This window comes from Eleutherodactylus coqui, chromosome 1, assembly GCF_035609145.1.
Source record: "Eleutherodactylus coqui strain aEleCoq1 chromosome 1, aEleCoq1.hap1, whole genome shotgun sequence".
NCBI lineage: Eukaryota > Metazoa > Chordata > Amphibia > Anura > Eleutherodactylidae > Eleutherodactylus > Eleutherodactylus coqui.
Genome location: NC_089837.1, coordinates 60,223,298 through 60,295,386, shown reverse-complemented (window position 1 = coordinate 60,295,386; position 72,089 = coordinate 60,223,298). Strand labels below are relative to the sequence as shown.

At 44.2% G+C, this 72,089-nt stretch overlaps 1 protein-coding gene across 2 annotated transcripts; it reads right to left on the bottom strand.

The window, feature by feature from the left end:
• Positions 1–16,372: 16,372 nt before the first annotated feature.
• Positions 16,373–38,075, bottom strand: LOC136621291 (WD repeat and coiled-coil-containing protein-like). 2 transcript variants are annotated; one of them, XM_066596691.1, is made up of 4 exons: positions 38,029–38,075; positions 31,323–33,222; positions 21,865–21,979; positions 16,373–19,979 (listed from the first exon to the last, which is right to left on the bottom strand). In XM_066596691.1, the coding sequence occupies exons 2-4, from the start codon at positions 33,201–33,203 to the stop codon at positions 19,816–19,818; spliced, it is 2,160 nt and encodes a 719-aa protein (XP_066452788.1). In that variant the 5' UTR covers positions 33,204–33,222; positions 38,029–38,075; the 3' UTR covers positions 16,373–19,815. The 2 variants fall into 2 exon arrangements, with proteins under 2 accessions (XP_066452788.1, XP_066452798.1); XM_066596701.1 differs by lacking the exon at positions 38,029–38,075 and adding an exon at positions 37,602–37,976.
• Positions 38,076–72,089: the final 34,014 nt, after the last annotated feature.

Genomic DNA, 72,089 nt, shown 5'->3' with positions numbered 1-72,089 from the left:
CACCTTCCATCATTTGGGCAACAAATGTGTCAGAATCTAGGGGGGAGGGGTGAACCCACCCGTCTACATGGAGCGTATGTGCGACCCTCCAAGGTAATGTGTTTTGCGCTATAACCTACATGAAAGAGTCCATTCTTTGTCCACGAGGAAGCAAGCAGCCGAAACAGCAAATCCCAGGTATCATCTTCCAACAGGATGGGGTGCCCCCTATTGTCAGAAGTGAGCGGCGACTACCAAACAGATGGATTGGCTGTGCTGGTGGTGACGATAGAGACCTTCTTCCTTCCGCCACATTCCCTGGGTCTTACACCTTGTGATGTTTCCTCTGGGGGGGGGGGATTCTACATGCCCTGTCACCACCCAGCATGATCTGCGGCATCCCAGAAGTCATTGCATCCATCAATCATGATCCGCTACAACGTGTGCGACAAGAACCTGACTGCAGGCTCCATGTGTGCCGGTGACAAAGAGGGTCACACTGATCACCTCTGATGTGGAAAACATTTTTCATATTGTACAACTCTCTGTTTCCATTGATCCCAAATTACTGTATCTGAGTGTCAGTAAACGGAGTTATGGGAGGTCACATCGGGGGAATCATTTGTAATAACCCTGTACTACAGACTGTGATATAGTAGGTAATAATAATAATAAACTTTATTTGTATAGCGCCAACATATTCCGCAGCGCTTACATAGACAGGGGGGATACAGAAAGACAAAAGTACAAACATTACAGAACCACGGTTACATAGTTATCAACTGATGGAAACAATAGGGGTGCGGGTCCTGCTCCAACGAGCTTACATACTACAAGTAATGGGGTGATACAGAAGATAAAGGGGGCTGGAGATGTGCACTGTATGGCGAGGTGGAGAGTGAGGGATGCTATACACATAGACAATGGTCAGACATTTAGCCGTGTGACGGCAGAAACAGTATGACTGCAGGAGCGGTTTATGATGGCTAGCAGGGATTGCAGTCAGTAGGTCAGGGAGCATGTTATCAGGCAGAGTACAGAGGGGTTTGTTTAGGGGATGCGGTATGCCTCCCTGAAGAGGTGCGTTTTTAGAGCACGCCTGAAGTTCTGCGAGTCCTGGATTGCTCGGGTATCCTTTGGTAGTGCGTTCCAGAGGACCGGTGCTGCTCTGGAGAAGTCTTGGAGGCGGGAATGAGAAGTTCGAATTAAAGGGGCGCTCAGTCTGGTTTCGTTAGCAGAGTGGAGAGCCCGAGCTGGTTGATGTATTGAGATGAGGGAGGCGATATAGGGGGGGTGCTGCACTGTGGAGGGCTTTGTGGATGAAGGTAGCGAGTTTAAATTGAATTCTGTATTTAACGGGCAGCCAGTGCAGTGACTGGCACAGAGCAAAGGCGTCCGAGTAGTGGCTGGACAGGAAGATGAGCCTGGCTGCCGCATTCAGGATGGATTGGAGAGGGTAGAGTCTGGTGCGGGGGAGGCCGATCAGCAATGAGTTGCAATAATCGAGCTGGGAGTGGATGAGGGCAACAGTAAGCGTTTTTAACGTGCCTACAGTGAGAAAAGAGCGGATTCTTGCGATGTTCTTGAGGTGCAGCTGACATGTTCGGGCCAGAGATTGGATGTAGGGGGTAAAAGAGAGATCAGAATCAAATATGACTCCAAGGCAGCGGGCATGTTGTCTAGGAGTTATGGTGGCGCCAAACACTGAGATGGAGATGTCAGGAGGAGGTCGGTTAGTGGAGGGTGGAAATACCAGTAAGTCAGTTTTAGAGAGGTTTAGTTTTAGGTAGAGAGGACATGGTGTTAGAGACAGCAGACAGACAGTTAGTGATGTTTTGGAGTAAAGGTGCAGAGATGTCACGGGAAGAGGTGTATAGCTGGGTGTCATCAGCATACAGGTGGTATTGGAGGCCAAATCTCCTGATGGTTTGTCCAATAGGGGCTGTGTAGATAGAGAAAAGAAGGGGGCCGAGGACAGAGCCCTGGGGGACCCCAACAGCAAGGGGAAGAGGAGGGGAGGTGGAGCCAGCAAAGGAGACACTGAAAGAGCGGTCAGATAGATAGGAGGAGAACCAGGAGAGAGCAGTGTCCTTTAGGCCGATGGAGCGAAGCATACTGAGGAGGAGTTTGTGGTCAACAGTGTCAAATGCTGCGGAGAGGTCGAGGAGGATCAGTAGGGAGTAATTGCCCCTCGATTTGGCTGTCAGTAGGTCATTGGATACCCTTGTAAGGGCAGTTTCTGTCGAGTGTTGAGGTCGAAAGCCAGACTGTAGGGGGTCTAGGAGGGAGTGCTCTGATAGGTAGCTTATAAGGCTGGAGTAAACCAGCCGTTCTAGTAGTTTGGAGATGAAGGGGAGGTTTGAGATGGGTCGGTAGTTGGCAGCATCAGTCGCGTCCAGAGTCGGCTTCTTTAGCAGTGGGGATATGATGGCGCGTTTGAAAGAAGAGGGAAAGATGCCAGAGGTCAGAGAGAGGTTGAATATAGTGGTGATATGGGAGACAACCACCGGGGAGAAGGAACGGAGGAGGTGTGAGGGGAGGGGGTCGCTAGCGCAGGTGGTGGGGCGAGCAGAGAAGAGAAATTTGGAGACTTCTTCCTCTGTCGCTGGTCTGAGTACAGACAGTGAGCAGGAGCTAGATGCAGTGCTGACAAGACTAGGACAAGTTCTCAGCCATCTTGGAGCTATCATACATGATCTTCTGGGTTTGGGCATCAATATGCTGCATTGCAGTGATGAGCAGATCGTGCCCCGCCTGAGGGGTATTTAACTTTGTACTCTGTTGCATGCGCTCAGCGGAGGTGGCCAGTTTATGAGTCAGTGTTCCTGTATGCTGCAATCTCAGACGTTTGGGACAAAATTCAATACCTATAATACACGTCTTGCAACAAAACACAATATTCAAGGCTGGACCATTATGATCATTATTTGGAAAATATTTCCCGTTCTATAACTAGTCTTTTTAATCCCTAATATATAACCGCTGTTCATTGTATCTTATAATTTCCATAACAACGAGTGCCAAACTGAGGAATTTTCATGTTAAATAATGTTTGGTGTATGGGGAGCGATCTATTATATTATATATCTAATGTATGCGTGGGAACATATTGTCCAAAGTTATCACAATATGACAAAGATTACACTTCCTGTGCAGCAAGGACATTAAATGTGTCCTCTGGAAACGGAAAAAAAATCATATCAATATTAAAAAATTCTTATTTACTTTTTAACCTTTTCAAGACCAGAGATTTTTCAGTTTTTTATTCCTGCCTTAACTTTTTAAATTTTTTTTCCAGCAATGTAGCTGTCTGAGGGCCCTTATCTTATGTGGGACGTGTTGCAGTGTGAATGGTAGAATTTAATACACCAGGTAACAACAGGGTAAAAATAATGAGTTTTTCCGCATCTACCTACCCTATCTCCAGAATAACATTTAACAATTTAATCTTCTTTACTATTTTTGATACAAACATACCGCGATCGACATCTGGAAAGACAACCAGCACTGCTTTCCTCTGTTTTATGAGAGGGAAGCACATATTAACTTAGTGGCTGTAGCAGGTCTGGCTTAGGGCTAATGCCCACGGCCGGATTTCTGCCACGTTTTTATTGAACCTAATAGCTCAATGTTCACACTGAGGAATTCTACCGCGGAATTCCACAGCGTGAAAGAAACCGCGGCATGCTCCAATTGCTGCAGAAAAAAGTGTGTCCGGCTTCCATTGTAGTGGGGTCAGTATTGATGCATTGGAGCTGTGAGGGTCAGGTTGAATGGAGTGGAGCTGTGGGGGTCATGATGGATGGAGTGGAGCTGTGTGGGTCAGGATGGATGGAGTGGAGCTGTGTGGGTCAGGATGGATGGAGTGAAACTAGGGATCAGGATGGATGAAGTGGAGTTGTGGGGGTCAGGATGGATGGATCGATGGAGTGGAGCTGTGGGGGTGAGGATGGATGGAGTGGAAATGTGGGGGTTAGGATGGATGGAACGGAGCTGTGGTGGTCAGGATGGATGTAGCGGAGCTGTGTGTGTGATGTCTGAGGATCAGTATGGATGTAGCAGAGCTGTGTGTGAGATGTCTGGTGATCAGGATGGATGTAGCTGAGCTGCGAGTGTGATGTCTGGGGATCAGGATGGATGTAGTGGAGTTGTGTGTGTGATGTGTGGGGGTCAGAATGGATGTAGCGGAACTCTGTGTGTGATGTCTAGGTATCAGGATGGATGTAGCAAGTTGTGTGTGTGATGTGTGGGGGTCAGGATGGATGTCCGACCAGCCCTGCAATGACAGCGTCGAGACCCGAGGATGAGAGCAGAGGAACAGTAAATGCAGTACAACGAGGTATGTACCATGTACTGCATGTAATTTTGTATGTTTAGGTGGTATACGTTATGCCAGCTTTACATATAATTATGTACAGGACATATCCAGGTTATATCAGCATCACTATATACAGGGGATGTATATCTGCTATATATAGTGATATGGAGCATGCTTAAATAACCTGGGTATCACCTGTATATAATTATATATGTACTACTGGTATAAGCTAGACATCCCCTGTATATAGTGATATACTAGCTTATACCAGCATGCTCCATATCACTATATACATCAGCTGTACATACATAATAATATACTGGAGATTCCCAGGTTAGGGCTCCTTCACATGGGCGAGTGCGATATGGGGTTGTGAATCACGGCCCAATATCGCGCTCTCCACCATGTAAACGCTGCAGAAATGAAGGAAATCCCCGCCGCGGCTGTCACAGCTGCGGCAGAGGATCGAGAGCTTAGCTTCAAGTCAGCAGGGAAGCAGTAGAATACAAATAGTGCATTTTTCACTTGCGTTTTTTGGGTCAGTGTCTATTTTTTGGCTTTTTTTTTAGATGTTTTTGCCTAGACTTCTCCATAAATAATGGCAGAAAAACTGCATGCTAAACAAAAGTAAACAAATAGTCACCACCCAAAAAAGACCTCTGAAAAACTCTTGTGTCGGTTAAAAAAATGTTGACATTTATTAAATCCATTTTTTAGGGGGGGGGGGGGGGGGGGGAAATCACCCAAAAATTGATGGTTCAGGGAAGCCGTAAAAGAAATCTATCATCTGTAGTCTTTTCACTAAGCAAAACCAGATAGTGAAACATTCCTTTTTTCTCTTCTTTTTTCTATTTTTATTTTCTAATTATAGATTTTCTTTTTATCCTATCGTCTGTACACGACTACGGGGCAGCCATCTTGTCTTTACTGCAGTTCACGGCATTTAGAGAAAGGATTTACTGCAGAACTCATGGGCCTTTCAAACAGTGGACAGAAGCTGACCTAATTTCTATGGGAGACTATTCCAGCAGGGAGGAGGAGGAGGTGAGCTGTGACTATCACTTTAGCCTTAAGATTAACGTTGTTAACGTCATGTGTTTCAGTAGCATCGTGTGATAGGAGTATTTCAAAACTAAAATTAATCAAGAGCTCTCTTAGGTCCACGATGAGTCAGGCTCGGCTCTCTGGCTTAGCCATCTTGTCAATTGAAAACAAAGTAGCGAAAGGAATTGATGTGGATGATGAGATTTTAAAATTTTCAGAGAACAAAGTTAGGAGACAAAGGATTATGCCCACAATGTTAGGAGAATAAACCAGAAAATTACACTTGCAACTGTAAGTATCTTGTCTTTCCTTCTTTTAATAATTTCAAAATTGGGGCGGGAGGAGGGGGAGGGGTGACAAAAAAAAGTTCTGCAGCGGTACCACCTGACCTTGCTACTCCACTACCCCAGCTTTCTATTGGTTGAATGAACAAACCAGGTTCATATTGCAATGCTCTAAAGTGGCCCAAGGAGACTCGTGGACTATGCTGCTGTGGCGGAAAGGTTTTACTATCAACACTTAGAGCTCCTTCTGAACCGCTAGAGACTCTTATGTCAGGGTCGTCTTCCAGATATAAACATTTCTTGGAAAATACAAGAAAGTACAACTCAAGTTTTCAAAGGACATCATTTGGCGAGACAAAGGAATTGAACGACGTTTAAAGTCCAAGGGCAAATTTATCATTGTGTTGGTTCACTACTACCTGAATCACATGAGGAACACAAGTCCCTGCAGATCTACTTTATGGGGCGAACAGCAGCAAGACGACCGACGCTGCAGGAACATTTCCGCCACTAGGGAAGCCATTGTCTTATCGCTGCACCAGGATAACAGCTATGTGCGTAGTTTTAAATCAGCGCTACAGCGAATCCCCCGTGATGCATTTAAAGTAGTTACTCGGGCGGACAAAACACCTTCTGGTGAACATAAAGGATGTTTCAATGCGCCAAGTGATGAAGTAGCCATAGTCATTGCTGGGGATGAGATTGGCAAACAGGACATTATTGTGGAAAAACAACAGTCATCTTTTCTTACTTAAAATGTCACATTTTGTGTTGCACACACGCTGCATCGGCTACCCGGGCTAATATATATATATGAAGGGGGTTGTGTTCTGGATAGAGTATATATCACGCCCAGACACTTGGACTTGATGAGGTCTGCATAGAGGTCCAGTGATAATTCCCCCGCCCTGGCCCTTGGATCTCAGAACCAACACTCATAGGCCCGCCTCTGGTGCTGCCACCTCCATTGCCAGTTCTGGATGGAGGGTGGCATCTAGAACTGTCTTCACAGGCACTCTCACTGTACCCTCCAGGCTCCTGGGAGCTGGCGTAAGTGGGGTGCAAGCGGCCGGGCAAAATTGTCAGCCCAATCATTATCTGTCCAAACATTTGTGTAGTGTCATGGCACGCTGGATCATATCTCCGGACAAATGATTATCGGGCTAGTCTTCCGGGGGGGCAAGGGGGAGCCCTAGGGGGTAGCATTAGACCCAAGATGCAAAGGAATGCTGCTAAGGCGGGCTCTCAAAAACAGGACGCTGCTGATCTGGGCTGGAAGGTGGCGTAACAACAGATGTGGAGAATGCCAGCTTCAGGTCCTCCTCCTCTTTAAGCGCATCATCATCCCAAACATTGCTGTATCTCCTAAGGGCAGGAAGGGGAAGGCAAAAAAACCCTCAAACATTACTTGTATAGCATTTAGCAAGGGGAAAAGCAGACTGCCACAAAAGTAACAACAATTGGCAGAGGCAAGTTGTAAGGCCAGCAAAAGGGCGTTCGGGTAGCAAGTATAGTCAGGGGCTGCACACACTGGCGGAACACAGAGCAATGTGAGATGTTTAAACTCTAGACTACCTATTTCTTGGCTGGAGTGGATTAAAAGCACCGCTAGCGCCTGAATCATACATACTTGTAAAAAACGGACATGTGACTGCCTTCATTGGAAAGCGTTGGTTCTAATGGATCCGTTTTGAAAATGCGCCTATACATGTGTGAAAAATTTGCGTAAGACAAAATCCTTTAGTTAGCTGTCCGGCTACAAATTTGTGGGAGCAAAAGGCCAGTCACAACTTTTCCTTCTTCTTCAGGCCTTGCAATCTTCTTAACAAAAATATCTGAATATATGTCAAGTAAATCAGTCACTAATGGAAGGTTGTGTTCAACAGTCACTAATGTTTCTCTAAGGGGCTTTGATTTTTGTGTTTCAAGTTGCAGTTACAAAACCCCCAGCAATTCTGGAATTGTTTTTTTTTCCATATATTATTTTACCATGTAGGATCAGTAATTTGTTCATTTCATTGTACACATCATACAATCCTCTGATCGCACGTATATAATGCTGTGATCATGTCTTTACAGCAGTCTATTAGTGCCTGTTAGAGATGAGCGAACACGCTCGGTTAAGGCGGTTACTCGAGCAAGCATCTTCTCGAGTAACTGCATACTGGTCCTAACAGATTCGGGGGGTGGGGGGCGGCGGGCGGAGAGTGAGAGATATCTCTCTCTCCCCCACTCCTTCCCTCGCTACCCCCGCCACCCCCCTGAATCTGCTCGGACCAGTATGCAGTTGCTCGAGATGAGCGATACTTGCTCGAGTAACTGCCTTAACCGAACGTGCTCGCTCATCTCTAGTGCCTGTCAGTGCTTTACTGAGAAGCAACCTATTAGACCCTGCCTATGGCATTTATGACACATGGTAGGCACGGGGCTGCTGATGGGGTGATAGAGGGCACTGAGCCATCTTGGAGCTGTCATACCTGAGAATCTGGTTTTAAACATTAATATGCCGCATTGCAGTGATGAGCAGATCGTGCCCCGCCGGTGTTTAATGGGTGTTTAAGTGTTGTCTTATTATTGTACTCTGTTGCATGCGCTCAGCGGAGGTGGCCAGTTTATGAGTCAGTGTTCCTGTATGCTGCAAACTCAGATGTTTGGGACAAAATTCAATACCTATACGGAGATAATAAATTTATACCGTATTTTACGGCACGGGGTGTATAAGACGACCCCCGACTTTTCGTCTTATAGGCCGGGAATACAGTGTGAAAAAAAAAAAAAAGAATACTCACCTCCGACGGCGCTGCTGCAGGCTCTTGCTCCCCCGTGCACGCTGGCAGAGCATTGCTTTTTGCAAGCGGGGCTTGAATGCCCTGCCTCCAGAAAGCTAATGCTCTGATTGGGTAACTTAGTCTGGCATTAGCCAATTACAGCCATTCATGACGTTATGGAATGGCTGTGATTGGCTAACGCCAGACTAAGTTAGCCAATCAGAGCATTAGCTTTCTGGAGATGGGACATTCAAGCTGCGCTTGCAGAAAGCAATGCTCTGCCAGCGTGCACGGGGGAGAGACAGCCTGCAGCAGCGCCGCGGGAGGTGAGTATTCATTTTTTTTTTCCCGGACAACTGTATACCCGGCATATAAGAGGATCCCCAACTGCAGAGCAGATTTTTCGGGGTTAAAAGGTCGTTTTATACGCCGGAAAATACAGTTCTTTTTATATTTTTATACTTTTAAAAAGTCAAAAACCTTTTAAAAAACTTTTTCAACTTTGGAATGGGGTTATCAAGACAAAAATAAAAGCATATTTGGTATTGCCGTGTTCGTAAAACTCTGCTCTATCAATGTAATGCATTATTTTTCCAAAGGGTGAACATCATCAGAAAAAAAAAAATGCCAGATTTAACCCTTTACAATCCACTGTCTGACGTCTTTCTACATTCTTACTGAAGCTTGTATAGCTCCAATGTCAGAAGACATTTAACAGGGTATTCTTACCGTCTATTGCCAGCCACTCTGCTGTCGGAGCCGCTCTGGCGCACACACACTGGCTTTAGCCAGCAGACGGCACCGTTGTATAACAGCAAAAAGAAACATGGGATGAGCTCTTGGTTGTAGACCCTAAACCACAAAGCCTTTGGCTAACAGTTGAATGTGCTACCTGATTGCACCACAGAGTAACCCATGCTTGGCTGCTTCAACCAAAATCATAATCAGGACAATGGCATTTTTCTCAAATGACTTTCTGAGCAATAAATGGAATAAAACAATAAAAAAGCTGAATAAACAAACCCAAAACCATGCTCAATGTTGTCTATCTGGTTTTGCTTACCTGGAAAAACATCTCCCCTGTCTTCCTTCCAGTTTCTGTGGGGTCTTCGAAACCGGACAACAACGGGACTAGAGGTCTTCATTAGAAACTTGTCCTGGTACATTGAGAAGTGTTAATATGGGTCATCTAAGGGTCTGCTAGCTGGGATCGGGCAGAGAACACCATCAGTGAGGCAGGTCCACGTGGCTTGTTAATAAATGAAGTGTAAGTTGTTAATGGCTGCACAGTTTTAGACAATCGGTGTGACCTTTAACAACTTACAGCTAGTGAAAACCAATTAATTAGCAAGCTGCATGGACCTGCATCACCAGCGGTGTTCACAGAAGCCGTTACGTGGGACCATACCCTAGAAAACAAGAGTTAGAACATTTCGTATGTCCATATTCATGCTTTTAGAATGACCTGGTTGCACTCCTGTGAACCCTCTTCATAAAGACTAGCAGTTTAGAAATTGGAACCTAACAGACAATGTGTAGCCCAATCCACATGTCAAAGCCATGGAGCCCCTAGTAGACCGCTACTATATGGTGCTCCGCTGAATGCAGGAGTATACCTCCGTAAAGTTAGTTTCTCACATAGCATTCTCCATCAAAACACTGCAGCCAAATGTTAGCTGTAGGTCAGTAGAGAATTGTGAAATGCACTACACACATTTGGGCAGATTTACAATTGAAAACTTGCCATTTTTCTGGCAAAACTGCCTTACATGCATCACACTTACTGCCTCACAGAGAGAATGCCACTTCTTCGTTTCCTGTGGCCCAATAACCTGGATGATCAGTAGGTAGTCGGGCCACCAAGCTGGGCCATACTGTTAGTAGGACGTGGCATCGAGTCAGTGAGTATTAGAATACTGTCCTGTAGTAGTGCTGAACATGTGGTAGTCACCAGAGTCCACAGTTCATCTGCATTACGAGGCTGTGGGAGAGCAATCACTTAACATTCCATCGTAACATATTATGTTAATCCAGAGGAAGGAAAAAACCCCAATGAGGTAGAAGCCAATTTACCCCATTCAGGGGGAAAATTCCTTCTTGACTTCATAATGTCAGTCAGAATAATCCCTGGATCAACATTTTGAAAGTTCCTATTTGACTCTAAGACCCGAATCAACAACCCCGCTGGTTATTTAGTGTCTATATCCTGTATATCGTAGCATTCTAAAAAGCTGTCTAGTCCCCTCTTAAACTCTTCTATGAATTTTGCCATCACCACGTCCTCAGGCAGAGAGTTCCACAGTCTAACTGCTCTTACAGTAAAGAACCTCTTTCTGTGTTGGTGATGAAACCTGCTTTCTTCTATACATAGAGGATGCCCTCTTGCTACCGTCGCAGTCCTGGGTATAAACAGACCATGGGAGAGATCCTTGTATTGCCCCCTCATGTATTTATACATAGTTATTTGATCGCCCCTTAATTGTCTTTTTTCTAGGGTAAATAATCCCAATTTGATAGCCTCTCTGGGTATTCCAGTCCTCTCATTCCGTTTATTTAGCTGCCTGCCTTTGTACCACCTCTAGCGCTGCAACATCTTCCCTGAGCACCGGTATCCAGAACTGTACACAGTACTCCATGTGACAAAGAATAATGTTCTCATCCCTCGCCCCTATACCTCTTTTAATGCACACCAAAACTTTATTTGCTTTTGCAGCAGCTGACTGACATTGACTGCTACAGTGAAGTCTACAGGCAACTAGTACCCCAAGCTTATAGAAACTGTCCTTGTCAATAATGGAGCATCCAAATTTGCCCATACAAGCCGCAGAATGTTAGCAGCTGCGGATTGTGGAGACGCTACTGCATAATGGTGGATCTGTCATTCTCTGTGTCGTGACATTCGTCTCAGTGCTTCAGTTCCAATATAGTGATGCACATTTTTTTCTCCTGACCAGTGTCTTCATATTCGGCCCCCAGTTGTGACGTTACCTTGAAGTTCTGCTACATTATGACAAATACCAACCCGCTGTATGTAATCCTACGATGAAACCTTTAGAAAACGTATCTGTTTGATGAAAGGTCTCTTAATGGCATCTTTACTCCTTAAAGTTTATCCAAACACAAAAAAGGCTCTGTATGGTCCATATGTCAGTTTTAGGCTATAGCTACATGGCGACTCTGGCCACGAGTAGAAAGCGCTATGTAGAGCTGAGACATAGAACTCAATGGAGTCAAAGTGAGAGAGGTGCAGGTTTCCACAACCATGACATCATTAATCACAAAAAATCCAAAAGGCTAGTGTTACCGAGCGGCGGCCGCGGGTCCTCCCTGGGCGTCGGGGCGCTGGGTTCTGTGGCCGGGGCGCGTCCCCCCGGCTTGTTGTCCGGCTGCCGGGGGCGCGGGTGGTTGGTCGGCGTGGTCCTGTTGGTACGCGGTGTACACTCGCACCTGTAGTCAGCCCTGTGCATTAGCCCCTTTTAAATTGGTGCTGTGGGAGTGTCTCCCTCTCTCCGCCCCTGGGCAGAGGCTTGTGTGTTTAAGGCTGGCAGTGACCTGCATTCACTGCCAGTTATTTGGTTTCCTTCAGCCTGCTAGCATCCAGCCTCTGTTGGTCTGCAGCATTGTCAGCTTGTTCTGTCATATCTGCCAGGTTCTCCCATCTGCCTTGGTCTGCTTGTATTTTTATGTTGGTTGCATCATCTACCCATCCTGTCGGTATTCTACCTTGTTACATCTTGGTACGCCAGTGTCCCCTCCCGGTCCCTAGTGAGAGTAGGGACAGACGCCCAGTTGCCCGCCTGGGCGTAGCCAGGAGTGGAGGCAAGTCGGCAGGGATAGGAGGTTGCGGGTAAGTTCTAGAGCAACCCGGGTTGGCATACCAGTAGGTAGGATACCGTAACAGCTAGATTTTTTGACAAAACGATGTTGCATCAACCCATTGCGTTCAATGGCAGTACTATAAGGCAATGTTTGATCGCACAACCCCCGTCCCGGACAATGTCACTATGTACTCCTGTATATAAAAAGAAGGAACCAAGCTCAATGTAATATTCCCACAAGTTTTTATGGTGCCAAAAGATTGTTCTTGAAAACTGGCTGTATACGCTATAGTCAGGTCAGAATATGTATTAAAAAAAACATACACTCTCTCAAAAGTATACTCGAAGGTTTTTGAAATAACCAAAAACAAATCTGCACGGTCCAAATGTAATGTGAACAGAGCATTACCCTGTATACACAGATACTTTCTGCTACACTCCAATCAAGCTCAAGATAGCACATTAATAGGATTGCACTGGCCTCCTGACTCAAATCCAATTGTACAAAATGAGAGAATGAAGAGACCATTCCACAAAGAGAAGTGATTGGGATTTCACCCAAGTACATCCTCCTTTTATCAAAATTTTGCACTACCAGTTTCTGCACTGTGTAAAGGCATTTCATCTTGTCTGGGAAATACTGGGAACACTGCATCATGAATACTAGGTAGGGCCATGCACAGGATAGATAAAATTTAGTGCAGAGATATTCCCCTATGAAAGATGGGTGGTGGGCTACCTCATCCATGGCTCTGGGATATCTTATCATAACAGGAGTGGCAATTATCTACTTTAGCAGTGTGTTTACTCTACATTGATGTTCAATCATACCAGAAATGTTCTACCAAAGCGGTAGCACCTGTATATCAATTGATACCTAAACCATGCTTTGAGACAGTTGCAGACATGAGAGGGCTGTGCACACAAGGCATCCCAGAAATATTGATTGAACATTTTTGCGAGGAGGAATAGTCCAAAATTCCTCATCAACCTTGTGCAAATCCTGTTTGGAGCTACAGGAAATATTTGGTGCAGGTGATTGTTGCAGAGGGATCTACAGGTTATTAAATTCAATGGTTCACTTACTTTTTTCTTCCTGCTGTGGATGTACACTCACTGGGTTAGATATACTTAAGGCCCATTTACATGGGACAAATATCGGGCAAGCTATGGACAACACTCCTCCCTGTGTGTACTCGCTCCCCTGCTGTCACACAGGAGTGAGTATTGCTGGTTCGCAGCAGCACGGGAGCGAGTACATGCGGGGACGAGGGTCGCGCATCGTTTGCCCTACATTCGTCCTGTGTAAATGGTCCGTAACACTGTCAAACAGTCTATGGTCTAAAAATACACCCCAATTTGTAAAATTGACTCAAGTTGGATGATAAAGCTGGTGTATCTTTAGACATCTTAGGGGAGATTTATTAAGACCGACGCTTCATACACTGGTCTTACAATCGCCATTGGTGCATTAGGAGTCAAATATTTGAAGAGGTACACACCTCTTCATATACTAGGTGCATCTTGCAAATGGCGTAGGTTTTTGGTATAATTTTCACTAGTTTCTGGAGTAAATTATACATAAATGTGCCAGACCAAGGTGGCTATGCTCCATTCTGACAAGCCAAACCCCCTTTTCAGTAAAGTGCCATAGAGTGGTGTACCTATCAAAAAGTTGCAATAGTTTTATGCACGTCAGACTTGGGACAAATTTTGCACCAAAGAACGTATGAAAAAATGTTCACCTTTTTTCTAAAACTTCAGATCATGTATTAGTTTGCTTAGTTTTTGTACTAAAATCTCCACACAATTTTTGGCATGATATCGCATTAAAGACCCCTCTCCTTTTCAGACACAGTGGGGGAGTTTAAAAAGTATCTAAAACATCGTATATGTGGTACGAAGCAGTTTTCAGTAGTAACTCCACTCCAATGTGCTTAGTTAAAGATAACAGTTTTTGCATTTTAGTGTTTTTGCCTAGAATTGTGACAAACTACTGGTTAAACATTTTAGAACATGTCAATTTTTCTAGTTTTGATTGACATTTACACAGTCTAATGTCTCAAAATGTACTTTGAAATGAAAGAAGAGCCTAAATAAACAAGTTTAGGGGATTAACTTTGTTTCACCAATTTAAAATTTTGATTTTTGACTGTTCAAATTAGTCACCTCTAGCTGACATACGTAACAGCTTTACACCATCGAGGCATTCTTTCTACAATTGCATTCAAATATTGTTCAGAAATTTCTTCCCATCGTTGTTGCAGAAGTTCCCACAAATGTGCTGCACTTTTAGGTTGCTTTGCTTTCACCCCTCTGTTCAGTTCATTCCAAACAAGCTCAATGGGGAGGCAGGAAATTGTGCAAGCCATTCCATTCTTAAAAAGCTACTTGCTTCTCCTTCTTAAGTGGGTTTGACAGAACCTAAAACTATGTTTTGAGTCACTGTCTTGCTGTAATATGAACCCCTGACCCAGAGGGTATTACATAAAAATGCAATGGTAGCCCTTTTTGTCCAGTGTGTCAATCACCCTGTGCAAGTTGTCAACAAAAGAGCCCAAGACCATCATACTTCCTCCTCCATGTTTGACAGTTGGTGTCTCACACTCAGGAAGCAATTTTTCACCTACTAGATAGTGCACAAAATCCCCTGCATGACATACCAAGGATGTCAAATTTTGATTGATCAGCTCATAAGACATTCCTCCACTCTTCAGCAGTGCACTGGAGATGCTGCTTGGCCCAAGCAAGTCTTTTTTTTTTTGCGATCCTACCGATACTCTACCTGTCAAACCTGCAGATAGAAATCTTTTCACACTTGAAATGGAAACTTGTTCATTTTTTGCTGAATAACGATATGCTTGAAGATTTTGTTTTGCAAGGCACCGATCAAGCAAACTGTTGACACTCAAAAACTTGTCAGCTGGTATCATAGTGGCCTTTGGTCTGCCAGATCTCATCTTGTTAGTTTCCAAATGCCCTTTTATATTATAGGAAACTGTACTGACTGCCATCTTGACTTTCTGGCCAATTTCGCCATAGGACAGATATACACTTCTAAGGGTTATAATTGTCTGTTTACTTTGGTTGCCCTTTTCTTGCCATTATAATACTAATGTGCTCCGTCCTGAAGAAGAAAACTTTCCAAATCCTGCCCTAGAGGGTGTAATGCAAACTTTTTCAATAATGATTATATAAAATCAGAGAGTTTGAAAGTAATCTACAAAAGTTGAGACACCTGTAGGAATAGTTTGCATCCACTTTCAAACCATAAGTCGCTTCCTATGCTGCAGAACAGATGTTCCCTTGAAAAATGTCTTTGGTTAAAATCATAAATTCACACTATTGTTGCAGTTCAGGTTAAAATGTCACAATATTTTTATGTTTTTAACTGACTTTTAAACCTTTAATACAGTTCAAGACCAACAAGTACCAAGCAGTGTTTGAAAGTCAAAAATAACTAGAAAAATTGAGGGTTTCTAAAACTTCTGACCGGTAGTGCAGATCTGACTACATTTTATTAGTGACCAATGCAGAAATGCAGGTAATTCAAAAGGGTTCACTTACTTTTTTTTTTTGGTTACCTGTTTAATTTGATTAGTTATGTGCTTGCTTCCATAACGGACACTGCACTACCTGGGTATATACATCTATGCATGATTAGCACTATAATCTTCTTGCTTCTCTTTAGGCTGGCGTCAAATGAACGGATTCCTACTGCAGAATCCACAATCGGCGTCTGCACGGAGGATCCGCAGCAAGTCGCATGCCGTGAAAGATATGTACTTTTGGTTTTACACTTGCGGGTACGAATTGCGCATTCCGCGAGCAGATGAAAAATCAGAGCATGCTCCACTTTGCTGCGGACGGCCTCCACTGAAGTCAATGGAGGTTGTCTGACCCGCAGCCTATATGCAATTAACATTGCGTATGGACTGTGGGTACCGGCATCATCGCAGAACATACAGGTGCTGGAAAACAATCTGTACTGCGCATGACCTATGACGAGCACCGCAGTCATCCGCAATACAGAAATCACAGGTACGCAGGATCGACAGCTGGCCTCACATCACAGCCAGAATCCGCTGCGGGATCCCAGTCGTGTGAGGCCGGCCTAGTCAGGCAGATTTGTTGGGATAATGGGTAATAAAATTCATATAATTATCACGAGTTACCCCGTTACAGGGTATTTAATTCTGGACAAGTTCAAGGGGGAGGAAATATGGTACAATGGAAGACAAGAAATACACATAAGAATATCACACGACGGCTACATTCACTTACATTCTTATAGAGGATACATTGTGTTTTTGACCCAATGATCTAAAATTGACATTCTGGTTCTTATGCTGGACACAGACACACAGATTTACAGATGACAATGCATTGTAACGAGGAGACTTCTTCAGGCTTGGCTTTTCTTCTACCAAATCCAATGGTCTACCATCTAATAGACTTCTACTATCAGCACAAGACAAATCACAGTAGACATTAGGAGTCCGTTGGACACCAGCAGATAACTTGCCTTGACTACTCGCTTCCTGCCATTTGTCTTTTCCATCAGCAGGTATAATTACCAGGCTGGCTGATAAATCTGTGCTTCCGTCCCCAACATTGCAATCAATGTGGAAATCCCAGTCCTGGCTGAAAGCTCTTATGATCAATCCTCTGCACCTGAGGGACCCTTCTAAGACATGCACAGAACAAAGTCTACATCCTGCACCTGTCTGTTTCTTAGGGCCGTTTTACACGGAACTAACATTTAAAAAAATAAATCGCTAGATTGCGCAAATGTGAACGATGATCATTCAGTATAAATGTAGCCAACGATTGAACCATGCCCGAGAATGCGTTTGCTCCTCGTTCAATTTATGCAGGCAAAAAAAAAAAAGTTCAAAAACCGTTGCGTGTGAACAGCGATCGCTTAGTCATTCACATTCACTGAATGTCGACGAATGATTTGTGAGTTCAATTCCTAATGACCTATCTCCCTGTATAAACCGGCTTCATGCGTAAACTCTGTCATCGTTCGTTTGAGCTAACGATTTATCGCTTCGTGTAAAAGGCGCCTTAGAAGGTTCCCCCAACAATAAACGGACCACTGCGTGTATGGCTGCTGTGATCCTCATTGACCATCGGAAGTCCACTGGGGCACCAAGAGGGTAGTAATCAAGTCCTACACAACACCACAGGCGGTGAAATGAGGCATAGCATAGTGCCCCATTGACATTAATAGGCCATCCATGTAATACTTAGTGTGCCAGGTCCTCCAGAGCCCATCATTGTAGCTGTTCTCCAGTATGGGTAACCATTGGCAGCCTCAAACGGACTCCGAACCATACAACTCTAGTCATATTACAGTGCGTACCGCACAGCCATTGTATCCATCACATTCTTGGACTATTCCTGAGTTCTACCTGTACTAAAAGCAGCGATTTTGTGGAGTGTCTCACTATACATAATAACGCACCCTACTAATCTTTCCCATTGGCCTATATTCCAACCATGGTAGACAAGTCATGCTTTAAGCTAAAACTTCTGTGCCACTTATATTAATAAGATAGCCAGTGAAAAATCTACAACGACCGCTCCAATTTCTCCTGAATGGATGCTCATGAGCGCCTCCTATAGATTACATCACTGACTAATACTGCTAGGCAAAGGCGGGACCGCCAACAGGAATCTAGTGTGTGGGTGACGTATACGGCTCTCCACCGAAATGTATTTCTGCAAAAATCTGATTAATATGACAGTAAGAGCCCAGGCACATGGCTGTATTGGAATTGCATCTGAGATTCTCGGGGGCAACTCACATCGGACAGCGTACGGACGAACATGTGTGCGCTGTCTGACTCCATGGGCAGTAGTCATTGCATGTCTATTTCTGATGCACAATATGGACCAGAAAAGGAAATGTTGCAATATGTTGTAGCCCAATTGACTAGAATGGGTCGCCCGTGAAATACACGTAGGGGGAATTCACCCTTATGAATGGGCACTTAGAGAAGATCGCATTGCAAGAGGGATGCTGCTTGACAGGCCCAAAGAAAAGACTGGTTGTTAGGGAGTGTATCCCCAGCAACCAGTTTGATAGACATAACTGGGCTGTCCAGCTTGAAGGTGACTTGGCACTTTGCTGGCAGCAGTCAAGTCCTACCCGTGCTCATCTCAACCTGCACTATTAATCAGCTTTTTCAGAAAACAGATTTCGATGGCGAGTCTCTTCACCCCATGTACATCGATGCAAATAAAAAGCTAAACTGTCAGCAAGTGGACAGTTACAAACACCGAATGGCCACTTTATTAGAGACACCGGCGCTTTCACGATTGGAGCTTGTCTGTATGGAAATTAGACATGTGACCCTGGAACTACAGCATATAATTAAGTTAATTTTTCCGTGGTTCAATTCAGTGTGAATCCACATAAAATCAAGCGATTGGAGCGATTTCCACTGCAGCCTGGTCATCGGTGTTAGACTCGCCAGACCCAATATTCCATACACTGCCAACCTTGTGGGGTTGAAAAACATCCAGCGAGAACGAATCCTGTGGAAGTAAACAGCTCGTTGCCAAAAGGAGTCAGAGGAGGATGTCAGGACTTGTTCTGATGAACAGGCCGTGCCCAGTCAAGCATATACAATGCTGGTGCTCCACCTAACATGTATAGGCTATAACAGCAGATGATCAGTTCCAGCGCCATTGCTATCTATGCGAAACAGAAAAGGGAGACTCCAGTGGGGAAAGGCCTACGAAAATTGTATCACTGAGCAGTGGAATGACATTGCCTGATCAGATGAATCCAGAGTTCCGTTGCACCATTGCTGATGGGAGGTCATAATTTGGTGCAAGCAGCATAAATCGATGAACCTTCCCTGGGCGGTGTCAATAGTTCAAGCTGGTGGATGTGGCACAAGGGTGTCGGGGATGTTTACTTAGCTCCCCCCCCCAGGTCCTTTGATACCTGCGGATGTATGCCTCGGCAGTGCTCAAGGATGGGCGTCTCTTATAAAGTGACCATTCAGTGGATAACACTGGCTCCACCTACATTATAGCAGCTCCACTTTATACATTCAGAGATCATCTTCCGCATGTATCTAACATGTTGCACAAACACTATAGATACAATCAGTGCAAGAACATGCATTAACAAAAATACATTCCTCATGCATGTCAACCAGTACTTCAATATCTAGCAATAAATACTGCAAATACTGACACGCGCCAGTACAATCACATCAGAGACACAATTCACTATGATAATAAGCAAGTCTCTCTCCTATGTCATCGTCGGTGGCTCATGGTAATAAATGTCCATGGACTTGGATGTATTTCCATCGTGGACCTGATGCTGGGCACCCTATGGGTCATGTTCAGGCTCAAGGATTTAGAAACCCTAGCGAGCTAGGATGTGTATTGCACAAAAATACCAGGATATGATCCCGATAGCACCGGAGGTAAGTAAGGAATCCTTACAACAGTCGGACGTCAGTGAAGACGTTTCTAGATCGGAAACTGATATTTACAAGGATAGGAGTGGAGGAGCCCCAAGCCCAGTGCATATGGGTAAGCTGTAAAGCAGAATGGCTTGATATGGACGGTGCACATTATGTGATGCTGTTGGGGGGCTCTGCTGGACTGATGCCATTAGAGCTCATTGGAGATGCTGGCGAGCCCCTGGCGTCTCTGATGAACAGTTCTTGATTGGCTGAAAATGTCAAAGGGATGAAGCCTTCATTATCTGCCGTCAGAGTGATCCAACAAGAGGAGCCTGAAAGAAAGAAGCAGTAGGGGTAGAATTCTTCTTAAAAAGTGTGAATATGTATGTATAACAAGTAGCTGCAACCATAAGTGGGCCACTCCCCTGCCTATCAGAAGAAGTTAAATGCAAAAACAATTGATAAAGGGTGCGCTAAACTTGACGAATGTGCCTATATAAGTACAACCAAGAGGGGGGCAAATGGGATGCAGCAGGCTGGAGTACAAAAAGGCAATATAGCAAGGTTAAAAAAAATATAAGAAAAAAGTAGCAATAGAAGTAAAAAACAACAATGTATCAATGGAAAAAACATTCACCCAGGAACAGCAGGTGGAGAACGGGAGCAAAAGGCAATAACCAGCAGTACAGAGAAAGCACAAGTGTGAGCTGCAGGCATTCCGTCCGGTAGTGGCTGCATGCACAGACACTGCGGGCTGGGGGTGACGTCACTTAGCCTCACTACGGAAGCTAAAAAAAGCCCAAAAAACTCCAACACCTATCGAGACCTGAACACTGGTCTCTTCCTCAGGAACTGCCACTTCTTAAAGTGGTATTCCCATCTCAGGAATCCCAATTCAATGTGTCCGAAATCCTGAAATACTGCACTCACCCAGAAGATATTTATTTCCAAAATGCTCTATTCTCCAGATATTGATTCCTCAGTTTTTTAGCTGTTTACTGCTTGTTGCCAAGGAAACAGGTCCCTCTTCTATGGATGGCTGGGATCTCAGGAGCGAATGTGCTGTAACATTCGGCCCGGCCACCCGCTGCAGCTGTGCTCTGCTATTTCTTTCCATTGAAAAGGTGGTCCATTCACCTGGCAACCAGCACTAAACAACCAGAGGAAAGAGGAATCAAAATCTGGAGAATGGAGCATTTTGGAACTAGATATTTTATGGGCAAGTGCATTGTTTTTGGACTTCAAAAACACTGAAAAAAGGATTTTCAAAATGGGAATACCCATTTAAAATATATAAAAGACTACAGTTGTCTGAAGTTGCCGAATTCGCTGGACCTGGATGACTCTCCTATCTGTAATGGAGCTTGACTTTCCTCCGACAGGTGATGTCAGAAAAAAAACGATATGGCACGCTCAATTTTTTAATGCCTGATCCTTTTGATCCCATCTGTAAACAAGTGGAACCAAACTTTATGTGTATGGGGGTGGAGGGCACATACATTTTACTATTCAACACAACCATGAAGCATTTTTTTTTTAACATAACATCTTTACACTTATCTGATTAATGTTGCCAATCGACATCAGATGCTAGTCATCAGATCCTGTAAACTAGGGTTTCCAAACTCCAGTCCTCAGGGACAGCCAACAGGTCCTGTTTTTAGGATGTAATTATCATCAGTGCCTCATACATTGCCACAGGTCTTATTACTATAGGATATCCTAACATGACCCGTTGGGGGGCGCTGAGGACTGGAGTTGAGAAACACTGCTGTAAACTACAAAGGACAGCAGATTGATGGACTTTATACCCTCAATATAAACATTTCCAGGAGATAAATGGCACCAAAGGTGTCTGGCAGCCACTTATCTTCCTCCTACTCTGCTGCAAACTCAAATATATAAGGCCTCCTACATACTTATACTTTAACCATCCGGAGTCCCTATGGCTCTGCCATACGCTCAGTGTGCCGCCATATGGTTCCTCGCAGGCTGGAGCTTGCTAAGATTTATAATTGGAAGCACACAGGGTTTTATTTAGTTATGTAGGATTCTGTAATTGTGGTTTGGAAATTAATAGAGATAGGACTCCCCTGTTGGCCATCATGTCCCCTTCCCCCTCTATAATAGCACGGTAGGTTTTTCATTTTGCAGTGATATTTGTGATCATCACAAATAAAAACCCTCCTGGCAACAAACCAGTAGTTCTTAACTTACCCAGTTGCATCTCCACCAGCGACAGACAGAAGAGCTCCTGGATGGTGGCGAGACGTAGCTTGTTGTCACACAGCAACACAGACTTCCTCGCCGTTAAGCAGTCCGAGTGATTCCTCTGTAAGTATAAGGAGAGACTTTAGAGAAAATATGGAGCCTTTACCAGAAGATTTTCGGTTGAGTAAATGGGTATTTGGAAGGGTTTTATGCAAAAGCTGTTTTATAATCCAACTTGAAGTTCATAATTTATCAAATGTTGCAATACTGAACTCATATCTCGGTACTACAGTCTAGAAACTTAATAGGGAGATATAGCTCTTGTTACACGGGCCAAGCTTGGGGTCTACGATTCCTATATGGCGGGTATCCCCATCAATTCATGGCTTCTGGACGAAAGTGGATCGGATGATTAATGAGCGTAGCCATCTTCAATGAGTCTTTGACTCTTCTACAGACAGTCTACTACAGTGTTCTCCAACTCCAGTCCTCAGGGACCGGCAACAGATCATGTTTTCAGGATTTCCTCAGTATCGCGCAGGTGATGTAATTATTGTCGGTGCCTCAGACAATGCCACAGGTGTTCTTACCATAGAATATCCTGAAAACAAGACCTGTTGGTGGTCCCTGAGGACTGGAGTTGGGGACAACTGGTCTGCGACACTTACTACTTGTTGCTGCCAAAACTGTGATCCCAGGTTACGGAAAAGTTAAAGTTTTTGGGTAAAGAAACTCAGTACCTGGAAGGATATGGAGAAACAGGTAGCTGAAGCAAAAGCTGCCCATACACCCTCAACAGCTGTTGTACAGATGACTGTACAATAGAGGTTTCCACCAACTTCCCTTTACAGATGAATGTTTGGCATGGCTGAACATTTAGGTTTAGAGAGGTAAGCCACACAAGACCGCTCTGACGGTGGTTTATCTCTTGAGGAACAAAAGGATTGTGTGCTGACATTCATCCTTCTCTCCCTCCAATATCATCTGTTGGAGGTACGTTGAGCCACCCCCATAGACATTAGACAGTTGTTGTGCCTGGCTGTTATTGGTGGAGTTGACCAAAGTCTAATGCGTATGTGGGCTTTAACATCTGAGGTGCTTGTTATTACCTACATAATTGGATGGTCTTCCTAATCCTCCCTACATATAGCATAAATGCCAATTGTCATCTGTGCCCTCTGCAACATTTTGTGATGTCCTTTCCATATTCGCTTCTCTCTGCCAGTGCTGGTCCCAATTTCAGCCTCAATCTTCCTTACGGTCACCAATAGCCCAAAGGCTCTAATCTATAAGGTTGGCTCGTCTCCATTTCTCAGGCTCAGAAATGGAAATCCCAGAGCTACAACTGAGTCTTTATCAGTCTGACATAAGAGCCTGAGCTGCCAAATCCAATTACTGCAGAAGTAAATCAGTACTCGGCCAGACAGAGCTGCAGCCACACATTCACTGCAATGGTGGAGATGGCCTATTACGTCCAGGATCTCGAAATGACTGGCAATTTCAGAACCAGAGTGATAATTGGATGACTTCTGCTTAATGTATGTGCTCAGCAAGGAGAGAGCTGCTTGACTCAAAGGGAAGGAGAAAAAAAGTTCAGAAATCTTTTTTTAACCCCTTTCCGACATCCACTGTACATGTATGGTGGAGGCCATCTGTCAGTGAATGGAGCGAGAACTGAGCCCACTCTATTCATGGCAGTCTGGGGCCTTGTGAAGGCCATCAAGGCCTTCCATGAATTACCTCCTATTAAGTCCTGCGACAGGGCTTAAAAAGGTTGTCCATTTGTAAACTGTGGATGGCCTTTTCTCAGGAAAGCTTATCAATAGTAGATCAACGGTGATCTGCTGCCCAGGATCCCTGCCAATCAGCTGTTCACTGGGCTGGTATGCTTAGGCACGGAGATGATTTTTGCAGGAAGCAGACAGCTCTGTTCTCACTGCAGGCCAAGTTCCCAGTCACTTCAAAGCGACATGAAGCAACTTATCAGTTATCAGCATCACAGCTGCAGACTTTCCTCACCTCCTTCCTGTGGACCCGGTCCCCCTTCGTGTCTCTGTTCCCAATGGCAGCCGCTGTCTTTTGCCCTCCCTCTCTGCCTCCCAAAGGTTCAGCGTGCACACCTAGCTTCCCTCCGAGTCTGTGCATGAACTCACCTTTTCTGTCCACAGCCAACCCAGACAGTTCCTGACCCATTTTAGGCTCCCTCTTCCCCTAGACAGTCTCTACAGTGTGCAAAGGTGCTTACTGTTCTGTCCATTCTCCTGGTTTTGATACGTGCCTGACTTCCCCAGTTTTCCCAACTTCTCTGCTCCCAACCTCAGCTTATTTATTGACCTTGTCTGCACTGACCCTGGCCTACTTCTTGGTTACACAAGAATTTTAACTGCCATGACCTTGGCTTCGTTCCTGGATTAGGTAGGTCTATGCCCTCCGGTAAACCTCAGAGGTGCATCAAGTTGCCTTTTAACTAATATTATTTCTGGAGTGAGGGTCTGGAGTTCCTGTAGCGAAGACAATACCCAAAATGATGGGGTTACCAGGGACCCTAGGTGCAGCCCTCGGATCGAACCCTAAACCAAATTGGTTTAGGAGGCACAGTGGATTTACTTTTGCTGCCTAGAATCAATTTATTTCTTCAAAAAGGTTTTTTTTTAACCCCTTAAGGAGCAGGCAGTTCTGTACCTTAAGGACCAGACACTTTTTAGGGATTTTACCCAAGTGGTGGTTTAACTGCCCTATTTTTTATCCTTCATCTACCAAAATTATTTTTGCTGCATTTTTTTCTCTTGACACATAGGGCTATTTTTTTAAATATCTTTTTTACTGCCTTTTTTCCCCAGTTTTTTAGTTTTATTGGGGGTAAAAAGCTAAAAAAATTATTATAGCATATATTTTTCTTAAGCCGTATATTTATGCTAAAATAAAGGAATGGGTTCATTTTGTATCAGATATTTTGATATATAATATATAAGGTTTTGGATTACAGGACGTATACGGTGACTGTTTTGGTTGGCGTCGGCTTTGGGCCATTTTCTTTTTAATGTATATAGATTTTATTTTATAGTTCTGTTTTACTTATTTATGTAATTATTAATTTTTTACCATCTATGTTCTCCATGATATCATATAAGACCTCTGGGGGACATTTATGTCTTTTTTTTTTTATTTGACACTTTACCACTGTAGCTGAGGCATCCATAGGAGCCCCAGTTACAGGGAAACATCCCCCTGTAGTAACAATAGTCACTGGCAGAGCTGATCAGGGTCTGCTATCACACTGCAGCTCTGCTGTAACAGGGGATACTGGTGGTCACGTGACCCCCGGGCATCCATCGTGGAAGTTATACTTCCACCTTCTAGTACATAGCGCTCATTGAGCGCTGTGTACTCGGGGAAGAAGGCAGAAAGGGTTAAAAACTTATTTTCCGGGTTATCAGCTGTGACTGCAAAATAAAGATAACATGTCCTGTTTACTGCACCATTATTGCTGCAAATCGAAATTCCCCAAAATGACAAAATTGTGTGTGTGTGAGAAATTTTTAATAGTTTTCCAATACATTATATATGTTAAAATGGTACCACCGAAAAATACAACTCGTCACGTAAAAAAACAATCAATCCTAAAAATAAAAAAAAATAAATAAAAATGAAGTCCGTGGCTGAAAGGGGTTTAGGGGACAAATGTGATAGATTCCGACTGAGAACATTCATCGAACCACAGCACGGAGGAGATCATTCAATCACAGCTTACAACAATACATCCCAATTATTTTAGACAGCATTAGACTACATTGACAAGGTAATCGTCAATGTGCGATTTTCACAGAAATGTGAAGAGTTTTTGATTAAAATTGAGAATATTGTTCATGTGAATGCGCCCTTGGGGTGTGATTAAAACTAGAAGTTTCTAAAATGCTATTTTCTTCCACCAAACTTCCTAAATGTCATTTTGTATACCTTGAGGGGTGTTTTTTTTGTAAAGGAGGTGATTTCTGGGGAGTTTTCTGATATATAGGCGTTAAAAGTCACTTCAGAACTAAACTAGTCAAAAAAAAAATGTTTAGGGAAATTTTCGTAAAATTTTGAAAAATTGATTCTAAACAAATCAAATGATGTTAAAAAAAAAAAAAAAGGAATAGTGGCATGAAGTAGATTCATGGCAACTGTACATTCTTGAACTCCTGGCATCATGGCGCTCAGGATGCGAGCGCTGATGTCAGGAGAACAAGTGCGGCACTGCAGTACTGGATCCCGGCAGGCGTAGAGGGGCAAGTATGCTTCTGTTTATTATTTTCACACAGGGGGTCTTATTGAAAAGGGGTTACCCAGTAACCAGACAACCCCTTTAAGATGTGCTCCTTTCAAACATTCCTCTTTAAATGCAAACGTCTATGTAATAATAGAGAAAATGGAGCAGTCTCTTCTAATCTTGTTAGACGGTAATCTATGAAAGAGGCCGCATCATCCTCTGAATTAGCCGTAACCTCTGTTGAACTGTTCCAAGCCTTCTTAAAGGAGCATTTATACTCAAACTTTTACTTTTAGGATATCCAGGGAGCAGTAGTCCACTGGGAACTATTGGGAGTACTTTCTCCTTACTCATCCTGATGAAAGTAGCACACAGGCATAGCCTTGGGGACCTGCACTCATTTTTCTCTATATAATCTACCGGTTCTAGTCCCGGTTTTCAGCGTTCCAAGATGGCAGCTGCAATTTTCTATGCAGCTAATGTGCACTGTGCTGATTGGGCAATGCTGATCATGTGAGCAGCACTAGCCAATTAGAGAGCAGGTATAGTGCCTTGGGAGTCTAACACTACCAATCTGCAATGGGGCTTAGGTAATCTGAAGATTGCATAGAATCCTAGAATGGTAGAATTGGAAGAGACCCTCAGGGTCATTGGGTCCAACTACCTGCTCAATGCATAGGGAGTGGGAGGGAAATGGCATAGACCATCTTTGATGACCAAAAACATCAACCAGAATCGGTGGATTGGACAGACAGTAGAGAAGAACAAGAGCAAGTAGTATACCCCTTCTGGGTCAGTGTGTAATGCAGAAATCTGGCAGGGTCTCCTGGACAGATAAGGTGCCTCTATGGATGGTTCTCTCTGAACTCAATGGGCCATAAATCGTAGATGCTTGGATTGTGTAAATCTTGTGTTTAGTGGGTAAGTTGCAGCTGTACCAGGACTCACTATCATCCAAAATGGTATGGATGATTATAGGAAGATTCATACAAGTGGCGCCAAAACCACGGGATGTGGCATAACTTGACTCGATTCTAATCAAGTATCCAGGGATTCAAATATTAATTCCATTGACCAACAGATTTCAAGTCCTGTAACAACTTCTTCAGAGGGGCTGGTGGTGACACCTGAAGAAGGAGTAAACACTTCCTCTTACTCCTTCCTGTGCAGGAGACACTTAGAACTCCCTCAGGGAGTGTTTGTTTAATTATACACTCTGATGAAGAGGCTAAAGGACGTGAAACACGTTAGTCACTGGGCTAAATAAGGGCTTAAAAAAAAAAAAATAAAAAAAAAAATAAAAAAAAAAAAAAGGATCTGGTCCTCAGAAGGGCTTCAGTATAAAATTGGCTTCATTCAGACAGAGTAAAAACATCTTATGAAAAACTGCTCATGCGTTTCAAACAAGGACTAAGAACCTTAGACATAATAAAACACGTAAGGAGTTCCGATAAGATGCTTTTACTCTGTTGTCTTAAAGCTGTTCTTATACTGGCGCCATTCAGAGGGCCCGATACTTTTTTGCACATTTATAATAACGAAAATTAAACGTTTTAATTCATTATTTCAATCACGTGAAGTTGTGTCAAATTCCGTGTTTTTTGCCCCACAATCTTGTATGATTCATGAAGGGGAATCAGTGTGTGTGGGGGGGGGGGGGGGGGGGGGGGAATGAGTCTTCTCAAAGATGGCCACTATATAGAACATATGGTGGAACTGCAAAACATGTCACAGGAATTCTGCTAAAAACAGGATTGTGTTAAAAATTTGAGATGCCCTTTAAAATGTGTTTTGAAGTGGCCAGCCACAGAATAGTAGTTGGGTCCATGCTCTTGGGTGCAGAGGTATCCCACATCCAGTTATGATAAAACAAGGCAGCCAAGAAGCTGTCCATTATCATCTTCATTGTTCACTCTAGCGCTGGTTAACCCAGATATCATTGGGGTTAGTGTAGCTTCTAACACTTCTAAAAATCTTTTTGCCGATGACTCCTTAGCTACTTTGACCAATCCCGTAACACACAGTAGTTACCAGATCTTCTTCAAATGCTTGAGCAATTTTCAAATATATCAGATCTAAAATTCAATAAATCCAAGTAGGAAGTTATTTTTTGTAACACTCCCGAGCACACATGAAAACATACATAAAAGCTTTGGTTTTCAAAAACTGAAAACGCTTTACATACCTTATCTAGGGCTCAATCTTTCTAGGCCAGGGGTCCCCAACTCCAGTCCTCAGGGACCACCAACAGGTCATGTTTTCAGGATATCCTATGGTAAGAACACCTGTAGCAATGTCTGAGGCACCAACAATAATTACATCACCTGTGCAACACTGAGGAAATCCTGAAAACATGGCCTGGTGATCGTCCCTGAGGACTGGGGTTGGGGGGGGGGGGGGACACTGTTCTAGGCAGTTTATATACCCACAATAGAGATGAGCGAGCGTACTCGGAAAAGCACTACTCGCTCGAGTAATTTGCTTTATCCGAGTATCGCTGTGCTCGTCCCTGAAGATTCGGGCGCCGGCACGGAGCGGGGAGCTGCAGGGGAGAGCAGGGAGGAATGGAGGGGAGATCTTTCTCTCCCTCTCTCCCGCCCGCTCTCCCCTGCTCCCCGCTGCGACTCACCTGTCAGCCGCAGCGGCACCCGAATCTTCAGGGACGAGCACAGCGATACTCGGATAAAGCAAATTACTCGAGCGAGTAGTGCTTTTCCGAGTACGCTCGCTCATCTCTAACCCACAACTACCCCAAAATTATTCAAATCAATTTGACCGAGATCTTAAAAAAATTGGATCACCTTATATTTCAAGGACTGGTAAAACTAATACAATAAAAATGGTGGAGCTACAGAGAGTATTGTATTTGTTCCAGACTTTTCCCAACCACCCACCCCCTCAAAAATAAACAAAGCAAAAAAAAAAAAACCAAAAAAAACAACCTGGACTGCACATGACCAACAGCGAGGTGCCGCAGTCATCCGCAGTACGGAGAAAATCAGGTACGCAGGGTCTCCAGCGGGGCTCAAGGACGGTATTCACTGCGGGCCTCCCACATGTGGAGCCTGGTCCGCCCGTGTAAGCACAGCCTTATGTTCCAGTAGATCCCCCACTTTGGCTCAAATTAGAATCAGATCTTGCTTCCCCGTATGTGGTCTGTAGCTCCAGTATCTTGTCCACTATCTTCCACAGCCCAAATTACACTGGTCTCTTAAAAGGTGCTCTATTCTTAGGGCTTATTCAGACGTGCGTATATCGGCCGAGTTTTCACGCCCGGCCGATATATGCTGTCCCTCTCTGCAGAGGGAGGAGGCGGGCTGGGTGCAGTGCACTGAACTCCTGCCTCCTCTCCACCCCTGTCCACTGTTTGCAATGGGAGAGGCAGAGCTAAGGGCCCCCCCTCTCCGATTGCAAATAGAGGCGAGGGGGCAGGAGCTCAGTGCACTGCTCCCGCCCCGTCCCGCCTCCTCCCCCTGCAGAGAGGGACAGCATATATCGGCCGGGCGTGAAAACCAGGCCGATATACGCGTGTCTGATTAAGCCTTAAGGCTTTAAGGTGCTCTTACACCTAAGTGCATGAGCGAACGATGTCAGAGTTCACTCGTGCAGCCTCTTTACACAGGCAGATAGTTTTCTCGTTCACTGGCTAAATCGTGAAGTTGTTTACATTCGCTGTACCAGTAAATGCGAATGACTGAACGATCGGTATATAAACCGAATGAGCCAACAATGATTTTCATGCCCGCATGAAAATGCGCGATAATCAAACTAATTGTCGTTCATTGTTGGCAGGGTTTACACTGAATGATTTTTTTGAATAATCGTTCCGTCTAAAAAGGCCTGCGTGGAGGACTGTTAAATATAGACTGCAATCTCAAATACCTCCTGCAACACCTATGCTGGCCAATCCTTTTTTCAACCTCCTGGCACCATCGGGTGCAGTGACTTCTTATGGTCAATTTACACGCAAAGATGATCGCTCAAAAGTCATTAGAAACTGACAGTTATGAGCGATCATTTTGCATTAGGTGCTGATGGGCTAATCAGACCATTAGTAGATAACTAGCTTCATTTGCATGTATTTAGAGAGAAGCGGGTGGTCTGTCCTCTAAATACATCACTTCTGTTCTGCCGCTGGCTGCATACAATGTTATCAGCACTGCCTGCGGAAAACACATATTGCGGTCCCTGAGAGGGACCGACTGCTTTTATGCTGAGCTCAGCGATGGAAGAAGAGTGCATGGCAAGTGCACAATGGGCACACATTTACATGTTACGGCTATCACTCAAAAGCGGTTTAGCCGAATTTTGAGGGATCATCGTTGCGTGTAAATCAGCCTTTACTCTACTTTAGAATCTATAGCTCTGTATACTCAAGAATTAGTTTGTCATCTTAGATACAGGACTTCAAAAAAAATCTGATGAGAAACTTCCTTCATGTTAGGTGAGAGGAGGACATCCATAGTCCCCCATCTCCCTTCTAGGTGGGAGCTTTGCTGTGAAACATTGAGCAAGGGAAGCTGGACGGCTTCTTTAACGACTGAAGATCTTACATATATTTAACTATGCACCAATCAGGCTGAATGCCATTTACTTCAGTCTCCCCATTATGTTGTAGAGGTAGTCAGACAAACGAGAGCCATATTTCATATCTGGTGGTCTTGACCATTAGTGAAAAGATTCTGGACTCCGGTCATAAATCTAGCTGAGGTTACAGGCCACAAATGTCCAAAGCTTTCCAGCATTTATCTTCTCGGAGATAAACCCTTGGAGATCTCCAGACAACTTCTTAAGCTCAGTCAATTTGTCCTATTGATAGCAAGGAAACATGTGGCCGCCAAGTGGAAATACCCCACCTTTTAGCTGGTCGCAATTATCTTGCCTATCAACATCATGCTACGTGAAAATTTAAATGCGATTCTTATTGATAACGTAGCGAAATTTCAGAAACTCAAACTTGCTAGATTTCCTCTTCCCACTCTCCTGGTGTTAGATACTACATCTTACTAGAATAATGTACTGGAGATGGTCCAAGATGTATCATGGTCCCAATTATCCTAAAAGTTATGCATTTACATGACATAGGAAACTTATATTTCTATCCATTTCACTTAATACTGTTACATCATAATAGGAATAAAGTTTACTTGATATTAAATTCTGGATGGAACCACGTTTTCGGCATTACAACTCAAGAGTAAAATAAGCGAACTACCTGGCATAAGATGGTAACATACGGAGCATCTCCAGCGGATGGGTAGGACAGATAAGTCTTCCTTCCGTTTTGCGCCAGATCTGTTAAATCAGACAGGCGTTGTTGTAGATTGGACATATTGCAGCAAAGTCGCTCCAGATTCCGGGACACATGCAGAATATCATGATCAGGGACTGTGGTGGCATTCTTTGTTGAGTTGTTGCATGCTTGGGATTGCAATTTTGGAGAGGATGGTCTGCTTGAAGGTTTCCGATGAGTCTCTAAACCTAGTATTACTGACCTATTCTTCGGCTCGGTGTCCAAGTGATGCAAAGTCATTGGGGTCTTTTTATCATCAAAGTCACTGGCGCTGGATGATGGGCTTTGATCACAATTGTAACTTCGAATCTCTTCTATGAGTTGCTTTTTGCTTAAAGACTGACGTCCCGAGGAACTTCCTGGGATCAACAGTTCACGACAAGCAGGAGCCTGCTCGTGTTTGTATAAGCAGTCCACATACTTCTTCCTTCCATGTAATATAGCCGAAGAATCAAAGCTGGAGTGTGCACTCGGAATGTCAGAGTCTTCTTCGAACATTACCTCCTTTACCATCAGGCGGATTATATATTTATCGGAGCTGGAAGATGGAAGAAATGCTGGATCACATGTCTTCTGCCTCCCAACCAACACCAACAACATCTTATCTGTCAAAAAGTACAAGCCTTTAGGTCGTTCATTCTTCTCCAGTTGGATTTGTTGGATGTTGGGCATGTTTGTGGAAGTTAATGAATAAACTAGAACATGGCTACATGTGTTTGAAGCAACTGCTACAATATGTGCACCAGGATCGAATGCTAAGATGTCTGGAACTAGAATCCCAGGGATACTAACTTTCCGTGTGGACGTCACTTTCTTCTCAAAGTTCACAAGGATGAGATGTGAGGAGTCTTGTCCGCTTCCTGTTATGTAGTCCTTGCGTTTCAGGTTAAGAAGAGGACTCAGGTCAGATTTGGAATGGTTGATTAAGATATGAGTTAAGTCCACAGTCCCAGGTGAAGTAACCGGCGAATCTGTGGAGAATGAAGTCCCAGAATCAGTGGATTTTCGCCCCACATCTAAAGAGAATTCTTCATCCATGAGCAGCAAGCCTGGTTGGGTGGAGATCGTTATTTCGGAGGTTGCTGGCACATCGAATGCAATGCCGGAATTTAACGCGCATAGTCTGTCCAGGGGAAGCTCTGTAGCAACAGCCACCTGAGAGTCAACTGTTGATTCAATAGCACAAATGTATCCACCAACATCGAATATAGGGCAAAAGGTACAAGGATTTAACATTTTGTGCTTTCCATCCCAAATATAGGAATAAAGCGCGCTACTAATGGCGACAACCAAACGGCTTCCATCTTTAGTCCAGCAAGCACAATGGACGACCCCCGTGCTTTTAATGTCCGCCTTAACACTACAATTATCTGAACGAACAGAATACAAGACAGAGACATCCCGTTTTGTTAAAATAACCAAGATGTCTTTATTTGGATGCCACACACAACCCTGTGGGAGAACGGGCAAGGGGTCCCCAACTTCACAGGTCTGGGAAACAACCAATTTGTTCTTCTCCGAATTATTGTAATACATCTGCCAGACAGTGACGTGTTTCTTGTGTTGAACAGCCAAAAGAGCAGGTATGTCGTTGGCGTGAGCTGGACCCCAGTAGAGGCCATGAACATGTTCAAACTGTCCAATCACAATGGAGTTGCCAAACTTGGGGTCTTCATTATGAAGGTGCAAAGCTGTTAGAATAACTTGTTTGCCATCTGTCCAGGCTAAGCCGTGCACTGGATGTATGGCTTGGTACAAGGCGTTGAGGCCACTTCTCAGAAGTTTACCCTTTCCTAACTCCATGGTTTTTCATTCAGAACATCTGTGGACACAAATAAATAGAATAAATATATCCGTTAGGTGCTCCATAAACAGCCACCAAACTGTCTAGTACGTGGTTTCACATAGGGTTTTAGGAGCTATTATCGGGAAGTGGAAACATCTTGGAGTTACAACAGCTCAGCCAAGAAGCAACAGAACACACCAATTCACAGGCTGCCAATTGCTGAAGCAACGAAAGAGGTTCCAACACACCAAACCTGCCAATCCAAGTCTTTATGGAGCTCACTTGATTTCCAAAGTTGAAGGTATAAATTGTCTTCGTATGGTGTACTTAACGCTACTCGGAAAAGCAGCTATGTACCATTATCCCTCGTGGGCGCTATGCATTGAGTTAGGTAATGTTCTCAGGACATCCACAAAGCTGTATGCCTCCAACTTTATGAGGAGAGTTTGTGGAAGCCTGTTTGCTTTTACAGCATGACTACGCCCCTTGTGCAAAGAGAAGACCATAAGGCTGCCTTCACATTGGCGTGAAAACGCACAAGATTAATGCGTTGTGAGGCAAACAAGTCTCGCACAAATACGAAGCCCTTTCTTTTGAATGGGTCCGTACACATTGGCGAAGTTTTACCACATGGCACCGTGATGCGATGCAGGAAACAAATCGCAGCATGTCCTATCTTTCTGCGATATCTCCTATTGTTTTCAACGGGGCTGGCGGCCTGTTGAAGGCAATTGGAGAACTCCACAATCCTCTGCTGCGGCTGTGACAGCGGCTACGGAGATTCCCTTCATCCTCGCAGTGATGCAAAGCTGTTTTTATGTGAAAACGCCTCGCATCCACGGCGCTTTCACATGGTGGGGAGCGCGATATCAAGCCATGAATCACGGACGATTTCGCGCTCGCCAGTGTGAAGGAGCTCTAAGGGAGAGTATCTTTAATGGGAAACTCTTTTAAGGCCCATTTACACTGGCAGATTTTCAGCTGTTAATGGAAATTGACTCGACACAGCAAGTTGATCAGCGCTCCACTAGCTCCAGTTATATGGCGCAATCACCAGTACTGCATGTGACCAAACAGCCAAATGATTGCTTGGGCACATACAGTATCATTACTGTCGGCAGCACATCCCGGTTTACATGGGAGGGCGTGCTGCCGATAACGAATGGTTTTTATGCCCGCATAAAAGATGTGGCCAATGACAAATAAGCGTTTGTTTGTCTGATGGCTGAGCATGTTTAAACTGGGCACCGATTGGGAAAGAGGGTTCAGAAATACCAGAATCCAGACGTAAAACCATACAAGGTTCTTCAGAATCTGGTGGGGATGGGATCTTATACGATAGATGCACACAACCCAAATAGGGTCATTGAAGGGTGCAAGTACTGTCCAAGCACAAATAACCCGCTGCTAGAACTTTAACTTCCAAGACATTTAGTACTGGTGGGGGACACTTAAAGTACAAAAATAAAAAAATATATTTTCTATCTGCACCTGATTATCCAAAGACAGTCCTCAGTTTAACTCAGAACTTCCTTAAGGGTACGATCACACATAGTGGAATTGGTGCAGATTTTCAGCAACCGCATTAAATATTGCATCAAAATCTGCACCATTGGTAACACACATTTTGATGCAGATCCGCAGTAAACTTCATCCCTTCAACTGAAACGGTGAAATCAGTCACAAATCCACAGCCAATGTGAAAACGTACCCTAAAGGAGTTTGCCAGCTATTTGTATTATGATATGTCCGCAGGATAGGCCATCAATAGTTCATTGGCTGGGGTACGCCGCTTGGGACCAAAGCCTGTTAGTTGTTTGGGTGCCAGCTTTCAGCGCCACAACAAAGTATACAGAATATAAGAAAATCACTCCACCCCCTGTGTAGTGGTTGGTGCTAGTAATAATCATGATAGTTGTGCCTGCAATTACCAGCACCAGCCACTACACAGAGATCAGAGCTATCTGCTTCAGCTCTGTACACCAACAGTGGGTGCTCAAACATCTAATCTACCAGGCTCCCAAGCGGCAGACCACAGCCAATGAACTATTGATAACCCATCCTTAGGAACATCATTAGAAATTGTGCAGAAAACTAGAGATGAGCGAACACGTTCGGCCCCGCCCCTTTTTCGCCCGAACACCGAACTTTGCGAACACCTCGGTGTTCGGGCGAAAAAGTTCGGGGGCCGCCGTGGCAGCGCGGGGGGGTGCGGCGGGGAGCGGGGGGGAGAGGGAGAGAGAGAGGGCTCCCCCCTGTTCCCCGCTACTGCCGCCCGCGCCGCCGCGCATCTCCCCGCCCCCCGGCGGCACCCGGACACTTACGCGCGAACACTCCAGTGTTCGCTAAAGCCGGTGTCCGGGTGCGGATGTGTCCGTTACGGACACGTTCGCTCATCTCTACAGAAAACCCATTTTATACTGCTGATGACAAATCCACACAATTAATCAACTATTAATGACCTGAAAGGGTTAACTGCTTGGCATCTCCATGGATCAGCTGAGGCTGCTGTTAGGGTGGACAGAGCTAGGAGCCTCTTGTTTGATCAGTTAACCCCTTTAGTGGCACGCCCGAAAAATCTCCGGGCTTCCTGCACTGACTATGCAGTTAAATCCCAGAAGATTTCCGTGGACAGCTCTAGTGCTGAAATGTGCAGAGCACTGAGCTGTCATCTGAAATCTTCCGGGGTTTTTACTGCATACTCAGCGCAACAAGCCCCAGAGATTTCCCTGCCATAATACCAAGTGTCAAAGTAGTACAGTACTGTCAAATACTTGCGAAATTAAATTGCATTGTTGACTCATTATAAAACCTGCCCTGTGAGGCATGACATGGTAATAATAAACCTGCCACTGAAGGGGTTAATCGCAGGGGCTGCTGCCAGGATGGACATCGGGAGACTAGTTGGATTAATTTCTGGTGGTATTCGATTCTTGACGATCTGCTATCGATAACCTTAGGAAAGGTCATCAATAGTTGATTGATGGGGGTCTGCTGCTTGGGATTCTCACTGATTAGTTAATCACCGGGCCCACTGTTAGTGTGGACGGAGCACTTTCAACAACGGGAGCTGTGCCTGCAGTACCAAACCAGGCAACCACAATCCGAACAGCGCTATCAGCTTCCAGCACTCTCCACACTAACAGTGGGCCCGGGGATCAACTAATCAGTCAGGATCCGAAGCAGCAGATCCCCAACGATCGATACCAAGGATAGGTCATCAATAGCAGATCGGCAAGAACCCAACACCACCAGAAATTAATCCAGCCAGTCTCCCGATGCACGGGCCCCCTTAACGAAGCATAAAGGCTATAAAGTTCAAAATCTTCAGTTCAGCACAAAGATGATTAAAATGCCAACTTTTACTGTAGAAAAGCCAAAATGTCCTCAAACCAGAGGAAAAACAACACAAATCACTGATGCAAGGACTCGGTGCTTGTCTGAAATGCGTCAGGTGATGTAGGCTTATTCCTCCGGTTTGAGGATGCTTGGCTTTTAATTTATTCGAGAAGCCAATACACCTGCTGATTGGCTGCTGGCCGGATCTGGTATGTGATGGAAATACACAGCTCCGTACTCTGTGCGGTGGCCAGACTGGTACTGCAGGCTCATTCCTTTCTAGTCCCGGACAGTAGCGCAGCGTCTCCGGTGAAGAGCTGGTTGGCAGCTATATATCCTGAGGATAATTCATCAATAGTTAAAAGAGACTCTGTCACCATCTTTTTGCACCCCTCTCTCTGGGCAGCATAAGGTAATGACAGGTACAGTGATCGGTCTGCTGTGTGGATCCGTGCAGTAGTTTAGAAGAAACTTGCCTTTTATCATTTACAGCACATGCATAGAGGACTACTTAAAGTAGTCCTAGATATTCACGAGCGGCAGGCTAGGCACACCCACCCCGACCTCCAGCCAATGATAGCTGTCTGCCTATTACTGTGTACAGAAAGAGCAGTCAATCATTGGCTGGAGGGAGGCGTGGGCGCGGCTAGGTTGCAGCTCATAAATATGCAGGACTACTTCTGTATCTGTCAGCAACTAATAAAATGCAAGTTTCTCCCAAACTACTACACAGATCCGCCCGGCAGACACATGACTGATCAGTGTGGTCATCACTACTTTATGGTGATCTCAGGGAGGGCTGCAAAAATATGGCAACAGATTCCCTTTAAGCCTGGGATCAATTTACAGGATCACAGGGGAGATCCTCAGAAGGTGCCATAGATGACCTCTGGGAGATATATATATATATATATATATCTATCTCACTACTCCGCCAACACGCAGATGGAGGGATACTGATGCGTATCTGTAACCCGCTGGGAGTTGTAGTTGCACAACAGCTGCAGCACCACCCTGCAGACCCCGTAGATAGTCACAGTAAACTACTTACACGGCGGCACCCGGCTGGCACTTACCAATCAGAAGGAAGACTGCGGCCGGAGGAGCGAGGTTGCCTGGCCAGCTTCTGCAGAGAGGCGCAGGGCAGTTATCATGGCAGGCGATAAGTCTGCTTGCATTATCGCCCTACAAGGAGGAGGCACTAAGCTCTTTAAGCCATCTGGGGATTTTCCTTAGAGGGGAGGGGGAGGTGATGAGAAGCTCTACATGCAGAAGCTGCAGCAGGACCTGCAGCAAGGTGTGAACAGGCTGGCCCCTAGCTTAGGGGACACTATGGTTTCTACACTGTAGCAACTAGTGGCGTGTCTAGACTCCTCCCCTATAGCATCACACGCACTCTGCATCCCTGACAATACACACAAGGTGATATCATTAGGCGTACGACCCCCTATAGAATGTCCCCGGGCACATGCAGGCCCCCCAGTGTGCGCACGACCACCTCACCTGCCACCCGGACATCTCCACCGTCCGTACAACTGCTTCCCGGGCAGTGACGTCACCAGGCCCAGGGAGCTTCCTGATTGGCTCGCCGGACCGCCGCCCACTCATCTTCCGTACAGAGGCGTCCTCTATTCTGCGTCCTAGCAACGGGCGACGTCTTCACTCAACTTTATTGTCACCCGTTGCGGTGCGAACAAAACAGAAGCTGCGCTCGACGAGGAGGCGGGAAATAGCTGTGCAGGGAGGGAGCGATGGCGTTCAGGGGCTTTATCTGACAGGGAACATTTTTAAACCGGGAGCTCTTTTTGGGTTATATTAGGAGTCAAAAGGAAGAAAATATTTATGACATAATTTTTTTCCACATGAAAAAATTTTTTTTTGTATTTTTTTAATCACTTTTCCCAATAAGCCTTATTCCGGATTCACACGGGCGTATGCGTATTTGCGCACGCATGAACGCAGTGTTTTTGCTGAACGAACGTAGCTTTTTTTTGAGCGCACATTCACGTGATTTATTGCACTTTTTGCTCACGGGAAAAAAATCTGCATTGATGCTCCCAACCATAATGGGTCACAGGAGTGCGAGGTGTGTTTTTTGTTCCCTGCGCCATTCCACAGTTTTTCACGCATCTCCTAGTGTGTTTTGCGCACAATTACGCACCCTCATTGACTTCTATGGGACACTTGGAAATCAATGTGGTCTTCACTTCATATTGCGCTTGCAAGTTTTGCGCATATGACCCGTGTGAATCTGGCTCTATGGTACCATACTGCGTGATTCACCCTTTCACTACCAAGGGTCATTGATGCGTCTGCATGCAGGTCATATTGCGCAGTTCGGTATTTCCACCTTTTTAAAAAAAAAATTCTAACTTTTTTTATTTATTTTTTAGGTGATGTATCTACATGAGGCCGATTTCACACGGCCGAAAAGCTTGTGCGCCATTCGTGCGTTTCGAGATGCACCGCCTATTGATTCCAAGGGGACCATAAATACCTCGCATGCCATACGAAGTGAGCTTGGGAAACCTGATCCGCTATCGTGCATGAATATCGGAATTTCGCAGATGCGACGCAAAGTTTTTTTTGCCTGAAAATCCCCTCGCATCTATGGGCGAATCGCACGTTCACGAGCGCCCTACGTGTGTAGGAAGCCTGAGGGCGCGTTCTCTGCAGGACGAGTTGTATTTTTCAATGGTACTATTTAACCTACCATATAATAGATTGAAGGCTTTTAAAAATTGGTGTGAAATGGGAAAAAAAACACAATTGCATCATTTTGAGGGTCTCATTTTTTTTGTCAGGTCTTTATTCTGTGAGTCAGTATGAATATGGCGATACCAAATGTATACAGATTTAGGTTTTTTTTAAATATATGGTAATAATCAAAAAAAAAACCAAAACACCTTTTTTAAGATGGTAAAAAACATCGCTTTCTGCCACCATATTTCGACCCCCCATAACTTTTTTTATTGTTTTGTCAATGGGGCGGTGTGAGGGCTCGTTTTCTGCAGTGCGACCTATAGTTTTTATTTACTTAAGGCCGCCTACACACAGGAGGTTTAGAGTTGCAGAAACCACGATTGGCACCTGCGTTGACGATCCGCGGTAATACGCGTCCATAGGAAAGCAAGGGTTTCCGCAGCTCCGTGCAACACATTGCGGATTTGGATTGCGGTTTCTGCAAGCAGAAATAAAATCGCAGCATGCTCTGTTGGACCGTGGATTCCATGCGGACGGGCTCAATTGATCTCTATGGAAGCGTTCGATCTGCAATGGGGATTTTTAGACAGATAGTTCCCAGGTTGCTTGGAGACCAAGCGGGGAGGAAAGGCAGTGCTTGGGCTCGCAATTTTTTTTCCAGCGCAGAAGACCTTCCGTGCAACCGTGCACATCAGCATGGAAAAACTCTCAAATCCGTGATTGTCTGCAAACATTTTAAATTAATTTCCGCATTGAATCCATATGTGGAAATCACCTCTGCCATGTGCAGGCGACCTTATTCTTGTAGACACAGTGATAAAAACAAACATGATTCTGCCATTATGTATTTTTATTTTCTGATGCAGTTAACCATTCCCGGGTGAATGGGATGTTGTTGTAAATTGGACATCTTCTAAATGATTTCATCACTGCTGATCCGGTTTACACTGTATAACCAACTACCCATTTCAGATTTCTGGTATAGGATTAACAAGGCAACTGTTAGGTGGATTCACAACTGGCTGAGTGATCGTACTCAAAGAGTGGTCATAAATGGCTGCACATCCAAGTGGAAGAATGTGTCAAGTGGGGTACCACAAGGCTCTGTCCTGGGCCCAGTGTTGTTCAACATTTTTATAAATGATGTGGAGGAGAGAATTGAGGGGAAACTGATCAGATTTGCAGACGACACACAGCTAGGAGGATTATCTAACACTAGGGAATAGAGGGAGTATTAAAAAAGATCTAGAAAAGCTTGTACAGCGGGCGGCGACTAACAGAATGGTATTTAACAAGGAGAAATGCAACGTTCTACATCTGGGCAAGAAAAATGAAAAATCACATACAGAATGGGAGGAATTGGGCTAAGCAGCAGCACATGTAAAAAAGACTTGGGTATACTAATAGATCATAGACTGAACATGAGTCAACAATGTGATGCAGCAGCCAAAAAGGCAAATACAATTCTAGGAAGTATTAATAGAAGCATAGAGTCTAGGTCACGTGAGGTCATTATCCCCCTCTAATCTTCCTTAGTCAGACCTGATCTGGAATACTGTGTCCAGTTCTGGGGACCCCACTTTAAAAAAGACATAGACAAACTGGAGCAAGTTCAGAAAAGAATTACCAAGATGGTGAGCGGTCTGCAAATCATGTCCTATGAGGAACGGTTAAAGGGGTTCTGACATGAATAAAAAAATTTTATTTGGGGGGCGTGGCCAAGCAGCCAAGCTGACCGGCCGCATGTAGGAGAAGCTCCTGCACAATCCGGCTGAAAATAGCATCCTGAACCCATCCTGAGGGCTCCCGGACCCGATAACCATCACCTGCAGTGGGGGGAGAGGAGACCGAGCTGCCCGCGAAACACATACAGCTCCCGCGGCCAAGGTAATACCGGCAGCGGACCCGCGATGCCGCGACCGCCGCCGGGAAAAGAGGAGGCACGAGAAGCGCATAGAAGAGGCCCCCGGAGCGCCGGTAACAGCGCAGGGACAGAGATAACTAAACGGAGGGGCAGGGGAGAGAGCGGCAGAGCCGGTGCCTCAGTACAGTCCCAAGACCAGGAGCTGAGCTCTTTCCCGCCACAACCGCGGGGGGGCCGAGGGGGACGCTGCAAGGCACAAGCAGTAGCTGGAAGTATACACAGGGCAGCACATACAGCCCTGTGCAGAAAGCATTTATAGCCACCACTGTGCCGAGGCCATCTCCAACAGTATATAATCACTGGCCCCAGATATACAGAAAGCACAACACAGCCAGCAGCCACCCCCCAAAGAGGAGGAAAAGCGTGCACAAAAAAGTGAGCACTACACCCCTGACTAAAGGGTGACTCCAGGGCCACAATAGCACCGAAGTGCAGCTGCAGCAACCCCTATAGGGCAGAGTACCCAGTATCTAGTGCACAAAGCAGATACCCCGAAGAAGAGGAGGATTAAAACAGAGACTTTTATAGGCCCCCTGCTGGGACCTCAGCACTCCGTATAAACCACCCCTCCCGAAAGAGGAAAACTCAAAAGACATCACAATGGGCCCTACCAGACAGAGCCATGCAGCCGACAAACTAAAAGTATTCGCCAGGGGAGAGTCCCGTAAAGATTCTGGACCTGAACCCACTACACCCGCCACAGCAGGGACCTCAGCGGCAAAGAGCGCCAGCCCAGGACCACCGGAGGGCACAGTCCAAACCTTACAGCAGCTGTCTGAGCAACTTCTATCCGCAATACAGACGTCCACAGCCACTCTTACCGGCAAAATTGATGAAGTAAAAATGGACGTGAGCCTGCTAAGGCAAGATCTTCAAAACCTGAGAGAACGCGTCACAAATACAGAAGACAGAATCTCTACACTAGATGACACTGACTCCCCAATGTTGGCCACGATACGTGACCTTACACAAAAAGCTGAATATTGGAGACAAAAAGCGGATGACCTCGAAAACCGTTCACGACGGAATAACCTACGCATAGTGGGACTACCAGAGCGAGTTGAGGGGCAAAGACCCGAAGAATTCATGGAAAAATGGCTCCACGAAATTTTCCCTAATGCAGGACTCTCGCAAGTCTTTGTAATTGAGCAAGCCCACAGAGTGCCCATGAAGCCACCCATACCTGGGGCACCACCCAGACCCCTACTGGCGAAATTACTTAATTCCCGCGATAGAGACATAATCCTACAAGCCGCAAGAAAAGGAGGCCCCCTGCGCTATGACAATGCTGCAATATCCATATTCCCGGATTTCTCAGCAGACCTTCAGAAACAGCGGGCATCATTCTTCGGAATCAAACGGCGACTACGAGAACTGCAAATATCGTACTCCATGGCATACCCGGCGCGGCTACGAGTGGTGGATGGAGAACGCACCCGCTTCTTTACCTCACCATCTGAAGCAGAAGATTGGCTGGCTACCAGACGTCCACCAGAAGGACAGTAACGTATATGTAACCACTTTCCTTCCTCCCTCTAGGTGATGGGACTCTTGTATAAGCATGTAAAAGTATACTTAAAGTCCCTGTAATATATGCCAGAAACAGCGCCCTAGACATGAAAGGTCCCAGGACCCAAATTTGAGACGCAGAACCGAAACCTCAAATGCCTAAGGTAATATTCAACCCACACCCCTCAGATAATAGCGACAAGAAGTCCTCCCAGGTAATAACAGCCTGTACCTCTTCCTGACCCACTGTGTGCCCCCCCCTCTCACTCCCTGTTTCTCTTTCCTCCCCCCCCTCCCTTCCCTCCTCCCCCCCCCGCAACACAATTTAGTACTCAAATAGAGTAAACGTGAAAATGGAAAGCCCAGAGAGGGGGAAACCTCCTCCCTCCCTCTCTTTTCCTCTCCCCCCTCTTCCTTCCCCCCCAGATAAACCCACTAGACTAAGGTCGGCTTTTACTATGATTACACCAATACAATAATACCTCAAGTATAGCCATAGGTAAAGCTATACTATGCAGGTTCCCCCTAATGCTAGTTTGCCACGATTTGTATCTAAATAGAGAAAGCATTTAAATTTAACTTTTAAATGCTCTGGATGTCATGAGGGGTGAGGACCACTAGGGGGTAGTCCAATACCAACTCCGAAGATTTGTCAACCATTTCCTGTACTGCTGCCACCACACAAACACATGAGGGAGCTCCTCGAGCCACTGGATCCAGCCTCATGGAGTAGTATCCAAGTGGCCGTGGTTGTCCTCCGTGCTTTTGTGTCAATACTGTCGTCATATGGCCAGAAAATTCAGTACAGAAAAGAATAAATGGTAAAGTGTAAAAGAGTGGAGAGCTGCGAATTGAGCATAAGAGAGGAAACCGAGTGGATCCATGGGCGGCAGTATGAAACAAGGCCCAGAAAGGTGCGGAGTTTGGCAGCAGGTGTTAGTACAGGTATGGCTGTTTGCGTGTTTCTCCTACAGAACATTCTCTCAGAGACAGTACAGTACTAACAGCATTTAGCAGTGATACAGACGTCCAACCAATCACAGAACTGACATTTACCCAAAAAGCAAAAATATACCTTAAAATCCCTATATGTTTTCTATTTTTAAAACCGTATAATTCACGTAATTCATTACAAGTTTCTTGTTTCATCAACGTCTGTCTTTCTTCTATGACCTTGAATTTTATCTCTCTATGAAACAGATTTTAGAAAGCGGCCAGAACATTCAGACGTTACACAACATTAATCATTAGTAATTATAAGAGGTATATTTCTCTGCACAGACTATGAAACACAGATGGCAGGGGATAGATAAACACATAGAAAAGACAACATGCTAAGCGCTTCTAACAGCGCAGCATTTTTAACCCTTGTATTCTTAAAAGCCCCCACAGATGTGAGTGGGGTATAACTTTCTTACACTTGTATGAAGGAGACTAAAACGTACAACAAAGATTAGATTACATAACATCACGACATACAAGACAAACAATAATGGTTATTTGTCACATAATTGTCCACAGATTCTGTATGAACTTGCTTTATGTCCCAAAGGAACACAGACTATAAAAGAATTCCCTTTCTTTGATAACTGCCGTATCTACACTTGCCTCAATCCATCTGTCTAACATACTTTTATCCAACCTTTTGACTATCTCTGAATCTTTCCCAAACTTGCTGGTCTAAGACTCCCAAAATTCTAAACACCTGCTTTTCCCAACAACGTGCTACATTCTCTCCCCACGGCTAACTTGCTTTCTCTGTCCTTTGCTATTTCTCTAGCTGTTTTCCATATTGTCTGTTCTTTTTTTTTTTTTCTAAACCGGCGTCTCTGATATCTTTCATGCTTTTTCCCGTACTATTGCCAGAACTCATAGTTAAAGGTTCCCGTCTTTTTAAGTCCTATCTGTCTATATACTTTATAGGCTTACCTACAGATGTCTTTCCCTTCCCCGTCTCGTATTATCTCGATGGGTGTCAGATAAGTCTTAGACCAGTCGGACCCCATTTTGACTATTGGACTTACCTCTTGATTTACCACTATCACACAGTGTTGAGGATGCACACAGCTTCCTCTGGTAAATATGGCGGTTACACAGACCTTTTAGTCCCTTCTGCCAAGTCGCGACTAGCAGGACACTTATTTGCACTATGGACTTGTTCCTCTGTTTTTACCTCAATCACGCAGTATAAGGATGCACACAGCTTCCTTCGGGTAAATCAGGCCAGTCCCTTCTGCCAAGTCTGCAGCTGGCAGGACACTTATTTGTCACACAGACCTTTTTATGGAGATAGGGGAGACCACGGCTCACCTGTATACGCGGCTTTTGTAATCTTATAACAAATTACAGCTAAGATAATGAGTCCGGCAGTTAAAGCACAACAAAAAGTTATCAGTTCAATGCTTGCAGCAGACAGCATGGCAATATACACATATGGGTTCTTCCGTCTATTACAGTTACTAAGAACACCAAAAATAACAGGCAGAAGCGTCCTATATAACATGCAGCGACTCACCTCCTGTCAACACGGGACTGAAGTCAGGGGAGCTCAGAGCTGGAGTGGCAAGTCAAGGGCTTACCTTACACCGGTGTTTTGTAGATCTGGGGTCCCGTGGCCTCTGGTCCGGCTGGTCGGCAGGTAGGGTCGTCAGGTATCGGCTGCAGGTAAGGAGTTAGCCTCTGCCCCCACGTTGCAGCGCCAAGTAATGTTAGGGGGGTCTAGACAGACCGTTCAGCTGATGCTGTCTGCTTCCGAATTAGTCTTAGGTATGAGTACTCAGACGACGCAAATGGACAGCCACATGCACCATGGGATTGTCAAAAGTGAAGTAGTAGTTTATTTGCAAAGTACAGAATTTAAAGAGAAGAATTTGTTACATAATGATTCAATCACTGTGCATGTCCAGGGTCGCTAGACATCTAGAGAAACAATTAACAATACTCCTTTCCAGGACACCTGGTTTCCCAGGACAGTACATCAACATATTATGATCAGCTTATCAAAGTAAAAAGTATTCAAGGATACTTTCCCAGAAGGCAGGGTAAAGGGAGGATAGATAAGAATTCGTGTGAGAGAAAAGGGAGGGTCGATAACAAGAACAGAAAGAGATACAGAAAGATAATTAATTTCAGACAGTGAAATTAAAGCTTATTTTCCTCTATTTTATTTGAAGTAGGAGAAAATCTAGAATTAACCCCTCACACTGTCAAAGACAGACGATACTCGCCATGTATGGAGCAGGTTTAGCAAATTTTCTGTCCGTATTCAGTTTCTATTTTTTACTGACTGATTATGGAAAATATACAGACATTGAATCAAATCAAATTGGTGCATTCAGAAATAGTTTTTTTCCCCCGTGGACTGATGCCACATGTATAAAAAAATATATATATATATATATCACAGCCTGTTCTATTGTGTTCCGTATTCATAGACAAAATCACCCATTAAAGTTTATGGGTGAATAAAAAAACACAGCAAACATATATCATCATCCGTTTACTTATTTTTTGCGCACCCTGTTTACTGCAGGTTTTCACAAAACTGACATCACTTGGCCTTCTTACCTGTTTTTAAATTTGTTTTGAATGCATGAAAAACAGATGGCACACGGATTTGACAGAGACATGAAGAGTGTGCATGCGCATCAAAAAAGCACAGATGCACACAGTGAAAATGCTGTGAGGGACTAAAATTGCATACACGTGTGTGAATAAGCCCTGAGGCTGGGTTCCCACTGGGTGGAATTTCCATGTGGACTTTCTGCATGGAAGTTCCGCCTGCAATTTTAATCTTGGGATAAAGCAGCAAAGTGGATGAGATTTGCAAAAAGCTCGTCCACACACTGCGGAAAAGCTGTTGTGGCCAAGCCGCGCTGAAACTGACATGCCATGTGGAAATCGAAGCTGCGGCATGTCAATTTTATCGCCATCTCCGCTGCGGCCATCTCTCCTATGGGGAGAAATGACCGCAGCAGAATACAGGCGGCAAAGCGGGATTTCCATGCGCTCCTGCTACCGTCATTCCACGATATTTCTGGGGGATTTACACCCAGTGGGAACCCAGCCAGGTTCACACATCGGGAAAAAAATATGCGACAAATTCTGCACCAAAAATCCATGTGCAGATATGGATGTGGTTATCACCACGGAATTCACTTACTGCATTGCAGCAAATGAATTCTGAGGACCCGCAGCCTATAGACAATTAACATTGCGTATGGGCTGCGGGTGCTCATGTCACCACTAAGAGACTACTAGTACCGTACTGTGGAGGACATATATTTATATATAAGGTGAAATTTCTATTTCACTATCTAAGCCAGCAGAACGGAATGTGCAGGCCACATCCTGTTCTGCTAACCGTTATCAGAATATCCAGCTTGATAGAAATGCACGGACATAACCTCAGGGCGCATTTTAGTTTGCTCGCATGTAACCTCAGGCGTGATTTGACGACATGCTGCTCACCCCGCCCCTGCTCCCTTCATTGAACACCCAAGATGTCGCCGCTTTTCACCTGAAACCACGTGATGTCGGACGTCCATGACGACAGAAGCTCACGCAGGACCGGATGTAAGAAGACCTTAATTGGACCACGCAATTCCATGCTTTGATTCCCAATCACGTATTGCTTCTGGCATGCCCATGAAGGGCAGTTAACCCATAATGCTATAAAAGATGCTATACGCCTGCTAATAAAGCAGAGTCCAGGAAGACTTTCTACACTGACAGTTTGTCTCTGTGTGATTTCTTCCATTGTGCGCACAATCTCCGAACGTGAATCAGGAAGGGTGCAAACATTTCTATTGATTACGCTGTGGACCCAAATAAATCCATGACAATACTAATGCCAGCCATAGAGCCTCCAGAAACATGCCCAGCACAGTGCCCTCTCAGTGACAACAGTGACTACTCCACTGCTCGCTAACAATGACAGAGAACTGCAGCACAGCCCCATTCACTCAAATGAACTGATGGACCCCCTTAATGCAAGATCACAGCATTATGTGAGCTTATTCTATCGATGTGCCATAAGATGGAAATATCCCCTTAAAGCAAGGAAATAAATAACCCCATGATCAAGCTCAGGTCACAGCATTAAGAGCTGATTTTTTTATGATTTAGCATAAAAAAGCCTCCTGCCACTTGTCACTGTAACTTTCTTTGTAAAGTGCTGCAATCATTTCTGGTGAGGTTATAATTTATCGTTAAGAAGTAGGACAAGCTCCAAAATGTTCCCGCTAACTGCAGTTTTATATTCTTGTGATTTAATTCATTCCTGCCTTATGTGCGGCGCCCCCTGCTGAGTTTAATTTGCTGTTTGAAGTGTTAATTGAAGCATTAGCTTAGCCTTTTAAAAGTAGAACCCTCGAAATGTCACATTTTATGGACTTTGCCATACAGACAAAACCCAAGCCTTCAACACGGAGAATGATTAGCCAATAAAATTAGCAATCACATGTCCTACTTACCGAATTTAATGTTTTTATTGAAGGCTTCTTGTCCATTTTTTACTGTCTTCAGACAAGAGAACAGTTTTTACATGTACGTATGCAGATGGTGATTTGGTTGATTGTTTAAACAGGTTGACCAATTTGGAAAATCTTCTTTTCTTTTGAAGGGTCAAGCAACATTAAAGGGGTCGGACTATCATAGCAACGCTGTGCTCTGCTCGCTTTGGCAGTCCCATAGATATGTATGAAGCTACAGTGTCCATGCATGACCACCGCTTCATTCATATGGGAAGACTTGGGATCTGCGTTCTCATGATCGGCGGAGATCCCAGAGAGCAAATCGCCACTGATCAGACACTTAATCCCTATCCTGGAATAAGTTCTTATGGTGGTTGTTACAGTTCACAACTGCGCCCACCGTTTTATGGCTCCTTCTTTCATTGGTGGACATAGCTTGCTCTTTCCTCGCCTGTCCTGTAGATGCCCAGCCCACAGTATCTGCCCTACCTCTGTCGGTAGCAGAGGATGTGTGCCCACACTCTTAAAAGCCGGAACACACCTTCCCTCTAAGGAAGAAGTCTGACTTTTTGGTCCAATTTAAGGTACTGTCTCATGAACACTGCCTCTCTGGTTATTGACTTTGGCTATTCCTGAGTTCACTGCTTTCTCTGCTCCTGACCTTGGCTTGTTGTATTGAATATTCATCAGTCCACTGCCTGCCCTAACTTCTGGTTTATTTGTACCATGCTGGACCCGTTCTGTGTGCTGACCTCCGACTTGTTCCTCATTCCAAAATTACGGTGCCTCCCCATAGCCGGAATTATACGACTACAAATCTGTTCACAAACTCAGGTACCGAGCCTTGGACTATTGTAGAGTCAGCTGCACATTACTGGGACCACCTCCATTGTAACTGCCTGGGGACCCCACAGAAAAGCCCAGATCTTAACTGGTGGGGTTAAAGGGTGGAGACTGGGGTTTCTCAGGTGTTGCCTCTGGATTTGGTACAAAGCCACACCAGTGTGTGGCATAGTGATTCCATGTGTGTTGACCCTGATAGGGATTAAACCCCAGATCTCCAAATGTGCAGAAACCTGACAGAAATGGCTCTTTCCGTTCCCTGCAGCGCTACCACAGGAAAAATAAAGTACATAATTCTATGGTACCTATTGAAATCAATGGGTTGTCTGGCCAATATAATGTTCTGGTGTTACCATGCGGCAGTTGCTGGTCCTCCCGGGGCAGTGGTGTGCAGGGTGCCGCGGTTGAGGCGCGTCCCCCTTGGCTTGTTGTTCCGCTGCCAGGGGCGTGGGTGCCTGGCCAGCGTGGTGCTGGTGGCACGCGGGGCCGGGCGCTTGAGCTCCCTTTTACTATGTTCTGTTGGGAGTTGGCTGTCTCCCTCTCTATTTTGTTTAAAGGTTGGGCAAAGACTTGCAATCACTGCCAGTTATTGGTTTCCCTCAGTGTGCTAGCTAGTCTGCTGCTGTTGGTCTCCTACTTCTGTCAGCTTGTTTGCTATACCTTGCTATTATCCGCCAGGTTTTTTCCATCTGCCTCAGTTCAGCTTAATATTGTTCGTGTTGGATATTTACATCTGCCTTTTCTGTCGGTATTCTACCCTTTCCATCCAGGTACGCCAGCATCTCTTTTTCAGTCCCTAGTTAGAGTAGGGACCGCCACCCAGTTGCCCGCCTGGGGTTAGCCAGGAGTGGAGGCAAGCAGGCAGGGACAGGGGTTATGGTTGAGATCTAGGGCACCCGGGCTGGCGTATCACGGGTAGTATACCGTAACATAATAACTGGCCTTTAAAATTGCTGTCCAATGGAGGCCATGAGTACCCTCGCAAGTCAGTTGCAGGTTTTAGTGGTCATGATCCAAGACCTGTCCGGTCGTATGGTGGCCCAGGAGCAGCGGGAGTTAGTGCATGTTTCTACCGCCCCTTCTATTCTCAAGCCCAAGTGTCCTCTTCCTGAGGTATTTTCAGGGGAGAGAAGTAAGTTTTTGGTTTTTCAGCAGGCATGTAGATTGTATTTTCGGATGCGGCCCCGCTCCTCCGACTCAGAATCCCAGAAAGTTCGGGGTCCCCCCCAGACATGGGACTACTCCTTGCCCGAGAGTTCGGCTTGTCTGCAGTCAGTTGATTTGTTTTTTTAGGAACTTGGAGGTATTTTTGATGAGCTGGACCATGTGGGGTTGGCGGTATCTCATCTCATGTCTCTACGTCAGGAGCAGCAGTGGGTAGAGGACTATTGCTCTAAATTTAGACTGTATGCAGGTGAAACCTCTTGGAACGATAGCGCCCTTAAAGATGTGTTTTTATTGGTGCCTTGTCAGATTGGCTTCCGGAATTTCACTCGGTCCGGTCAAGCTTTTATTGATTCGGGTGCTGCCGACAATTTGATTAATTTAAGTTTTGTCAGACCTCTGATGACTGAATTTCTTGGCATTAAATATTCCTATTCGCTTCACTAGTATTGATTCTACCCGTCTGTCGGCAGGTGTACAATGGAGCACTCCCATTTTACAGTTCACTGTGGGTGTTTTCCATTCTGAGAATCTGTCGTTCTTGCTAATGGAAAGGATGTCCGTTGAAGTAGTGCTTGGTATGCCCTGGTTAGCACTGCACAATCCCCGATTTGATTGGTCCACTCGAGAATTAACACATTGGGGGTTGTCCTGTCATAGTCACTTAACTACTGTATCCGTGTGTTCAGCAGATACCATAATTATTCCTGAGTATTTGTCTGATTTTTTATGACGTATTTTACAAGAAACTGTCTGAGACTTTGCCTCCCCATAGGGAGTGGGACTGTGGTATTGATTTGATCCCCGACAGTCCCCTCCCTAACGCAGCCATTTTTAATTTGTCTGGGCGTGAGCACGAAGCCCTTAAGTCCTATATCTCAGAGTCTCTGGCCAAACGACATATCAGGCTGTCCAGGTCCCCTGCTGGGGCAGGTCTCTTCTTTGTAGAGAAGAAGGATGGGACGTTGAGGCCTTTTGTGGATTATCGGGCTTTGAATAAAATTATAGAGAAGAACCAGTGTTCCTTTCCCCTAATTCCTGATTTATTGAATCAGGTGATAGGGACCCATTGGTTTTCCAAATTGGACTTAAGGGGGGCTTACAATTTAATTCGCATTCGAAAGGGAGATGAATGGAAGACCGCGTTCAACACCTCGTTCGGACATTTTGAATGTCCTTCATGCCCTTCGGATTTTGTAATGCCCCCGCGATGTTCCAGGGATTTATAAACGCGGTCTTCCACGACTTCCTGGGGGTTTTTTGGGTCATATATCTTGATGACAGACTGGGATTCACATGTGCGGCACCTGAGGCTGGTTCTGACCCGTTTGCGTGAGTACCAACTTTTTGTCAAGTTGAAGAAATGCATTTTTGGTACTAAACAAGTGTCTTTCCTTGGTTATGTGATTTCACCCACAGAGATTCAAATGGAGTCTGATAAAGTGGTGGCGGTCTCCCAATGGGTCAGACCAGATAACCTGAAAGCTCTCCAGTGGTTTTTAGGTTTCGCAAATTTTTACTGTAAATTCATTAAGAATTATTGTTATTGCTCAACCCCTGACAGATCTTACCGAGAAGGGTGCCGACTTAGTAAGATGGTTGCCAGAGGCCCTAGAGGCTTTTAGTCAGCTCAAAAGGGCGTTTACTGCTGCCCCGGTGCTAGTACAGCCTGACGCGTGGCGACCATTCTTCATTGAGGTCGATGCATCTGAGGTGGGGCCGGGGGCTGTATTGTCTCAGAAAGTCAGCAGGAGATCTGGGTATAGTCCATGTGCGCTCTTCTCGCGGAAGTTCAGTTCGGCGTAAGGTAACTATGACGTGGGTAATCGTGAGTTATTGGCGATAAAGTAGTCTCTAGAAGAGTGGTGTCACCATCTTGAGGGGTCAAGGCATTCCATTACTGTGTATACTGATCATAAAAACTTGGTATATCTTGCCATTGCTAAGAGACTCACAGCTCACAGCCCATCTTTTTGACAGTTGTGTGTCTCCGTAGCGACCTGACATCACGCAGGCGAGGTAGCCTTCTGTATGGCTTTCCACTAGTTGCGGGTTAGCTGACGGGGGGTTCCCTGCGCATGCGTGATGGGTGGCGCAGTGACATATTGCTGGAACGTCCCTCTGCTATTGTGGGATGCGATGTATTCTCGCACCTGCGCAGAATGATAGATGATGCCGGGCTATGACACTCTAAATATGGAGCGGATGGGAGTGATACACGGCGGACACCGGAGCAACACCTGTAAGTGTTTTAATTAATTGTGGGTGTGCACATTTTTGGTGATTGGGTTCGGCACTATTTATTCAGAGCAATGGTTTGTATGGTATATGCTTGACAAAGACCATAGACTGTTGGTCGAAACTTTGCGTTATGTTTTAACATTTGGACTATATTAAAATGTTTGGCTTTTTCTATGAAAACCGTCTGGTAAGAAGTTGAATTCCCTTGTGCTGCCTTACCTCTTCATTTGAAGAGACCCACAGCTTGTCAGGCCAGGTGGGCGTTGTTTTTCGCCAGGTTTAACCTCGTCATTACATATATTTCAGGGGAGAAGAACGTGAAGGCAGACGCATTCTCACAGAGTTTCGGTTCGCCAGAAAGTGAGACAGTGGCTCCCGAGAATATCCTGGCACCTGGGGTGGTGGTGGCAGCTGTAGAATCTGATCTCGTTCCTCATCTACAAAATTGTCAGCAGGACGCTCCGCTGGGGGGCAGATGGTTTGTGCCAGAGACCTTGCGTCTTAGAGTCATTAAAGAGTCTCATTCATCTGTTCTCGCAGGCCATCCGGGGGTTCAGGGGACTCTGGATCTTTGTACTAGACACTACTGGTGGCCAGGCATGTCTCAGGAGATCCGCGACTTTGTTAAGGGATGCTCTGTCTATGCGCGCTGTAAAAGTTGTCATCGTCGTCGTCCGGAGGGGCCTCTGAGACCGTTACCGATGCATTCTCGTCCGTGGTCGAATTTATCGGTAGATTTTATCACCGACCTACCTGAGTCTCAGAAGTTCACCACTGTCCTAGTTGTTGTAGACTGTTTCTCAAAGATGGCACATTTCGTGGCGTTAAAGAAGCTACCTTCTGCGATAGAATTTTCCAAGTTTTTCGTAAAAAATCATTCGTCTACATGGGGTTCCCGAGAACATCATATCTGATCGCGGTGTTCAGTTTCTTGCGCAATTTTGGCAAGCCTTCTGTAGAAACCCGGGAATGTCGCTTTCCTTCTCGTCAGCATTCCACCCACAATTGTTGTCTAGCAAAAAGGCTCATCAGTGGGCAGAGTTCCTGCCGTTGGCAGAGTTTGCACTAAACAACCATACTTGTTCTTCCACTGTGGTATCTCCATTCCTTTGCATATATGGTCAGCATCCTCGCTTCCTTACAGCTATTTCTACTCCGTCTGCCTGTCCTGCAGCTGATCTTGCCACAGATGCGCTGCAGGGGGTATGGAAAGCAGTACAGAAGAACCTGGAAGCAACGGGGGCTCATATGCAGTTGAGTAGTTGGAAGAGTCTGTCAGTATCTGAACCTTACAGGATGGGACAGAAGGTATATTTGTCTTCTAGAAATCTCAAATTGAAGGTCCCGTCTTTGAAAATGGCGCGGCGTTACGTGGGTCCCTTTGTCATCACGCATGTAGTAAACCCGCTTGCAAGAACTTGATTTGCCAGCTACATGGAGGGTTCATAGGGTTTTTCATAAGTCATTGTTTAAACCTTTTGTCCCTTCGGTGAGGAACTCTTTTGCAAGGATGACGAGAACTGGACCTGAGACATCTGCTGTTTGGCGCCGCTACTCTTCTGAGAACAATTGAGTTTGCGCATCAAAATTTTGCAAAAAGCTTTTGCACAATCTGAAATATGGGATGCTCCTTTATTCTCATGAGCACCTGTTCACAAAAAGCTGTACCACTTAAAACTTTACTTTTAAAAACACTAGTGTTTTTTAGGATCCTTTGCAAAAAAAAAAAATTCTGAGGGCCCCATTTTTCATGGATAGAGTAGTTGTAAAAAGTGTCTAAAGCACATAATAAACTTGTCATACACCATGAACTCCATTATTCTGGTGGTAAATTGACTGAATATTGTCTTGCTGTTGGTAACATGGAAAATAATTATGCCCAGTACAATTGATCCCGCAGGTTTTCTCAATTTCATGATGAATACATGTGTTTTGTTAACATTGCAGGCCCATGTTCATCACCTTTTGACCCTTCTGGCTAGAAAGAAAATAATACATTGTATAAATTGTCATGGCTGAACCTCCTTCTGGCTTTCAGGTTGTTGACCTCCATAGTGAATCCTGCAGGGACCAACCGTGAAACTAACAACAGATCTTTAGTACTTACTAATAAGGAAAATAGCTAGTCAATTGACATAAAGATACAACTGCAAGCCATTCTTATCCCTCGCAATAAATTTTATTTAGGTTGTAAACTCTGCAGACGTGGAAAATAATGAGTTATATCTTACTGTATAAAAACTTGTAACGCAATTCTAAAAATGAAACTAAATATAACAATGCCAGCTGGACACTAAATCAGAACTCGGCTTCACTTTAAACAGTCACTTTTAGTGGGTATTTAAAGGGTTCTTTCTATTCCCTGCAGTGCCACCACAGGAAAAATAAAGTATTACATGGTGCCTATTAAAATCAATGACTAGTCTGGGCAATACAATGTTCTGGTGTGGACCATGACCGCTTAGATCCAGGTGACTTCACCTGGAGATTTCCATATCTCTCTGTAAGGCTGATAAAATGAATGCTACAGTTATGCCCTTTTGGAGAGGTTGTTTTCCAAAAACAACCGTTTTCCATGTGCGCTATTAGTGTTTTCAGTTCCGTATAAGCGAAACAGAGACAGCAGCTTGGTAAGAGTGGCTTCTACTTCAACAGACACAAGCCATCTATGTATTACATGAATAGCCTCCATGGTTTTCTACATTCAAAAATGTCTGGTTGGGGATTGCTTCCCTGCCAAAATCAACTCTTTGGCAAGGGTGACGAGAGCTGGACCTAAAACATCTGATGTTTAGCCCCATTGCTCTTCTGAGAACAGTTGAGTCCGTGCATTAAATTTTTGAGAAAAGCTTTTGCATAAGCTGAAACATGGGATGCTCCTTTATTGTCATGAGCACCTGTTCACAAAAATCTGGAATAGAGCTGTCTGCTTTCTGTAGACATCAGTTTACTGTATGAACACACTTTCCTAGCAAACAGCTGATCAGCGGGGGTCCAGGATGGTAGACCCCCACTGATCTGCTCTCAGTGGCCTTTCCTAAAGATAGATATTAATAGTTTACAACAGGTCAGTTCCTTTAGTGCTTGTTTAGAAGTATAACTTCATGGAATAGTGCAACTGTATAAATCTGAAGGGGTTTTAGAAATGTGTAATTATGGAGACACATGCAGTGGATATAAAAAGTCTACACACCCCTGTTAAAATGCCTTTTTTGTCATGTTAAAAATTGCAACAAAAATGAATCATTTCATGTTTATTTCCACCTTCGGCGTGACCCACAATTCCATTGTAAAGCAAACTGAAATCCTTTAAGGGGAAAAAAGTTAAAGTAAAAAAAAAAACAAAAATAAATATGCAGACCCTAAAATAATATGTTAATGTACCTTTTAACTTTATGACAGCATTCAATCTTTTGGGGTAGGGGTCTATCAGCATGGCACATGTGGACTTTGCAATAATCCTTGCAAAAGCACTCCAAATCTGTCAGATTGAGGAGGCATTTCATGTGTAGCCCCCTCTTAAGGTTAATCCCTGGATTTTCAATAGGACTCAGGTCTGGACTCTGTGTGGGACATTCTAAAATGTTGATATTCTGGTAAAGCCATTCTCTTGTTGATGTGGAAGTATGCTTTGGGTCCTTGTTGTGCTGAAAGGTGAAATTCATCTCCAGGTTTTCAGCAAAAGCCTGTAGATTTTGTGCCAAAATGGACTGATATTTGGAACTGTTCATAATTCCCTCCACCTTGACTAAATCCCCAGTTCCAGCAGCAGAAAAAACAGCCCCAAAGCATAATGCTGCCCCCACCATCTTCACTGTGGGTTCGGTGTTCTTTTGGCTTTGCACCAAACATACCTTTTGTAATTATGGCCAAAAAGTTTCGCTAGGTCTCATCAGACCATAGCACGTTCTCCCACAGACTTTTGTCAAAGTAGGTGTAGGTTTTGGCAAAATATAGTCTCTTGTGTATGTTTTTGTCTTGCCCCCCTACCCCACAGCTCAGACATTTGAAAAATACAGGATGATTGTCACATGACTACACAACCAGTACTTGCCAGAATTTCCTGCAGCTCCTTTAATGTTACTGTAGTCTTTTGGTAGCCTCCCAAACAAATTTTTTCTGGTCTTTCCATCAATTTTCGAGGGACATCCATTCCTTGGTAATGTCACTGTTGTGCCAAATTTAATCTACTTCATGATGCCCGTCTTCACAGTGTTCCATGGTATATGTAATGACTCGGACATTTTTTGACCCCTTCTCCTGACTGATACTTCTCAACCAATCAGATCCCTTTGATGTGCTCTAAGCCCTGGACTGACCAACTAAGAACATTTCAGAAAAATCCTCCTAGAAGAAGTGAACTTATGGAGTAAATCAGAATCCCTGTACATAATGGCAGCGGAGTGCTGACTGCTAGTTATCAGGAGTTTAAATGTGATTGGCTAATGCTGAACACAACCCCACCCCTAAATATAAGAGGGTCTTCCCACTTATACAACCGCATTATTTTAGTTTTGTAATTTCTATTTTTCCATCCTAAAAGGTTCAGTTTGTTTTTCATTGACATTGTAGAGATAACGGGTCACAGTGGAGGTGGAAATAAATCTGAAATGATTCATCTTTGTTGGATTTTTTTAATATGACAAAAACATGACATTTTAATTCAATACTTGTTACAAAGTTTCTTCTTTTTTTAAATTTGTCTTTGCAATAAAAAAATACCATCAAAATGCTGTGATTTCTAATCCCCAGGCTGGTTAGTGAGATAATCTGCAGTACAGACTAAGGCATTCATGATATTTTTGGACATACTACATAGTCTAGCTTTCTCGTTGGTGAGAAAACAGGATCCTGTTCACAATTCAGCCTTGTCACAACTAAACAACTTTGACTCTGTATGAAGCGATCTGGATGCGCATGTGTTACGTGTCCTGGTACATCTCATGCAGTGGGCGTGCTTGGCTGAAACTGACTTGCAGATGGTACTTCGCCAAATGTCACATTCTGCAGTGACAATTCCGTTCCCATTTTCAGATCTCTTCATTGTCACTGTAAAAATAGATATTAAAACTAAGTTTGATGGGACAGATAGAGCTTAGTTGAAAAAACAGGAAGGTAGTAGCTGTAGCCTGAATTTGGAGACCTGCATAAGATTAAAGGTCCTTCTACACACAACAATTATCACTCAAAATTTGCCCAAAAGCCATGTTTTGAGCGATAATCGTTACGTGTAAATGTGCGTCCATCATGCACTTACCGTGCACTTTTCGTCCATCGCTGAGTTCAGGTCAGCATGAAATCCATCGTTGCTGATTATTACACGGACCGCACGCTGAGTTTTCCGCAGGCAGCACTGATAACAGCTGATACATTCTTTCAGCAGCTGTACCATACTGGAGAACAATAGTGACATATTTAGAGAACAGACCACCCGCTGTTCTATAAATACATGCACATGAAGTACAAAAGGGCTGATTAGCCCATAAGTATCTATGCGAATCTCTTGCAATGTGAACCCACTTTAGATGGGAATATCCAGCAATCTGAACCACTTTTCACAAAGCTTGGTTATCAGTGCTAGACTAGCTGGGGTCAGGACAGGAGTTCACTGCCAAACTTGTGGGGTTTTCTTGTAATGGTGTAAGAATATACTGAGAATGGTGTGATCTACAGAAAACATCCAGCAAAAGGAAATCTCGTAGACAAAAACAACTCATCGATGAAAGGGTTTGAAAGAGGATGGTAGGGATCGTTCGAATGAACAGGCAGAGAACAGTCAAGCAAATTGCAGCCGGATACAATGCTGGTGCTCCAAATAATGTGTCTGAACACATGGCTTTTCATTCTGTAGAGGGGCTATTACAGCAGACGACCAGTTCCAGTGCCATTGCTCTCTAAGGGCTGGTTGCTCCAACTATGCTGTTGATCCAGGTTTAGTTGAAATTGGTATAAGTAAAAAGTGTTGCACCAACACTTTTTGATCTAAGATTTGCAAAACCAAGTTCACTTAATCTGCAATCACAGGATGAACCTAGAAGAAATGTAAACTAAGTTCAACTAGTTTGATCCACCCAAATCAAGGCAACAAATTGAACCTATGTTTGAACCAAGATCCCAGGCTAGACCGTGTTGGTGCAATGTTACTCTACTTGATCTTGGATCAACTCTTATTTATTGCATATCAAAAGTTTGGTGCAACCAACCCTTAAAGTAACAGAAAGACAAGACTACAGTGGGTACTCCCATCACTCCATAGAATGTTCTTCAATTGCCCAACTGTCAAATGACAACACTCCATGCACCATTTGAGGTGGACCGATGCATTGCTCTTTATGATGGATGGCTTGTGTGCAGCAGCATAACCAGGATATCCAATAGTGTTTAGTTTACGTCGCAAACTATGGCTGACATCTCCAAGTGTCTTCACCTTACGTAGCATGGTTTACTAAATGTGACATTCTAATAAGACACAATCCATTCTACTGATAGGGGTGTTCAAATACTTTTGTTAAGATAGTGTATACTTCAGAGCTGCACTCACTATTCTGCTGGTAGAGTCACTTTGCACATACATTACTTATCTTGTACTGATCCTGAGTTACATCCTGTATTATACTCCAGAGCTGCACTCACTATTCTGCTGGTGGAGTCACTGTGTACATACATTACTTATCCTGTACTGATCCTGAGTTACATCCTGTATTATACTCCAGAGCTGCACTCACTATTCTGCTGGTGGAGTCACTGTGTACTTACATTACTTATCCTGTACTGATCCCGAGTTACATCCTGTATTATACTCCAGAGCTGCACTCACTATTCTGCTGGTGGAGTCACTGAGTACATACATTACTTATCCTGTACTGTTCCTGAGTTACATGGCGATTTTTTGAGCCGGAGCCCATCAATCGCCAGTTTAACTTCCTCTATTCTGATCTCTCCTGTCAAAACATCAAGAGAGGTGTCTACCCCCGGCTCAGGGACAGTTTCAGCCAGGAAAGCCGACATCAGTTCCGAATCTAGATCCCTCTTTCCTCTTTAATGCAGTCACAAGAGCCTGCGATAGGGGAGGCTCTGGAGACAGGCGGTTGACTTTTGACAGCATCGCACTTAATAGTATAGCTAGCGTGGCTCGCCTGGTGGATGTCCACATCCGGCACACCCCAGGCCATGAGGGGTTCACCTATTAGAGGTCAGAGCAGGTCTAGAATAGACAGGTTTTATTTGAAGGAGGAAGCCATCTCTTCACCAGTGTCCGTTGTTGAGGTGGAATTCTCCGACCACTGTCTAATATTGTTTTCTCTGAATGTTGCAGAGACCCCCCGGATGGGCAGAGGTTTTTGGAGACTGAATTCATCACTTCTGGAGGAAGCAGAGATAAGACAGTCCTTTGAGGATTTTCTGCAGAGCCAGGTACCATTACTGGATCTCTGTAGCAGTAAGTCAGAGTGGTGGGAGATGTTCAAGAGGAGGGCGGCAAGGTTCTTCCGAGAGCTCTCCAACCTCAGATGCCTGGACAGGTACCGCCTGTACAACGGCCTGAGGAGGAAACTCGAACATCTCGTTTCGACTGGAGGTAGCCGCGAGGAGATCTCCAGAGTGAAATCTTTGCTCAAGAAGTGCCAGTACGATAGACACGCATCCTTGGTTTTTGAGAGGGATTTCGGAAAGTACCGCTCGCCCGACCCTTACAGAAACTGTAGGATGTCAGTGAATAGTAAAGTGGTCACTGGACTGATCGATAGTACAGGATCCCTGAATCGATCCAGATCAGGGATTCTGGAGGTCGTCAGATCCTACTACTTGCAACTCTATTCTGCTGGTGGAGTCACTGTGTACATACATTACTGATCATGAGTTACATACTGTATTATACTCCAGAGCTGCACTCACTATTCTGCTGGTGGAGTCACTGTGTACATACATTACTTATCCTGTACTGATCCTGAGTTACATCCTGTGTTGTACTCCAGAGCTGCACTCACTATTCTGCTGGTGGAGTCACTGTGTACATACATTACTTATCCTGTACTGATCTTGAGTTACATCCTGTATTATACTCCAGAGCTGCACTCACTATTCTGCTGGTGGAGTCACTGTGTACATACATTACTTATCTTGTACTGACCCTGAGTTACATCCTGTATTATACTCCAGAGTTGCACTCACTATTCTGCTGGTGGAGTCACTGTGCACATACATTACTTATTCTGTACTGACCCTGAGTTGCATCCTGTATTATACTCCAGAACTGCACTCACTATTCTGCTGGTGGACTCACTGTGTACATACATCACTCATCCTGTACTGATCCTGAGTTACATCCTGTATTATACTCCAGAGCTGCACTCACTATTCTGCTGGTGGAGTCACTGTGTACATACATTACTGATCCTGAGTTACATACTGTATTATACTCCAGAGCTGCACTCACTATTCTGCTGGTGGAGTCACTGTGTACATACATTACTTATCCTGTACTGATCCTGAGTTACATGGCGATTTTTTGAGCCGGAGCCCATCAATCGCCAGTTTAACTTCCTCTATTCTGATCTCTCCTGTCAAAACATCAAGAGAGGTGTCTACCCCCGGCTCAGGGACAGTTTCAGCCAGGAAAGCCGACATCAGTTCCGAATCTAGATCCCTCTTTCCTCTTTAATGCAGTCACAAGAGCCTGCGATAGGGGAGGCTCTGGAGACAGGCGGTTGACTTTTGACAGCATCGCACTTAATAGTATAGCTAGCGTGGCTCGCCTGGTGGATGTCCACATCCGGCACACCCCAGGCCATGAGGGGTTCACCTATTAGAGGTCAGAGCAGGTCTAGAATAGACAGGTTTTATTTGAAGGAGGAAGCCATCTCTTCACCAGTGTCCGTTGTTGAGGTGGAATTCTCCGACCACTGTCTAATATTGTTTTCTCTGAATGTTGCAGAGACCCCCCGGATGGGCAGAGGTTTTTGGAGACTGAATTCATCACTTCTGGAGGAAGCAGAGATAAGACAGTCCTTTGAGGATTTTCTGCAGAGCCAGGTACCATTACTGGATCTCTGTAGCAGTAAGTCAGAGTGGTGGGAGATGTTCAAGAGGAGGGCGGCAAGGTTCTTCCGAGAGCTCTCCAACCTCAGATGCCTGGACAGGTACCGCCTGTACAACGGCCTGAGGAGGAAACTCGAACATCTCGTTTCGACTGGAGGTAGCCGCGAGGAGATCTCCAGAGTGAAATCTTTGCTCAAGAAGTGCCAGTACGATAGACACGCATCCTTGGTTTTTGAGAGGGATTTCGGAAAGTACCGCTCGCCCGACCCTTACAGAAACTGTAGGATGTCAGTGAATAGTAAAGTGGTCACTGGACTGATCGATAGTACAGGATCCCTGAATCGATCCAGATCAGGGATTCTGGAGGTCGTCAGATCCTACTACTTGCAACTCTATTCTGCTGGTGGAGTCACTGTGTACATACATTACTGATCATCAGTTACATACTGTATTATACTCCAGAGCTGCACTCACTATTCTGCTGGTGGAGTCACTGTGTACATACATTACTTATCCTGTACTGATCCTGAGTTACATCCTGTGTTGTACTCCAGAGCTGCACTCACTATTCTGCTGGTGGAGTCACTGTGTACATACATTACTTATCCTGTACTGATCTTGAGTTACATCCTGTATTATACTCCAGAGCTGCACTCACTATTCTGCTGGTGGAGTCACTGTGTACATACATTACTTATCTTGTACTGACCCTGAGTTACATCCTGTATTATACTCCAGAGTTGCACTCACTATTCTGCTGGTGGAGTCACTGTGCACATACATTACTTATTCTGTACTGACCCTGAGTTGCATCCTGTATTATACTCCAGAACTGCACTCACTATTCTGCTGGTGGACTCACTGTGTACATACATCACTCATCCTGTACTGATCCTGAGTTACATCCTGTATTATACTCCAGAGCTGCACTCACTATTCTGCTGGTGGAGTCACTGTGTACATACATTACTGATCCTGAGTTACATACTGTATTATACTCCAGAGCTGCACTCACTATTCTGCTGGTGGAGTCACTGTGTACATACATTACTTATCCTGTACTGATCCTGAGTTACATCCTGTATTGTACTCCAGAGCTGCACTCACTATTCTGCTGGTGGAGTCACTGTGTACATACATTACTTATCCTGTGCTGATCCTGAGTTACATCCTGTATTATACTCCAGAGCTGCACTCACTATTCTGCTGGTGGGGTCACTGTGTACATACATTACTTATCCTGTACTGATCCTGAGTTACATCCTGTATTATGCTCCAGAGCTGCACTCACTATTCTGCTGGTGGAGTCACTGTGTACATACATTACTTATTCTGTACTGCACCTGAGTTACATCCTGTATTATACTCCAGAGCTGCACTCACTATTCTGCTGGTGGAGTCACTGTGTACATACATTACTTATCCTGTGCTGATCCTGAGTTACATCCTGTATTATACTCCAGAGCTGCACTCACTATTCTGCTGGTGGGGTCACTGTGTACATACATTACTTATCCTGTACTGATCCTGAGTTACATCCTGTATTATGCTCCAGAGCTGCACTCACTATTCTGCTGGTGGAGTCACTGTGTACATACATTTCATTACTTATCCTGTACTGATCCTGAGTTACATCCTGTATTATACTCCAGGGCTGCATTTACAAATGTGCAGGTTGTTATTTAGAAAAAGTTAATAAACCTGTGTTAACATCAGCTATCACACTTTAGTTGAGCTCCTATAACCTCTTAAGGACCACATCATTTTTGGCTCTTAGGACCACTCAGAATTTTGACCTAACCTAAGTGTGTTCACATTTGCATTGGAACCTCCAACCAGAGGTTCTGTCACTGATCCGACACAAAATACCGAAAAAAACAGCACTGCATGCTTCGCTTTTTCTTCCGGTAACATGCAAAGTACCTGAGCAAAGAACAAACAGACCCAATAATAGCCATCGGGATCTTTTTGGCACTGTTTCGGTTGCATCATAAGACGTACCTGTTTGGCCGGAGCATTCCTTCTTCTAGCTCCCCGAACTGAACTCCCACCCCAGATGTGAAAGCTGCCTTATTTATAGATGTCGTGGCCATACAAATATGTGGGGTTCATGTTACTGCACATTTGCTTTTTCTATTTTATTTTATTCCTTTTATCATACTCAATTTTATTATTCTTTTTTTTATCTTTACTCTTTTGTACCATAAAGAAACTTCCATTTACGTCTTTTTAATTACAATATACTAGCATACTTATGTACGTGGGTATATTGTGCCCGTGCATCAAAATGCGCATAGGCTTGTAGAAGGTACAGCTCTAGGGACTATTATCTGGTTGCATTCTGTCTCCATAGTGACGACAATCATAACGATCATGTCTACAAAGTAGTTGTAGCGGGAGTACATTAGTAGTAGCATGTCAAGGTCCCTCAGCTACCTGCAGCTCTTGAAGTAGTGTTGCGTAAAGGTGCGCGAGCTGGTTAAAAGCAAGGCCAGATGGAAATGAATGTATAATGTAGAGCGTACGCCGTTCTGTAGCGCCGGTGTCTGACATGACAATGTACAATGCATCAGACTCAGTTTGAATCAAATCCATTGTTATCTGATTTGTTTGTAGCTTGTTATTAGAAAAACATGTCACATACTGTTGTCATTATTCTATTGGTTTTTTTTACTTATATTTGATTTCAGCATGAAAGTCTATGCTTGTTGCCACGGTTACCAATGAGTTGCCTCCATTATATTCTGGAATAACATAATTGGTGGTTACATACAGATGTAGCAGCACTACGTTTGTCACTCATTGTGATATCCGTACGGCTGTAAAATCATCTGAAATGGGTTATCCAGTTTTTGTAAATTAATCTTAGTAATTGTTCAATGAATAGTTATGTGAACAGGAAGATTCCGATTTATTTTCCGAGAATAATAATTTGCCTTAAAGGGGTTCTTCCATTTGGACGATCCCTAATTGACATATTCCCTGCTGGGGTCCAAAACAATCAGCTGCAATCTGTACAGAAACCTGCAGTTGTATGCATGTAAGGATGACCAAAGATGTATGTTCATCCAGTAATTTAACTGTCTTAAATCCCTGCAGCACCTCCACAGGAAAAATAGAGTATTACACACTGACCATTTATAACAATGGGTTGTCTGTGTAATGCAGGACAGGACAAGTCCTCCGGACAAAGATGCTTTTTTTTAATTACTCTCCTCTCTGGTCAAGAGATGAGGATTCTGAAGAGAGAATCCCCTGTATTGACTCAGAATTGCCTAATAGGGGGTTTTTTAAATGGGACAACCCCATTACCCTAGTCCTTCTAATCCAGATGGACTCAGTCAGGACATACCAATTCATAAATAAGTGATATAAGGGAGAATTAATGTAAAAAAATGTGCATCTCTTTCCAATTTACATCTGTTGGCCCTCCCTCAATTGGGTGACCACACATACGGTCATAAGACTAGGGCCACAACAGGTATGTTTCTGAACACAGGACAAACGGGGATAGCCATTTTGGGGTCCAAATCCTCATTTTCATGTGCACTATGGACAAAAATCCTATCTTCAATATGTCATATTTGCAAAAATATGAAATTTTATTTTTTCTCCTCTAAATTGCATTAACACCTGAAAAGAAACTGTGGGGTCAAAATACTCCTGACACCCATCAGTGAATATGTTAAGGGGTCTAGTTTTTAAAGTGGGGTCAATTGTGGGGGTATCTATCATTATGACACCCATGAGCCTTTGCAATCTTGGCTTGGTGCAGGAAAACAAAGTGTTCCTCAAAATGTTAATGTTAAATTTGTACGTCTCCTAAATGGTTAAAAAAAACCTAAGGTTTTTCCAATGTGCTTCCAGAATAAAGTAAACAGATGGACATATATATCTTATCAAAAATGTGTAGAGTATGTTTGCACATATTTGAGATATTGCAGTTGCAAATGTGAAAACATGACAATTTTTAACAATTTTTCCCAATTCTATTGGTCTATTTTTACCACCTAAATGAAGTACAACGTATGGCGAAAAAAAAGGGTCAGAATCACTTGGATATGCAAAACCCTAATGGAGTTATTCTATGTTAAAATGACACGTCAGATTTCCAAAGTTTGGCCTGGTCATTAAGGCGCAAACAGGCTTGGTCACTAAGGGGTTAAGGCCAGAAACAGGTAGGAATAGAAAGTGACATGAATTATACAATAAATATATACCGCCCCACAGCTGGCGTAGATGTCTTGGTTTTTTTTTGTCACGCAAACATCCTTAAATGCTCCAAATGTATTAAGCGGCATACAACTGTGAATACAATAGACGCATCATACTCTAGCAGGCTTCATAATTAACACGGACGTATCCATTTTCTCCACAGTGCCCACTCCCTGCTGACTAATGTGTATTTTTCTGTTGACCTAGTGAAAGGGTGTCTGGTTACTTTTGACCTCATCACAGTGATCTCCAACCTGTGATAAGGTCAAAAGCAGAGCTGTGTGTGTGTGACGTGCATGTAGTAGAGCTGTGTGTGTAACACGCGCATGTAGCAGAGCTGTGGGTTGCGCGCGCATGTAGTAGAGCTGTGTGTGTGTGATGTGCATGTAGCAGAGCTATCTATTATCTATCAAGCACACTAGAGGCGCAATAACGGTGACGTCATCACAGGTCCTAAACCAGCAGCCGTCTGCGTATGACTCCAATCCCTTTCACTATGTTATATCAGTCAGTGCCACATTGCACCACCAGAAACACTGGTACTATAATACGACTATTTTTCGCACGTGACCTTGTGTGGGTGGGATAATTGGTTTATCGTGGCAATAATAACATGCAGCCGTGATAATGTTCTTCCAGGGAAGGATTTTAACTTGTAGTTGAAAATAATTTTCATCGATGAGTAGTACAAAAGAAAAAGAGAGAAAATTTAAATACATGTGGGCTTCACAGCTGTTCCACTAAGTATTTTAGGTGGTGACTCAGAACGGGTTTTGGCAAAGTAGTAGAAGGTATTAGACATATTTTTCTCTTTTGGAGAGTACAGTTCATCCCATTTAATATTTTTGGGACAGTTTGTTATTTACGCTTTTGTATTGCAACCAACGGTTGAAAATGGCAGCATGGATACACAGATATTGTGTATTTTTCCTTATTTGCTGCACACATATATTATTATTTGAATGCATTAAAGGGGTTCTCCAGTTGTAAACCTTTGATGATCTAAGGTTAAGCCATCAATAGTTTATCAGTGGTTGTCTGTTACCTGGGACGTCCACCAATCAGCTGTTCTGTTCCGGTGTACTTGTAAACTGAGAGGATTTCTGAAGGAAGCAGACAGCTCAGTTCTCACTGCAGTGGCCAGGCTTTTTATTACTGGAACAGTTTCCATTGAAGTGAATGTCCCACAGCCTGCAATACCAAGCCTGGTCACTGTTGTTGAAACAGAGCTGTCTGCTTCCTGTAGAAATCAGCTCAGTGTATAAGTTCAATGGTCTGATGAGCAGCTGCTCTGTGGGGATCCCGGATGGTGGACCCCTGATGATATACTATTGATGGGTTGTCCTAAGGATAGACTATCAATACCTTACAATTGGAAAACCCCTTTAAAGTGTCCCTCTTCTAGCACAATAAAACTCATGACAGCTGCCTTATATGGTCACCATGAATCGGGTATTTGCTGTTATTACCAAGGGAAGTATGTTCAGCCGAACATTTACCCTGCAGTGGCCATTAACCTAATACATAGCTGTTCTATCAGAGAGGAAGACGCTGTTATGTAGCAGCCCTATGGCTAATAAATTGGAGGCATGAACTATGGAGCCCTAACTATGTTAGGGTGTATGAATAGGGGTTGTTTTGCTAAAATAACCCCTTTAAAGGGATTTTCTTATTTTAGTGATTGATGGCAAATCACTAAGAAATTACATCACTTACAATTAATGGGAGTCCAGCTGCCTGGTCCTTGACGAAGGATTGGTGATGCTCCAGATCACTTGCTGTGCAGGAAACAAGGGGATGCCATTGTACAGGAGAAATGGCAAAGGGACCTCATTTTTTGCATTTTTAGGATCAGCAGGGGTCCCTTAGGGTGGACCCCTACTGTTGAGAATGTTATGCCATGTTTCTGCTGTGTGCTATTTCATTATTATTTATTTTAGTAATTTATATAGCACATACATACCCTGCAGCACTCTACACCGATTGTCATCGCGTACACTGGGCCCTGTCCCCATAGCATGGCATGTTTTTTTTTAATGTGAGCAAAAACCGAAATAGACAGGGGGGAGAAGATACTAACTCCATGAAGATGTTGCCTATGGTCAAATTTGAACCTTGGATTCCAATGCTTCACGACTATAGTACTAGTTCCAGAGCCACTGTGCTTTACCATTACATGATGGGAATACCCCTAAAATATGCACAGTTTTTCACTTCTTAGAACAGCAAATTGTGGTGCAGGGCTACTCCTATTGGAACTAAAGAAAATAAGCTGCAACCATAGATAGCCATCTTGAAACCCAATGGAGATCTGTCTATGGTCATGTAGTCACCTTTTTTTCCCCATTCCCTTTCTGCATGCCTTTCAGTTTTGTGTGTGTGTGTGTGTGTGTAACAATTTTTACTAGTCACAAGACAACAGAAATGGACTTCACCTTTTCTGGGTGCCTCCTAGTACTTAGATTACCCCAGGACTTACAGTAGTACAGAATTGTGCAAGATCCAGACAGTCAAATGAGCAATAATATGAAATATCTATCACTAGTAAGTAACAAAATGCAAAAATTAGGAACTCAGCAATAAAGTGCAGGGTGGTAATGGTAATTAGATGATGACCCAAACAAATGATGTTGATGGTAGTCAGATAATGGAAACAGATATAACAACCTGACAATATCTTTTGCTTTCCCTAAGGCTTTTTCTAATCTATCTCTGATGCTGACCCTAGCACCACACACCACTGTCCCTCAGTGCCCTAAAGATATTCCTAATGGAAACCCTATCTGAAACACTGAGTCTGACAACCAATGAGAAGCGCAAAGACCCAGAGACAGAAGCACAAAACTGAGCAGAGTATAACTAAGAAGCAAGACAAAGAAAGATACAAACAAAGAAAAGCAAACAACAAATTACACGGCCAAGAAGCAAGGCTAGAACTAGAAATGACTACAGGAACAAAATTACACTGACAAGCAAATCTAGACTAGGAACAAAATTCTAGAAGCTTAAGGTTGTACAGAACCAGCAACAAACTGCAGAAGCCTGGAATATAAATAGAAAGGCTAGCCAATCAAAAAATCCTCTCCAAATGAGTTTGAACTGCAATAGTGTGATTAGTCCACTGTAATAGATCAGCTGTAAAACAGTTCCATAGCAGCTGCCCCAACAACACACAGGAGATGATGAAATACGGGGAGCATTTCTACTGATCATAATAGTATGTTATTCCTGAAGTTAACACACAAAGAGTAGAATCAAAAATAATTGTAATGAAGACAATAGCCACATGAGGTTTTTGGCTTTGTGCTGTGGTTTCGTTATTAACCTAACCGACCTCACGGATGTGAACAGTGCTTTCACTTTTTTAAAGTGTTTTCAAATCAAATCAACCAAATCCAAAATGTAGTCATTTTAGCACCTCTTGAGCACTTCTTCCTCTACCTGTAGGCCCCACAGTATATGAATGGGATACTTATGTGGCCATGGTCATAAAACTAGTAAGTATACACTGTAAGACTGTTATGCAGGAGGTGGGAGCGACAACAGCACACTGGACTCCAAAGTTCATCAAAACTCACTTTTAGTCTTAATTTTTGCGTATGCTCCTGGCCACACAAGACAACTACACAAAGTCCATGCAATATAACAGGTGAACTGCTGCATCACGCAGGGTGCTCAGAGGCGTCCTCCTCAGGCTGTCAGACACTGACTCTTTGGAAGCTGCAGCCTTTTATGCCCCAGTAACAGGGTCAGTGCCTACAGCTGAGCTTCCTAAGAACCAGGGTGAAGTTGTGGACTGGACCGCCACCCTGTCCAGACTAAGAACCTGGGAGGGAGATATACTCCATCCACAACTTCACCCTTTAACTGCCTTAAACACGTTATTCTATATTTGTTATTAAATAGTTTAATTTCGGTTTCACAAAAAATAAACACACGTACCCAACATTTTTTATACTTTAATACTGTCATATCATGCCCACACACTACTGGAATTGACAGTGGAGCATAATGTTTTACTGCTCTGCTCTCCACTTATTCCTGAGGGTCTATTCTTTCAGGCTTTGTTAAGAGATGGGGGCCCTAAGCAATTGCTGTTTGCAGCCCAGTTTATAAGAATGTGTAGCTGCTCATGTCTTGTGTAGAGATGCCCATTATTGCTACATCCCTATATCTTGTTATGAAGGATGCTAGGAAAATAGCAATCACTTTGTACCTATAGATGCTCATCACATCACCCGTAGTGTTCGCTGGACCCCAGAGAGGTACTGACAACCGCACTCTCTATAAATTCTAATGTCTGTAGATGAAATCCGCTGTTCAGGGTAACGCATGACTGAAGGTAATTACAGCTGCGTGTTCCATCCCAGTTCAGGACAGCAGCCAGTACATGCTATTTCTTGGAATCAAGCATTATATCTCAACTTCAGTTTTTTTTTTTGGCAAGTCATTTGATACATTCCCTTTAAAAAACTGTCAAATTAGCTTATATTGTGTCACCTTATTTATTGTTTTTTACTATCTAAAAAATAAAGCAAAATACATTTTTTTTTTCTTCCTGCTTTTTATTATAGGATTGTATATTTTTAGCCGATCCGTTCTGAACAGAAAGCAAAGTTTTTCTAAAATGAATCACTATGTGGGAGCTTTTGGTGCCGGACAATTTCGCAAAATAGCCTTCTGTGTCGAAGCAGATATATGAAACAAAGGTTTTTCCCTGCCACGGGAAATAAGCCAACCGGTACTATCCACATGACTAAGGAGAGCCCAGGCTAGTGTTAGTATAAAGCGGACATCCTTTTTTAACCCTTTCCAATCACTGCCTGACATCTTCCAACATTCTGATTGAAGCCTTACAGCTCCAATGTCGGAAGACGTTAGTCAGGGTAGTCTTACTGTATATTACTGGCCGCTCTGTTGTTGGGGGTCTCTCCAGCATGTCCCATACTGCAGTACTGGCTCTAGCCAGCAGATGTCGCCATTGTAAAATGGAAGGAAGAGAAAACCCCCTAGGAAACCCTGAATCCAAAATTGGATTGCAAAGGGTTAATTGCAAGGCTTGGTGTGCTGTCTTGCAAACTAGGCTCCATGTCCATTACCTTCAGATAGGGTTGTCTTCTACTGTACCTCATGGGTGGGTCAAGGTTGCATCATCTAGGAGCCATCTAGAGGATCCCCAGTTCCGGTGGTGGATAAGTCCTACCATAAAACAACAAATATGGAAGAGATGGCAGCGGTAAAGAACAGGATTGCATGTGTCACCTAAGTACTGCCGGTTCTCCCAGGTTTCAATGACTTCCCGTATGGCTATAATTAATAAAGCAATGCTCTTGAATGAGAGGAGGTTGAACAATACAGCTGCTCAAAGCAGACACATTAGGCTGTTAATAACACTTGTGATAAAGCAGTGGCTGCAAATTTGATCTAATTTGTTAATGACACAAATATTAGATTGAATTGCGGCGCTCGGGCTGGAGATGACAGACTAGGATGAATCCAGGCTCTTTGCGCCGTCATGGATGAATGCGGTTGAATAATAAATGGAAAACAAATCTCGAGAGCTGAAAAACACATCATAAGCTCATGTATTTTTCATCTCTGCCCTATTATTTCCAGGCAGCAGGAGTGACAGGTGTCTTTCTAAACAGGAGCCATGTGTGCAACCCCCCCACTCATTGCTAGACTTGTCTGTCCATATGAAGAGTATCACTTCTGCTCTGATTTATGAATACACATCTCATTTCTTTTTGTCTTCTATGTCATTTTAATCTGAATGTATCACTTATACAACTAGCTTCATAGCAGGAACAGTCTGTGCTACATATGACTCTCCCCCTCTCCCAGAATAAGTAGTAAAAATACATTTTGGGTTATTGAGATATAAAAATTCAGCTGTTTCTCAGTTACATTGGGTGGCAATCTACATAATGTACTGTTATCCATGTCCAGTATTATCATGTACATCAGGCGAAAGCTCCCTTTTCCCTACTCTGATGTCCTCCTATGCACAGGCTCAGAAGCTGTACCATTAAATCATTATGGGAGCCCGACGGCAATTGACAGCCAAGTTACAGCTGTAATGGCTGGGATCAGAGAAATCTCTGATCCCTGCCATGTAACCGATTTGATGTCATCATTAATAGTGCAATAGCAATTGTGGCATTTAAACTCTTAGGGTGCGGGCAGACGAGCGCATAAACGGCGTGTTTTTGCGACCAAACGTATATACGTGACCATCTGAGGCAATGGTTTCGAATGTATTCGTTCACATGAGCGATTTTACGGCGCGTAAAAACGGCAATTCGAAAAAAAACGGAACATATGCGACCGAAATACGCGCCAACGCATATTCGATCGCCGAAAAGACCGTTTGCAAAGTAGGAACAAACGAAAATACGCTTTCTAGCTCTGGTCGTGATCGGTGAAAAACGATCGCTCGGGCGATTATATGTTGC

Excerpts from the sequence above, each read along its gene's own strand:
- LOC136621291 (XM_066596691.1), bottom strand. The coding sequence starts at position 33,203 with ATGGAGTTAGGAAAGGGTAAACTTCTGAGAAGTGGCCTCAACGCCTTG. Across the intron at positions 21,980-31,322 it reads ATGTTACCATCTTATGCCAG|AGGAATCACTCGGACTGCTT; the intron begins GTAGTTCGCTTA and ends TTATACTTACAG. Across the intron at positions 19,980-21,864 it reads GCTGGTGGAGATGCAACTGG|GCTCCTCTTGTTGGATCACT; the intron begins GTAAGTTAAGAA and ends TCTTTCTTTCAG.